Here is a 72,089-nt window from a genome sequence, read left to right on the forward strand (position 1 = left end):
ACTTCTTAAGGAAAAATATGCCCGAATTAGCAGAACGCGGAAGAGCAACGAGAATATAATCTAAAATCTATTCAGTTATTAATATTGAAGGTATTTTTTTTAATCTTGTAATCTCCGTTATGGATGCGCGTGCTATGCCATCAGATACTCATTTCTCCGTTTGTCACGTGACCTCTGCCACTCACACCCGTCACTTCTCATCTCTTGTTCTAGTCAGTGCAATAAAAACCGATGATGTTTCACTATATATTTCTTTTTTAACCTCGTGACTCTTATTATGCATAACAATTTCGAGATGTCCGATAATCACCTTCCGTCTGTTCTTTGTCCACGTGAGTATTTCATTTTATATACTGATGTATTTATTTATTTACAGCAAATATGAAATAAAATATGAAACAAAAAAAAACGAACACTTCACTCCATATCAAAGGTCACAAATAAGATGAGCAGTCAGCCTCGATACCTATCTATCTATCTATCAATATCTACCTTTCTATATCTATCAGTCCAGTTAGATGGTTAGGAGAAAAGGGAGAAAGGCGAAGCGAAATAAAGGAGACGTCTGAGAATCCCTTGTCGTGGCTTACCTCTCAGACCTAAGCCTCTTGGGAGTCCCAATTCTGATGTCCTGCCATGGCGGTGAGTGTGGTGGTGATAGTTATGGTGGTGGTATGTGTGGATGGGGGGGTCCATGGGGTTAAGGGGCTATGGGTTGTGGGGTATGTCTGTCCCTTTATCCCTCTTATCTGGTGTACCTGTCTATGTGTGCGCAGGGGCGTGGGTTAAGGGCCTAAGGGTGCGGTGTGTGTCTATCTCTTAGTTCCCATTATTTGATGTACTACCTGTGTGTGTGCGAGGGGGCGTGGGCTTAGGGGTTAAGGGGAGCGGTGTGGGTCTGTCCCTTAGTCCCCCTTATCTAGTGTACCAGTGTGTGTGTGAGGTTTAATCAATGGGTTATTTCTGGAAACTGCTCTAAATCTTCTAGCACAGATGTGGCCGGCTCTCTTTTAAGTCAATGGATCTATTATTTTGCTTGGATATAGTTTGTTAATGCTTTGTTTTAGTTTTTTATAACACTATAAAGTTCATGCAACACCTTTGTCAATAAACTGACTGTGTGTGTGTGTGTGTGTGTGTGTGTGTGTGTGTGTGTGTGTGTGTGTGTGTAGAGGAAATCTGTTCGGCACGTGTCAACCGTCAAAAGGACAAAGAAAATAAATAACCCGTGCACGCCGAATAAAGCAAATTACACTCTAATTGAAACGGCCATGCGCTAACGGGATTAACGCGATATGATTGAACATTATAATTACCTCCGTGCGCACGTACAATCTGGAGCTAATACATCTATTATTTGTTATTGACGCGTTATGAGCAAGCCTTAACATATTTTATTTGTTTCAATATGGATAAACTTTGCCATCTCCCGATTCACCGAGTAGGTTATTAATGTATCTTTAGTGCAAAATATTTATCTTACATTGCGTACGGTTATTAGTGGAGCGATGAGGATGCGGCAAATATCAGTGAAAGTACATGTGTGGAGATTAATCAGGTACGGCTATGGCATGATGTGCGATCAGTGTATGTGTGTGTGTGTGTGTGTGTGTTGGGGGGTGGGTGGGGGGGGGGAAGGCAGTAAAAAAGGAAGCATCAGGTAGAAGGATGACCCAGCAGACGATGAAGGAACAAACAGTATGCTGGAAAGAAGTTAGGGCATACTGACAATGGAAGTGGTGGGATGAAAAGAGGGATCAAAACCGATTAGATGAGGAGAAAGGAGCGCATAGTATGTGGGAAAGAAGGTACTCAAAATAGAAATGATAAGTAGAAAGAGGGAAGACCGAAAAGATAATGGTGTGGAAATGAACAGTATAAGGAAAGAGGGCAATGAAAATGGAGGTGGTAGGTAGAAATTCGGGAATGGTAGGTAGAAATTCGGGAGCGGTAGGTAGAAATTCGGGAGATGTAGGTAGAAATTCGGGAGTGGTAGGTAAAAATTCGGGAGTGGTAGGTAAAAATTCGGGAGAAGTAGGTAGAAATTCGGGATGGGTAGGGAGAAATTCGGGAGTGGTAGGTAGAAATTCGGGAGTGGTAGGTAGAAATTCGGGAGTGGTAGGTAGAAATTCGGGAGTGGTAGGGAGAAATTCGGGAGTGGTAGGGAGAAATTCGGGAGATCTAGGTAGAAATTCGGGAGTGGTAGGTAGAAATTCGGGAGAGGGAGGTAGAAATTCGGGAGATGTAGGTAGAAATTCGGAAGATGTAGGTAGAAATTCGGGAGTGGTAGGTAGAAATTCGGGAGGTAGGTATAAATTCGGGAGTGGTAGGTAGAAATTCGGGAGAGGGAGGTAGAAATTCGGGAGTGGGAGGTAGAAATTCGGGAGGGGTAGGTAGAAATTCGGGAGAAAGACTGAAAATACTATGTGGAGGTTGCAGTGAAATATATGTCAAGGAGCGGAGCATAACGAATGGAACCACAGAACTGAACCAGGTAGAAATGGTGACCTTTGCTGAGAGTAGAAAAGCTTAAACAAACAAACAAACAAACAAACAAAAACTAAGGCTACTACGGTATGTTGTCTCTTAAGATAGCACCGACAACATTGATGACTGCCCATACTTATACTTAACTGCTATTAATCATGACACAACAACAGGATTGCCAGATTATCGTATTCACCACATTGTATTCGTCGTTTTTAAGCCTCAAACTCTCGTACCTACACAAATGACGATAGAAAATTGAAGTTAGCGTTAAAACTCCTATTTATTGATGTTTCTATGTGGTTTTTTGGTATAGTCATAGGTCAGAAACTACGACAAAACAATGCGATGAGTACGATAATTTGGCAACGCTGCACAACAACGCCATCACATCTTACTGAAGACAGATGAGCCCATTGAAAAACTGTAAAGCTCGAATTCTGATGATAACTGACAAAATACCGCGATGGTAAACTTTCTACACATTCACGAAGTGCCATTTGCCTCGCGTGCCTTACTGCCACTCATGCGTCCGTCATCAACGTGCGCGGTGGGTGAGCATCTCGGTAAATAGGCTGCAACATTTAGGTGTATATTATTCCATTGCACACGCTGTCCGGGACCCAGGGAAAGTGTGACATTTGGGTTACTGCAGTTTGCTTTACCCTGGCGTCCCCCCAGAAACTCGTTCATGTCAGTCTACGAGTAGGGTGAATGAACAGCTGGGTGAACTGCGCGATGCCTGCCAGGAGCGGGCTCGAACCTGGCCAGCAGAAAGTTTTTTTTTTTAATTATATTAGATGAATTCGCTTCATCAGCTGCAAGAGTTGATTATCATACACATACTGTCCTTTTTCTCATAGTACAGCACTGTTCAATTATAGCAAATCAATATACTGATATTCACTCGTATATGTATTTCTTTATTTTTCCTTCTCAGTAATTAAGTTCGCAATGAAGCGCCGGATGGCAGCGAGGTCGCCTGTGCTGCGGGCTTCGAGAATAGGAGTCACTGTTTTAATTTATACTACGTTTGTGTGTGTGTGTGTGTGTGTGTAAATTTTCAGGAAATAATAAAAAAGGCACACCCTTGTCCCTACCAATTCACGTGTGTTTATATGGCACACTAAGATGTTAAAAAAAAAAAAAAATCCCAGGCGGTGGTTGCCATCATGGTTTCGCGTGTGGTCGGGGGAGTGAGGGGCTGCGTGGCGGCGTGTGGCACGTCCCGCGAGGGTGTTGTGGACGGTAACAGAGTGGTTTAAGACCCTAGGAAACAGCCAGCCATACCTAACAACCTTCTCACTGAGTCAGCCGATGTCAATGTTCAGGGTAGGCAGCGGACCTTTAGAGCATCAATACATTTAAATGAAGCAACAAATACATTCGCGGCCTGTGGCAAAAGCGGCGACTGCAGCAACAGCAGCCATTATGTAATTAACAACACGTCTCAATCACTTGCCCTTTATCCTAATGATCAAATTTGTACTTACTTCCCAACTTTGCCGAGCTGCCACGCTGCGAATACCCACGAAACCTGCTGGGGGCGTGTGAACCGTCCTATGCACTAATTAACGCGGAGCCAAATTAATGACACGTATATCCACCCCGAGGCGAGAAGGGTAACTCAAGGGCTGGCGGTACGGCCGAACGGGGCGGAACGCTTACCGCATACCGCGAGACATGCTTCGGGCGCATATCTATTGTCACCTTGCATGTAGGAACGGAATTATTTTAGAGGATAGACATTGTGTTAATAAATTGTAGTGTTCATCTCATGTACGTTTAGGGTCATGAATTTCGTCCCTGTTTGACCATGTGGTTGACGCGCTTCACTTGTCTTGTGCGGTTTGAACTGTTTCGCTTGTCGGGTTCATATCTTTTTCAGAGAGATGAGCGTAATACCGAAGCACTGCAGATCATGTCGGTCTCCCACATTTTCCCGACCATCATTTTCCCTCGGCTATACAGATGTCTCCATAACACTTAGTAAACATTCATAGCCTAATTTGCCTCCATAATAACACTTCATTAGCACTTATAGCCTATTACCTGATCCGTCCCCATAATAACACCTCGCAAACACTCATAGCGTAATACCTGATCTATCCATAAAACACTTCACAAACACTTATAGCCTATTACCTGATATGTCTCCTTAATAACACCTCGTAAAACAATCATAGTCCAATACCTGATATTGTCTCCCTAACAACACTTTACAAACACTCATAGCATAATACCTGATATGTCTCCATAATAACACCACGTAAACACTCATAGCCTAATACCTGATCTTGTCTCCATAACAACACTTTACAAGCACTCATAGCCTAATACCTGATCTGCCTCCATAATAACACTTCACGAGCACTTATAGCCTAATATCTGATCCGTCTCCATAGCAACACCTTGCAAACACTCATAGCCTAATATATTATCCATTTCCATAAAAATAATTCACAAGAACTCAGACTAGTTTCCGTCACCCATTCCGAAAATGTTGGAAAGTTTTGTTTAGTCGGCTCAACATCTGTGGTCATATGCCGGAGAGAGACAAAAGGGGAAGGAATTAGAAGTCACCCATTCCGAAAAAAAAACTTTACATATTTTATCCTCAACCTCGGCTTCCCTTCACATCCTTCCTGTTTTTATTCGGTACATTTATAGTTTTATTTGCAGGCCTTCGCGTCACTTCAGCGCAGAGTTCAGAACAATGCAGAAACCTTCACAATGACGCCGTGACTGTCATTTATATTTAATTTCATCGCACGCGTATATTCTGATCGTCGGGTGATAAAACAAATTCTTTAAATGTTAGTCAAATGAGAAGCCATAGTATCTTATTATTGCATCTTATTATTGCATTGCATCGCCCAAGAACATTTATTTGACAAGGCTTTCGTAGGTGTTGGGAGCATTTCCAGTAGTAGTTCTATGACCCTGGTGGTAGTGTGACCCTTCCTCTGTACCGTGAACCTAAATAAATACTCATTAGAACCCGATTGACCCCCTCCTTGACCTTTAGAAATAGATTATGTGAAAAGCGAATGTGTCTTGTAATACCAACCTATGATAATGTCTACATGAACCGATTTTAAAATTTTCCTAGGTAATAAAGGTGAAATTAGTGAACCAACAGTTTCTGGGTTTTAATCGTTAATCTACACAGGTTCCAGGCTCCCTCCCACCTGCAATCTTTATTGTACTGTAACGGTCCGAATGTGAGTGAACGAGAATGTGAGTAAGTCAGTGAGTAACAGAGTAAGTGTAAGCGAGTGCATGAATGAACGAGAGAATGTGAGTAAGTCGGTGAGTGACAGAGTGAGTAAATGTGAGCAAGTGGGAGCGTGAGTGAGTGAGAGTGAATGAGTGAAAGAGTGAATGGGTAGCTGAGGAATGTAAGTGCGTAAAAGGTTATGAGAAGATAACACGGCGAGCGAATGAGCGAATATATGAACGAGAGTTACTGAAATCCCTCATCTCAAAGCCTCGAACCCCTCTAAGAAACCAATAACTAGTTAGTTAGGTAGGGTTTGATTGTAATGCCGAGAGGGAGTCAGGTGAAGAAGGGGGAGGAGCTTAGCGAGGAGCAGAGGCGAGAAGGCGAGGGCAAGGAGACCCACGAGTCAGTGAGGAGACAAGCACCACTGCAGCAAACCAGAAGCGGGAGAGAAGTGAGGAGACAAGCACCACTGCAGCAAGCCAGAAGCTTGGGAGACGAACACCCCACCCACGGCTTTCTGTGTGAGGCGGGCTAGTCAGGAGACGAGCAGCAGCCCTAGCAAGGAAAGGCAGCGAGTTGGAGTTGAGTGGGAGAAGTGTCCATCTCTCCACTCAGCCCCCCCGAAAAACCACCCACGGCCTGAGGGGTGAGACTGACTACAGGATGGGAACTTGTATGGCGGGGTAACCTGCCCCTAGACTGTCGTGGGGGCCGAAATACCACTGCCCCAAGCTGCTCCCTACATCAAAGGGCGCCCGCCTCTTCACACCACCCGAGCCGCTCCGTCTCCACATCAAGCGGCGCCCGTCTGTCCGTCACCAGGACCGCCCATTTCCATCGTGAACGTCCCCTGCCGAGCCCGACACTCACGCCAGCTCCTCCTCCGCATCCAGCAACTAGAGCTAAGCATTGTGTATTCCCCAAATCTCCCGTGTGCCGGTAGCTAGCTAGATTAGAGGCCTACAGCCTGTCATTTTTTTTCTTATTTTTATTAGTACTCCGCTAACCTTTGCAAAAGGAAACCAAATACATATTTATATATAACCTTACTGAGTTATCATTTGGAGCCTGTTTTGCTGCTCATTTGAGATTACTGACCACTACACACATCCCCCATAGTACATTATCACCAACCAGTTTCTTAATGCTGTCTCAAAATGGTTCCCACGGAAATCCTCCCACCTTCATAATTAACCAAATAAGTAACGCCCTTCACGGAAATCCTCCCACCTTCATAATTAACCACATAAGTAACGCCCTTCTGGTCACAAACTTCGGAACTAGTGTTCACTTGTCCTGAGGCCTTAACATCCGGGACCAGCGCTCGACGGCTACCACATACCATCATAACCCTAGTGGTCGTTAAAAAAGGGATGTAGCTTTTATTTATTTAATTTATTTTCTTTCCCACGCTACAGTACAAGAGGTGTTCGTCAGACAATATTGTGGATGCCTTTCTCGTCTATCTAACCTCACTGAGACCCGGAACGTTCCATCACACCCGTCCATTTCTTTATGCATTTTCCGTACTAAAGTTTTTCTTTGCAATATTTTTTTCCGCACTTTATATTTGCGCACTATATTTTCCGTACTTTTTTTTGTACTATATTTCTCCGTACTGTATTTTTTTTCCGTACGTTATTTTTGCATGCATATTATGTACTATATATTTTATGAATCTCTCGTACTTAGAGCGGATGGCGAAGTGTTGCATATTGTCTAGTTCTTTTGTTTCGCCTTTGGCATATTTACTTCAACAATAATAAAATATCAAAGCGTTGGTGGTTTACCTCGGGGCACAGATTGCTCGCTCCAAGAGAGAATTTTATAGTCACCCCAATGCTTCTTGTTAACTGCCTCCCGGTGTTGCATATTGTCTAGTTCTTTTGTTTCGCCTTTGGCATATTTACTTCAACAATAATAAAATATCAAAGCGTTGGTGGCTTACCTCGGGGCACAGATTGTTCGCTCCAAGAGAATTTTAGTCACCCCAATGCTTGTTTCGCCTTTGGCATATTTACTTCAACAATAATAAAATATCAAAGCGTTGGTGGCTTACCTCGGGGCACAGATTGTTCGCTCCAAGAGAATTTTAGTCACCCCAATGCTTCTTGTTAACTGCCTCCCGGTGATCCACGGAACCTAAGTTGAAAATATTGAAAATGAGCACTAACGGATATTGAAGCTATATTTGCACAGTGGTGTGATGACAAGTTGTTTTTTACAGTAACGAAAGCAGCTCAAGGGGAAAAGAATCCAACTAAACGATGCTCTTGAAACGAAAATAGCGGCCAAAAGAGTCAGCTTCGGATGGAGAGGTGTCGTGATAGTCATTAACGTTTTTCGATTTAGCGTTTCCACCGGCTAAAAAGATGATCAACGTTGCCAGATTGTCGTACTCAGCCGCTTATATTTCCCGACTTCCTACCCCTCAAACTGTCTTCTGGGCCCCACTAACGAAACTCATTTATAGTTATCGTTAAAAGAGTTAGATCCTGATGTCTCTTGGCAATAGTTAGGCGTCAGAAACCGGTAAATACTATGCTCTGAGTACGATAACCTGGCAACGGTGAAGATGATTAGTCTCTAAGGACAACACGCCTTATACATATATTTCTAGAAGAATGAAAATACACATAATAAAAATAACTTAAATAACTATTGTCCATTACAACTTATTTATGAAAACTCGCACATTATCTTCCACTACACATCACCAACAAAACTGTATATATTATGTTAAAAAGATTTACCTCATGAAAAATAGTAATAGCAACATGTCTGTGTGCGTGGGTTTACAAACAGATATAGATAAATATGAAAGATACAAATAAATAAATCAACAGATATAGATAGATAAATAGATAGATAACGCATATTCCCGAAACTCCATTCCACTTACGATCTCATCATGTCCCCTCCTCGACTCTGAAGCTATCCTTGAGCGACCCACGATACGAGATCTTTCAATATGAGAATGTAGATATTGCGGCGGCGGGCACAATGGGGAGAGGTGAACAACCGCTCGCTAGGCAGACAGCTTAGTGGCGGGTGGAGAGGAGAGACGAGGCTACGAGTAGTTTTAAAATGAGTAGGAGAGGGCTGAAAAAATGTAAAATAAATAGAGATTAACATACAGTGAAGCAGACAGATAGATGAAAAGGCAGACAGACAAAGATAGATATATTGATGCATAAATACACACACAAATACATATAGATAAGTCAAGATAATTAATAAATAGTTAGAGAAACAGGCAAGCATACATATACATACCTAAATACATACAGATAAATCAATATACACACACACACACACACACACACACACACACACACACACACACACACACACACTAAGACGGACACAGGCAGTGTAAAATATATGAAACGGAAGGGAGTTGGAAATGGGATTGGATGGGACAAGTGTAATGGGGTCCGAGAGGAAGGAAGGGAAATGAATGGAGGAGGAGGAGGGGAAGCAAGAGGAGGATGAGAAAGAAGAGAAGGAAGAGGAGGAGGAGGAGGATGCGAAAGGAGGCACAGGAGAGACGAAAATGGGGATAAGAGAAGAGGAATGAAAGTTACACAAGGAATGCAGAAGAGGAGAGAAATGGGTAAAGGAAAAGAGGAGACAACGAAGATACGAGCGAAAGAAAGGAAACAGAAGGGAAAGAAAAGGAAGGAGGGCGACTGAGCAGGAGGAAGGGGAAAGAAAAGTTAGGTATGGAAAGCAGGAGAGGAGAGAGAAGCAGTGGAAGGAAAAGACGAGAGAGAGAGGAAACAAAACAGGAGACAAGAGAAAGGAAACACAACACGAGAAAGAAGGAAGGAGGAGGAGGAGAAGGCAAAGAATGAAGAGAGGACAAAAAGCAGCAGGAGAAGAAGGAAGAGAACAACACTGAGAAGGAGAAGCCGTATGAAGAGGAGGAGGAGGAAGAAGAGGACAGAAGATGAGGAGGTAAGGAGGGCAGAAGAGACATATTACTTCCCCTCGATGTCCTCTCCACCACGCAGCACGACAGTCTCATTAGATTCAGTTATATTTCCACTTGGACGGCCACGACAGAGCCCGAAAACCCCGCCGCAGCCAGGCCAGACGCGGCGTGGAACTGGGGCTTGGTTATTTATATGTATTTGAGCCCACGTTCGAGTCCCGCCACGTCATAGTACGCCACGACACTTAGGAATAGTAGTAGTATTGGTGATAGTTGTAGTAGTAGTAGTAGTAGTAGTTAATATAGAAGTAGTTGCTGTTTTCATGCGATGCTGGCGGTGGTGGAAATACTAATCTTTTAATTTTCTTCCTAATACTCGTTTGCATAATTTTCATTTTGCCACGCTGTCATTTTTATTTTTCGTTGTCACACCGCGCACGTGAGAGGAAAAAGGCTTATACAAATAAATTTTCATTTCAACATCAACAACAACAGCAGCAGCAGCAACAACAAAATCAACATATGTTTCTACATCACCAACCACTACTACTACTACAACTACTACTACTACAACTACTACTACTACTACCATTACTACCGTCACTGCTACCCTAATATTTTAAGCGAGCGTGGTCTTGCTAGAGGCTACAAACAATTTTGAGGCAACACTTCAGGGCAGACTCGGCGATAATTGAAAACCCGTGAAAAATGAGCCAAGGGGAACACGTGGAGCACACCCAAAGGCCGCCTGGCGCGTAACAGAGGTGACAGAGATGGAAGACAAAGATGCGTTTATGTTTAATTGAAAACAGTCCCCGGAAACCGACTGTCAGTATTGGAAGACGGGGCTTCAGAGGAGGATATGTTCACTGTGTAGCTCGGCCAAGGGTGGAGTGCAAAATAAAGTTAAAATGCACACGCTCTTGAAAATAAAGTGAGTAATAGTTTCTCAAGGTCCCAGAAGCTGTTTTGGAAGGAAGTGAAAAGATATATATACGAGAGGGGAAGGTGAGGAAGATAAAGATGTTAGACACGCTTGGAGAAATTGCTAAAAAAGGGTTAAATAAGAGGAGTTGAGGGTGTTTGTGAAAATCTGCTGCATGGAAACGCGAGGCAGAGGATCAATGTTACTTAGAAAGACTCGAGAAAAGATGATACTGGGGAAATGACTGCAAAGACGATCGAATAATAGGAAATAATAGCATCGTGAGCATTTTGAAAACTTGAGGCGGCCGATCCATGGTGCTATTTGACAGGACTCGTAGAAATACCAAAGCAGTAAATGAAGCAGTGAAGAATTACTACTGTCCATTCCAGCGACTGAAGCACACACACACACACACACACACACACACACACAACTACTGCCATCATAAAAGAACCATCATAAAAGAAAGCTAAGTCATGACAATTAGAAATATCCTCATCACCCTTTTCCTCACTGATAAGTATTAATAGCTTTCTTCAGAAGGCAACAAGTACCATGAAAATAATTATAATGGAGATAATAACTGTAAATAACCACATACACACGCCAATCTCTCTCTCTCTCTCTCTCTCTCTCTCTCTCTCTCTCTCTCTCTCTCTCTCTCTCTCTCTCTCTCTCTCTCTCTCTCGCTCTCTCATAATAGCTCCTGCGGCATAACTACAAGATCATCCCAGCCCTGTCTATCACAACTAACTGGAACATCTAAATAGTGGATAGATAATTTCTCTGTCATTCGCCTGCTAGTAGACTCACTCACCCACATGATAGCTACTAGTTTATCAATTGCCTATTATTTTATGGACTTACGTTTATACAGCCGGAAAAAAAAGTTCTTACCTTGGTCAGGTGTTGATTGATGAACTCCACGGCCATGTTAAAGATTTTATCCCAGCGACTGCCAATACACCTCACGCTTCACTTGCCCTCCTGCCACGTTTTTCTTTTACCATGACGGAAGCAACTCAAGCGCACAAAGAAAAAGGAAAACTGCCCTTTCGCGCGCGTTTCTCAGGGGCAGGCAACTAAGGTCAGGTGATCAGAAGGTAAAAATACTTAATGCCGCTCGTGGCGCCATCTAGCGGCACTCAAGCAAATTAACCAAGAAAACGTTCACTCTATTATAGTTCACTAATTCATCTACGTCGTTATGAAGTAATAATCACAGGTATATAATTATATAAATACCAACACTAGTAATAGACACTAACAATAAAACCCTTGTTCTCAACACTTAACAGCCAAGCGAGTGAACAGTCATGCAGCAGGGAGGACGCAGCCACCAGGATCACAAACTGAGTAATCTGCTTAAGCCGACCACGGCCAAGTCTTTTCTCGCTAAGCCTATTTCAGCAGCTCACACTACACACTCAGTCTGCACGCCCTACCGTCTGGCACCGCTATGAAATAAATTCACTGTCTGTATAAGTTATCTCAGGCACAGGCAACACACCTCACGCTTCACCTGCCTTCCCGACACTGCATTTTTCACACGTTTCTCTCCTCAGGGAGGGGAGTAACCTATTTCATATATATATATATATATATATATATATATATATATATCTCTCTCTCTCTCTCTATCTCTATCTCTCTCTCTCTCTCTCTCTCTCTCTCTCTCTCTCTACTACTACTACTACTACTACAACTGTTTCTAATATTAAGGCAACCATAATAATAGAATAATTCTACTGATAACAATACAAATGTGGATCCTAATAATAAAACAATGCTAACAAGAAAGACAATGAAAAAATGACGTGAAATACTATTATCGCCAGAACAATAAACACCACATGTTTTTTGTCGCCGTGGAAGTGCAGGAACAATAACAACGCAACAGGCTTTACACATATAATAATTTTATTTTGTTATATCACAGGTAATTTTTTTGGTCATATCCCTCACACACAGGCTTATTCAACCCCTTTCCAGGAACACACACACACACACACACACACACACACACACACACACACACACACACACACACACACACACATCGTTATTTTCCCCGATATTTCCAAGTCTATTCCCTCCTGCTCAATCCACAGCGATAACTTCTCGTCTTCGTCTTGTCATCATCATCATAATGTTGTCTCTGCGTTATCATATTGTTGTTATTGTTGTCGTTCTCTATTCTTCTTTCTCTTCATGTTTTCTTCTATCCTGCAGCTTCTCCCTTCACCCCATTCTTGATTCCAGCTTGAGACAGATACCTGGACTTCTATATCCCGTGTGTTCTCGCCCGGGCTTGCATGTGTACGTATGCCGCTCGGCCGCCTGTAAATACTTGTACAAGAGTCTATGGAGGGTAACTACGTATAGTCCGCTTGCAAAGTTTGTACTGAAGTTGTGTCTCGGCGGTGCTGCTGCTTCTATACCACGAACTGCTTCTCCACTTTCGAAATTTCTGCTTCTCTGTCTCCCGTGTGCAGTCTTGGAGCCGAGTGATACGTTAACACACACACACACACACACACACACACACACACATACACACACTTTCCCCACGGCCCCAATATACACCCCCCTCCCCCATAAACCCCCCCTTACCCCCCCCACCCACACCCACACCGGCATTTTATCATACTGAGCTCTCCCGTTTGGGCTTGTCAGGCGATGCGGGCGCTTCTTGGCTCTGTCCCTCTATCAACGGCTCCGGCTTCTGTCTCTCCGTCTGGTACTCCAAGGGCGGCGGCGGTAGGCTGGTTGGAGGGGGTAGGGGTAAGGGGGGCTCTACAGGGGCTGGGGGGCGGGGTGGGTGTCGGGGGAGGGTGGAGTGTCGCTGGGACGGTTGTGGACAGGGCGGGTGCGGCACAACGTGTAGGGCGCAGGCGGGGGCGTCCATCAGGGCAGTAGTGGCCCCCCTGCCGCTTCTCGGGCTGGCCTGTAGGGGGGAGGAGTCTTGGGGGAAGGTTAAAACTTCCTTTGCGTAAAACTAATAGTATTTCACCAGTGAGAATTGGGAGCATAATGAAGGGAAAATGGAAATACAGGCACAGAAACGCACGCAATCACACACACACACACACACACACACACACACACACACACACACACACACACACACACACACACACACACACACACCTATAACCCGACTCACACACCACTGAGAATAGCGAGTTTAACGAAAGAAAATGGAAAGGGAGACACACACAAAAAAAAAACATACACACACACACACACACTCAAAGACTCACACACATACACTCACGTCCCCGTCAAACACACACACACACACACACACACACACACACACACACACACACACACACACACCCACACACACCCAGCCCCCCCCCCCCCCCCTCACACGCACCTACATGAGCTTCCAACACAAACACTCCCTCCACGCACACAAAACCTCACTAGAAGCCCGATTATCGAGCACCAGCGCTTTCCCTGCAGCACTTACCGTGGGCGGGGTGTGGGCGGGGACGGGGCCGTACTGGTAGCGGCTGGGGGGGAGCAGGGTGGAGGGGGGCGGTTCCAGGTCCGGGGGGCGCACACCTTCTTGCAGGGGAATCACGTCTGGCTCGGCGTCACTCTCTGATTCTACCTGGAGGGCGAGAGGGAGTGTTGGAGGGGACGATGAGGCTGAAGGTGAGGTGCGTGCTGATGGTGTCATGGCAACTGAAGGTACTGTAGGTGAGGTGCGTGCTGGTGATGTCATGGCAACGGAAGGGACTGATGGTGAGTGGAGGTGGTGGTGGTAGTGGCAGTGATGGTGACAGGGGCCTTAGTGGTGATGATGATGCACTTAAAACTAAACAAAATATTAAAACTCAAGAATTTCGACGTAGCAAATCAGTGAGGTGGAGTGGTGATGATGGTTACTATAGTCTGCTCACTTAAGTCAACAACATAAACCTAAGCGTGTTCGTAAGCACAGTGCAGATTAGCGGAAAGTGCTGCGTGAGATAAACACAAACAGAGGTTAAAGAAAACTCGGAAGCCATAGCAGCAGCCAATCAGCACTCAGCTTGCAAACACGCTTAGGTTTATGTTGTCAGCTTGGGTCGGACTTAAGTGAACAGACTATAACATGGGCGATCGGCGTTTAGTGTTGCAGTGGTAGTGGTGTCAGTTGAAAATTTGGTTGGGTTTTTAATGGATTCGTCTCTTGTGAGTCGTCGAGATAAGAAATGAAGCCTGGAGAAAAAAAAGAATATGAAACGCTCTAAGAGAAATGGAATAATGCTGGGTATAACATGGAGAGAGGAAGCGAACACCTTGAATTTAGTAACATAAGAAGGTTGGCGATATTCTACTGACTGTAAAGAATAAGAAGCGAACTTGGAGAGATCATATCATCTAAAACTTATAGCAGAAGGACAAAGTAATAAAGTAGAAACTCAGGAATCACAGAAGTCAGGGTGAAGAGAGAAAAAAGGTGGAGATTTTGTTTTTGTTTTTTACAGCTTAAGAAACAGCTCAAGGGCAAAAAAAAAAAGGTGCAGAAAAAATTCCGAAATGAAGACCTTTGTTGGAGCAAGATGGAGTACACTAACATCAGGCAGAGGAGCGGAGAATGTTGAGAAAGACATTTATCCTGTAGTGAACTGTTAATGGCTGCTGCCGCTGATAATGATGATGAAAATGATGGTGCACAGAGTATAGTGTCAATGAATTAGTGTTTGTGAGTTTGTGTGTAAGAGTTAGTGTGCTATTGTACAGTATTATAGAGGGTAAAAAATCATCCTACCTGTGTCTCCCTCTCTAGGCAGGTGGTGGTGTGGTGTGTGGTGATGGGTGACTGATGCTCGGCGGCCGCCAGGAGGATGTGCTGGTGGTGGTGCGGGTGGTGGTGGTGGTGCGCGGGGACGGTGGTGGGCGTGGTGGTGGCAGTGTCACCCGCGTCGGACTCCTTGCTAGGGGAGTCCTCGTGGCGGGAGTGGCGGCGGCGGGCGGGACGACGCGTGCGGAAGGTGATGAGGAGGATGAGGACGATGATGATGAGGATGAGCCCCGCACCGATGCCAAGGGCCGCGGGGATGAGCGAGTTCATGGACAGCACTCCCAGGTACTTCTTGCGGCCGCCGCCCTCGCCCGCCTCGCCGCCGCTGCTCCCGTTACCGCTGCCACCTCCGCCGCTGCCGCCGCCGCCGTTCTTGCCATCCCGAACCTCTGCCTCTGATGGCCCGTCTGTAGGGACGACACACGAAACAAGAAATGAGAAAACTTACCCCCCAAAAGGAATGTTCTGAACTAGGCCTAGAAGCATTCACCCCAAGATATTATGAAATGTTTTTTTTTTTTCCGTAATGCTGAATGTTGTGTATGCATAGCCACTCGCTTGCCTATGGACGCACTTCCCTGAACACAACAGAGAATGGCACTGGAACATAACCATCCTGAACAAGCACGCGCGGCACTTACGCACACACATATACACACACACATAGTTTAATGACTACTGAAATGGAACACACAAACACAGCACATTCAAAATTCTGTTGTTGTAGTCCATCAAACCCACAAAATCAGTGAACAAAAGTTATCAAAACAAAAAATCCCCTCGAACAACATTCAACAGTATCAACATAACTCGTCCTCCCTCGCCACACACAAACAAATGTACGCTTAAAAAATAAAGGCATGCGTGAATGATGGGAATTATATGATAAAATATGATAAAATACGTGGCAAACGGATATTATTTAACCTCGTAAAAATACAAATAATTAAGAGTACACACACACACACACACACACACACACACACACACACACACCAGCTCTTCTCCCCCCCCTTTAAAAACACACACTCACACAACACACAACAGACCTCCCCTACATCACACCCACCCACACCCACCCACCTACATACACACACACACACACACACACACACACACCGCGGGCCTGGAAGGAGGAGCCGGAGGAGCGAGGCGGCCCCGTTAGGATGAGCGGGACGGGGCGGCTGGAGCCCTTCTGGTTGTAGGCCGAGACGGTGAGGCGGTAGCGGCCTCCAGCACGCAGCCCCTCCACCTGCGGGCGAAACGAGTAGCTGGTAAACGTGGCACCTTTGAGTGACCGGTGTTTTTTTTTATACAGCGAAGGAAGCAGCACAAGAGAAAAAAAAATCATCTAAACACTACTCCTATAAAAGATAGTAAAGATTTGTGGTCAAGAGAAGGATCAGTTTCGGATGGGGAGGTGTCTTGATACTCTCCTGTGTAAAGGGAATAAAGAGTAATGAGTGATGGGGAGAAGGAACGTGAGGTGAGGGACATGAAACTACACGAGCGTCCTTTTGTCCGTGATTTCTGATTCATGTCGCTGTTTATAGCAATGCCAGGGAAAAATTACTGCCAAATAACCTTAGTAAGTTGAGCTTCAGAATGTACGAGACACGGATGGGGACGCAGACACAGCTATGGATCACACACGCATCATGGACACATGGACGCCCAGCCCAGTCATAGCGGCTGTGAATTATTGGTGCATTGTGAAGGGAATGGAGAGTTATGAGCGGTGGGACACGGTGGCGTTGGATGAAGAAGGAGGGTCAGGGGTAAGGGACATAACAGGACAGCGCACATAAATCCTGTAGTGCTCAAGATCTATAAGTGAACAGGTCCGCTGGTCAACTCAGATCCGCTCCTCACATGTTGTCCACAATCAACTCTTCTCAAGGAAACTTCCGTACGACACTAATATCAGATGAAGGACATTTAATACTTATAACTGCTCTGTCGGCCACCTCTTCGGATTCTTTACAGGAGCAGCGGGTAGCGGGATTTTTTTTTATTGCTGTTTCGTTTTTTTGTGTGCCCTTGTGCTGTCTCCTTTGCAGTAAAAAAAAAAAAAAAAAAATCTGGGCAATCTTTGTTATGTATAATTGTGGAGTTCTTTCACTTCCCTGCTGTGCCCATGTTCCTGTTTCATTATTCTTTTATTTTTCATAATTCCAGAATGGACGCTTCATCTCCCCTCCCCCCCTACTGGCAACAAGTTAATGAGTGGATAGGTGGGTGGGGAGGGGTTAATTAAGGGCATGGAAGTGACTCACGAAAAAAGTTGGGCTGGAGGCAGTGAGGTTGAAGGCGTGGTGGGCGCCGTCTTCCATGGTGGCCTGAAGCAGGAAGTGTTGCGGCAACCCCCCACTGTTCCCCGCCGTGCACTTCACCCTGACGGAGGTGCGCGTTCGCTGGCCCGCCGTGCAGTTCCTGGGCGGCTCCGGCTTACCTGAAGAAGGGTCACGAAGGCGTCAGATTGTGAGGGGAAGAGACAGGGAAAGAACAGACAGGAAGGCATCAGATGGGGTAAGAGGAGACAGGGGAAGGGACAGAAAGGTGGGAGGAAAGGGAGAAGAAGGGGGAAGGGACAAGATATATACATGGGTTGGTGGGAGGAGACAGGGGGAAAGGGACAGGAAGGAAACAAATAAGGGATGGGGAGAAGAGGGAGAAGGGACAAGATAGGATCAGATGAGTTGGTGGAAGGACGCAGAAGGGAAAGGGCAATGGAGCCAGATGGGGAGGTAGGAGTAGGGGGGGGAGGGATAGGAGGGGCTCAGATAAGGGACTGGGAGGAGCGGGGAGGAAGGGGTCAGGTGGGAGCGTGAGAGGAAAGAAACGAAGGGAGAGAAAGGGGTAAGATGGGGGTTATGGAAGAAGACGAGGAAAGGGAGGGGAAGGGGTCAGATAATGGAGTGTGGGAAAAATGGTTTGTCAGCGTAAAATTAGGAGGAGGGCGAAAGGGGTGTAGGGAAGGGGAAAGAACAGAGAGAGGGGGCGAGTAAGAGTAAAGAGGAAGGGGGAGTTTAAGGGAAAGCAGCGTGGATGAATTATGGATGCTACGTCTTTGTTGGCGGGAATAAACAGTGACATAAATTACCGGAAAAACAGCTTCATTCCGGCGGCTGCTGGAATGACGGGAGGCAGCGGCGGCGGCGTCTGCATTAGTCTTCCAATGACTAATGTGGGCCCGCCGCGACAGGAAATTACGTTGTCATAAAGTAAGTTTATGCCTTGGGTCACTGCACACGCCTGGCCCCACGCGATGGTTTCAGTCTGGCCAGCGAACGGCGAAACGACCGCCAGCACAGGGTCGTTTGTGGCCTAGGCATGGGGGTTGTGGTGGTAGGTGCGGATGTACAACTCGCTTACGAACACGAGTAACACACAGGAATAAATAAACAGTTGTGCCCCAGAAGCGACACCACACCAAGCCCGCACCAGATAACCTCGGACACAAATTGTATGTATGACCATTTTTGTCAAAGGAGCAGTAATGAGCGGGCTTTTTTTTTCATTATTGTTTTGTCTCCTCTGCTGTAAAATAAAAAAAAAGAAAAGAAAAAAAAGAAACGACTGACCACCGGGTGACCAGAGGAAACCCGATGCATTACTGATGTTGGTAACGTCACGGACATGTTTTTGAAGGACCCCTCTGTGACTTTTTACTGATATTGTCACGGGGAAACTACTGCACCAGGATGAATTTTATAACGGTACCTCTGTGATGCTCACGCTACCCTCTGTGTTCCTCTTTTCCAAGATCGTATTAGCTGAGCAGCGATGGGCATAAATATTGTAAAAAAATATTTGAACACTAATTACTAAATACTGAATAGAAAATATTTCAATATCAAATACATTACAGAAAATGTTAACGCGGTAAAGTAATATACACAGTTCTTGAATAATGATGTTAAATACAATGTCTCAAGTCCTTCTTATTGATTTGAAGTTCTTGTTACCTTTTGACGCAAGGGGCTTAGGAAGAAGGCCATCAGAAAGCCACAAGAGTTATTTTTAACTGCACCGGTGAGAATAAATATAGTCTTCAGTGTGTCACGCCCACCCACAAGTACGAGGAATATCTGCAAATATCAAGAGTGAATCCATTTCTTTTTATTCTTTCTCTGAACCTCGTGGCTGCAGGCGTCTTTCATGCGCTCGGGGTTTTTTTTACGCATTTGTTTTCATCAATCTAAACGCATCCGACAGCTTTCCTCTCCGGGGAAAATATTATTTTTATACATAAAACTGAAAAACTGAGTTGGAGATGATAATGAAGTGTGATATTTTACTGGATATTCTCTTGTTGGCAAAAGCCATGGTTGTAGCAGGCAGACCAATGTGAACCACGAGTGATTTAGATAATGGATGATTGCCACGTCAGGGCGGCCTTACCAGGTTGTGTGGAAAGCATCTTTTCAGACTAAAAATATTCAGCCTCATCAACACAGTGATGAGTGAAGGGAACGTTCCACTCTTTGAGCTTACCGGATATCTGTTCAACCTCATTGATTAGCTTATCACGAGCAGCCGCTAGCGTGATCGAATAATCTGAACTTTTGTTGAGGCTTATCCGAGTTTGATGAAACATGATAAACTGCAACAGGAAGAGGATTACGGCACTTCTTTTAATATATATATATATATATATATATATATATATATATATATATATATATATATATATATATATATATATATATATATATATATATATATATATATATATATATATATATATATATATATATATATATATATATATATATATATATATATATATATGTGTGTGTGTGTGTGTGTGTGTGTGTGTGTGTGTGTATAAATACGTATTCGAAAATATCAAGTCATAGGTTGATGTATCTTAATACTGTATAAATTAATAAGGAAATTGTATTTTTATATATAGTATTTATATACAATTTGTGTATAAATGTGTGTTTAGGTTCTTTAATCTCCATCTCTGTCGCTGAGACAATGTGTTGGACCGACCGGTGGTGGTGTTGGGTCCCTGCGCGGGATATTTGCCGCGAGGACTAACGACCAACACCACTATCATCCTATCAACCACTTTTTGCTGCTTGCCTGGGAGTAGTTTTCTCGGTGTGGTTGTGCGTGTTTGTGTATTGCAGCTGTACATATATATATATATATATATATATATATATATATATATATATATATATATATATATATATATATATATATATATATATATATATATATATATATATACATATATGTGCAATGTGTGTGTATGTTGTCATGCACCGCACAGTCCGAGAGTTTACTTGCAGGCGCTATGTGAATACGCACGGCTGGGGCTGGTGTGTGTTGGGTGTGTCTCAGAGTGTGTGTGTGTGTGTAGCTGTGTTAGCGTGTTACTGTGATGGGGTGTGCTGGTTGTTGAAGGTCGGGGAGACAGCTTTTGCGTCTGCCTGCGCGTATTTGTCACACTGAGTCATCATACACTACGCTCGCCACGAGATATGTGGCAGACACCAAGTGGAATATGTAAGACTGCTGATGTGTGTGTGTGTGTGGGGGGGGGGGGGGGGGGGTCATCATGCAACTCACCGGCAGGCACGATGTGGAAGACGCACGGCTCCTGCTGCGTGCCGATGGCGTTGGAGGCCCAGCAGAGCAGCGTCCCGTAATCGAGGGTGGCGATGGGCGTGTAGGTGATGACGCTGTGGCTGCTGGAGGAGGTGTAGCGGCCCTGCGGTACGTCGATGGTGTCCGCCGTGTTGTTGAAGGTCCAGTGGAAGGTGGCCTGCAGCGGGTTGGCCTGCACCGAGCACGTCACCTCCGCGTCCTCGTTGTGGCTCACGGCGTAGCGTGTCACCTGCCCCGGCGCGCACACGGGGGCGTCTGGAAGGGTTTAAGCAGTACATGAGTTTAATCCCTTGACTGCGGATTTCCTACAAGAAGACATCACCAAGCTACAGGAATGGATCAAAAAGTGGTTGCTATAATTCAGTGAAGAAAATATGTCATGTACCTTGGAAGGGGAATCCAGAATACCAATACCACATGGGATACACTCCACTATCCACCACAGAGGCAGAGAAAGACCTGGGAGTTTATGTTACCAGGCTACCAGTGAAAGCCAAATCCGTGCCAATCGCAGCGGACGGGTTAAAGATACACACCGACCGGGCACGTCCTGCAGTAATATAATGAGGTCTTCATTTCAAACTGGTTCATCAAAAAGGAGGCAGAGGAAGAAACTGATTCAATATATTAACGGGAATATATGACAGGGAGCGCGTTGTTTCACTCATCCTACGACGTCATTCCTGGGCTTCACTCCGAGCAAGTCTTAATGCAGGTCACCTTCATATCCCAAGAAACTCACGACAGTATCCATCAACCTTGCATTTGTTGGCGTCCCCCTTTGTCATCTACATACAGGATTTTCCCTTACAGATACAACCCGGTGCTATGTAACGAGAGATTTCGTTCACGTACTATGCAGGTAATAGGCCTTGATTTGGTTTCATTGAGCTCGCCTATTTGACACAACGTCATTCCAGTGATACCCCATGATTCCGCGAAGGCATTTGTTACCAAAGGCTTCAATTTGTCGCTTCAAGTTACTATTTAGTGTCCATTTCTCACACTCATAATGTAAGTGGGAAGGATTTGCGACTTCAAGAACCAAATCTTCGTTTCTCCCACAGGTATGGAGAACGCCGTATAGTACTCGTGCTCAGCGGATGCAAAAAGCCTGGGTGAAGCTAGTCATTCACTGGAAGACCTCTTGACGTGACCTGCCGTTGTTTTGCACTACGCCACTTAATTAAGTATATGAAATTTTCCAAGATCTCGATGTCCTCGCATAGTGCATATAGTTACAGACATATACCGAGAAAGTTCCGCCGCATATGAATCAGCTGCGGTCTAATCAAGTGCAAGATCGTTTGCGTCACGCGAGGCATCTTCGAGGAGACGAATAACACCCAAGTAAATTTACATACGGACCGGGTACGTTCCGCAGTAAATAACAAGTGTAGTCAAATCAAGTGCGTGATGAAGATGTATCGAGTGTCTGCACATTAGTTAACATCGCCGCACTGCCCGACGCACACGCATGGGGAGAAAAATGGCAGAGGGTGTCCATTAAATCTCAAGCACTTCTCCAGTTACTCACGCAAGGAAAAAAAAAAAAATCCGAAAATTGAGCTGAGGTCTAAAAAAATCCCTCCATTGTCAAAATTAAGTACTATCATCAACCTTGATTTTGACGAGATTGCATTTCTAACCTTTCTCCAGTTTTCCAGAGTAATCTATTATTTTTACTGTTATTAGAACTAACCGGAACGGAGCGGACGAGTTGGCGAACATATCCAACATAACTACAAAACATAAACACACACTGAGTTTCTTTCATCAGTAAATGTCAGGTGGGATATAATCAAATCACGAACCATCGGAGAAGAGACAAGCAGTGCACCGGAGAACAAAAAAATATCGATCTATGACTCAAATCAATCTCAACCTTTGTCTTTGCACGCTTCCATTCACCTATCTCCTAACCCTCTTTTACCTTCATATTCCCTGCTCCTTACCACGCGGGGATAAGCTACCTATTTGCAGTAAGTTAAGAGAGAAAGGTGGGTCCACATACCTGTCCATACACCATAAAATTACAAATAGTACAATACCCGGACTAAGTTCCACAACAAATACCACATGTACTCTTTCCCTTAGTGTTACATGAATGCGTATCGGCTGCTAAAACTTTATAAAAAATCGTCGCATTGCCAAAAATAATAATGTACCATGTGTATGTATGCTTATTATGGTGCTTAGAACTATTAATTATTTTGTCGACTTATTTTAAACTATTTCACTGTTCTTCGTAAAGGAATAAGGTATTTTAAGAGGCAAGGGACTGCGCCAGAGACATTTACCTGCCTTGGCCAATACGTTCTTAAAGAATTGTAAATTACTCGATACATTTAACCTTTGGGACCGTGATTGTGTTGAGAAAGGGTGCAATTTTCGAGAGGAGAGAGAGAGAGAGAGAGAGAGAGAGAGAGAGAGAGAGAGAGAGAGAGAGAGAGAGAGATAGAGAGATAGAGAGAGTGAGAGAGAGAGAGAGAGAGAGAGAGAGAGAGAGAGAGAGAGAGAGAGAGAGAGAGAGAGAGAGAGAGAGAGAGAGAGAGAGAGAGAGAGAGAGAGAGAGAGAGAGAGAGAGAGAGAGAGAGAGAGAGAGAGAGAGAGAGAGAGAGAGAGAATGCGGACCCCACAACCTTCCCCTCTATCTCCCTTCCTTCTTCCTCCTCCTCTCTTCCTCCTCCTCCTCCTCCTCCTCCTCTTCCTTATAGGCAACTCACGTGCAGGCGACACTCTTGCCTCCCTCTACTGACGCAACTCTCGGCGTTATAAGAAAGAAAGATTTTTTCCCCACCAAACAAAAAAGGGGAAGGAATGGAAAGGCGGGTGGGTACGAAAATACTAAACGGAATCTTTATAGGGTGGGGATATTTGTCTGGCTGTTTACGTTTCTGTCTGTCTGTGTGTCTGTCTTTCTGTGGTTCTATCTGTCTGTCTCTGTATGTCTTTCTCGGTCTGTGTCTGTGTTTGTTTATGTATGGTTCTGTCCGGGCTCGTTTTTCAGTCTGTTTGTCTGTTTCTGTTTGTGTCTCTCTTTCTGTTGTGTCTCTCTTTCTGTGTGCCTGTGTGTCTGTCTGTCTATCTGTCTGTCTGTCTGTCTGTTTCTGTCTGTCCGTCTGTTTTTCAGTGTGTCTGTGTATGCCTGTGTGTCTGTCTGTCTGTCTGTCTGTCTGTGTCTGTCTGTCTGTCTGTTTCTGTCTGTCCGTCTGTCTTTCAGTGTGTCTGTGTATGCCTGTGTGTCTGTCTGTCTGTCTGTCTGTCTGTGTCTGTGTGTCTGTTTGTCTGATATTTTTCTGCAGCGCGCCTTTAACAGGAATTACCTAATTGATTCATTTAGCGCTGCGCTCCAGCCGCATTGAGAAACAATAGCAATGCTCATGAGTGCACAAAATGGTACTCGTTCACGTTAAAAGGAAGGTTTATGAAAATGTTCCCCCAGTACTTCACTTTATATTTCTTCCATTAAAAACCTCCATCACAGCCTGTTTGCGGGTACATGTTTTATTTTATTTTATTTCTTATTGCTAAAACAATTAAACTAAAAACTGTAAAATGGTAAAGTCTGGAATCATTTTCATGGTACATTTTTACCTACACTGATTTCTTTCTGAAAACATTTTACACAAGTACTGCTGGAAAATTATATCAATTGCTTCGTGTTGGACGTGAGGTACTGTAAACATATTCAGTGTCGCAACTGTGCTCATTTTACCTCGAAAAACACCTATTCAGTTACCATTTCTAAAACGACAGAGATGTAAAAGCCAAGTTTACTTCGACATGCTGGTCACTCCCGCCAGGAACACTTTGGTAATAGCCACAAGTTTGGTACTTTTACCTTCTGTTTGCACGATAACCCATCATTGTACAAGGCCTCGTCCATTTCGTCACCATACATATATTTACCCTTTTTTGCGATGGGGACAGCCAAGGACTAAAACGAGCCCGCAAGACGCCTGTTTCGCAGATAATTTCCTTTCATTTTAAAAGTGTTTTGATACTCCTCTTGAAGAATTTTTTTAAGACGTAGGAAGAAGGAAACACAGCGGAAGAAAAGCTCATTCATAATTTACAAGTGAAAGGGATGAGGGAACGAAGATACTGGTTACTCTCAGATCAATAAGCTGGACAGCATACCTAGCTTGAGTAGAAAGTTTTGCACAATGGGGAGGAGTGTAGCGGCCTGCAGTTAACAAGCATGAAAGAACAATGAGCATAACAATGTATTAATGTTTAAATGATTGTTTTTCACAGGTTATCAGAAGTTACCAACGCGCTCAAAGCCTGCTATGCCTGGTATACCACGTGACACACACAGCTGATGGTCCTGCCACAGAAGGGCACACATTCTCTCCGGCGAAGTGTCCTTGCCCGAGACGGTGTGTCACGGATCATCTGGGTCTCGGCACGACTCAGCCCTCCCGGGTCACATGCACCACCACCCTTTTCGGCGCGGATGGGAGGATCAGGACAGCTCAGCCACACTGGACTCGCTATCGGAACACCTGGCGACCTGTTGACGCGATATCGATGTTGCCTTAAGGGACATCTGTCAAGGGGAGCACCGGAAGGCAACATATTTCTTTTACAGTTTCGGATACAGACGAAGAGTTAAATTTGACATAAGAAAAACAACTACCTAGGCTTTTGTCCTTATGAATAGTATGCCTTTTATTTGGCAACATAATACTCTGTCTATAATGCCCAGCAGTGTTTGTGTAGCAGGCACTGTTTACAATCAATGAAGCTTTACATCCCATTGCCAACGTGGTGAGTATCGAAGACATTACTTAAGGAAATCGTACATCTTGGTAGTTCATTCAATATAGCCTCTTTCCCTGGTTCATCTCAATGCTTGAATCATTTCCTGCTGCTAAACACCGGTACGAAGCAAGGTTTTAAAACTTTCCAGCAGTACCAAAGACGACAAAGTAAAACATCAAGCTGATTATGTTAATGAGGCTGCAGGTCAGGAAAAAGGGGGCGATTTATTTTCATCAAGCTGTTAATTGCTTATCACTTCCGACGTGACTGAATAAAACGGACAGGCTGGATTTTACTTTCACATTCCGCCGATATTGAGTCATGAAATTTCAGTTTGATAATTCAGGTTTGAGTTAACAAGAAAATTTAGTTTGTAAATACCTTTTTTTCTGATCATTATAAGCAAAACACTAGAAAAATAGGTTAGAGTATTGTAATTATGTTAATGAGGCCACAGTTCACCCAAAAATGCGGGTCTTTCTTTTCCTCTTAATTATCAGTAGTCTACCAATTTCGACATGGCAGAATGTCACGACTCCTCTTCATCATCAGCCTTATTAGCCTGTCTTTATACGGGGTCTCTGTCCTCCACGAATATAACAGACTTTCCCATCCATTATTACTCCTTCATATAGTTGGTTCTGCTAAATTCATGTCTCGGCCAAAGCGAAGTCTAGTGTGCCGTCTGAAAGGTTCCTCTCCTCGGCAAGACGCGGCCCAGCATTGCCAGGCCGCCACTCCATCAGACCTACTCGCCTTCCTCTCCATTATGAATTTTTTCCTCCCTTCCATAGTCATTTTTTTCATATTCTCATTTCTTTTGGACTCGTTGTGTCTGTCCCTGTCTCTGTCCTGGTTGGCTGTCTGTTTGTCTGTCTCTGTCTCACGGTTTCTTTGTCTCTCTCTCTCTCTCTCTCTCTGTCTGTCTCTTTCTTTCTCTCTCTCTCTCTCTCTCTCTCTCTCTCTCTCTTCTCTCTTTCTTCTACTTTTTCTTTCTTTTCTTTCTCTTTCTCTCTCTCTGTCTGTCTGTCTGTCTCTCTCTCTCGCTCTCTCGCTCTCGGTCGGTCTCTCTCTCTCTCTCTCTCTCACTAGTTGTTTCTCCTTTTTATATTGTGGATTCCCCTCATTTTTTCATTCCCTTTTTCCCTGACAGATTGCCTATGCATTTTTTTACCTGCGAATTCTTTGATGAACGCTACACTTTTATCTCCCTTTTCGGTAATAACGTTTTGGATGCACCGCCGAGATGCGCCAGAGAACATGCAACTGCTGAAGCTAACTTAGGGTCATATTCTTAAACGTTCAGGCGTCCTAGCTCAAATATCTGATAAGGCTTTCGTAGGAGTTTTGGGCATTTTTAGGGATGGTTTTATGACCCTGGTGGTAGTTTAACCCTTCTTCTGTACCATGAACCTAATACAACACTCATTAGAACCTGATTAATATATGACAGGGCTTTCGTAGGAGTTCTGGGTATTTCCAGGGATGTTTTTATGACCATAGTGGTAGTTTGACTGTTCTTTTGTACCATGAACCTATTGTTGTTGTTGTTGTTGTTGTTGTTGTTGTTGTTGTTGTTGTTCGTGGTGGTGGCGGTGGTGGTGGTGATGGTGATGGTGATGGTGTTGTTGATGTTGATGTTGGTAGTGTTGTTTGTGTGAGTGTGTGAAAGGTAGATAGATAGATAGGTGAATAGATAGATAAACAGATAGACAAGCAGATAGATAGATAGACAGGCAGATATGAGAGAGAGAGAGAGAGAGAGAGAGAGAGAGAGAGAGAGAGAGAGAGAGAGAGAGAGAGAGAGAGAGAGAGAGAGAGATTTTCCCAACCATGGCTAACTCGCTTCACAACACCAAGCAACAAACATCACCTCTTCATCAACGCTCGACGGGCAACGGGCGCTGATGTAGGCACGGATATACCCCCACCCCTCTCTCTCTCTCTCCTTGTCTGTCTCTCTGTAAGTCTGTCTACCTCTTTTTCTACCCCTCTGTCTCTTTCTCTCTCTCTGTCTCTACTTCTGTCTTTGTAGGTCTCTATTTCTATCTCTCTTTTCCTTTTTTTCCCAACTATTGCTACTTTTTCTCCATCTCCTTCCTTTATTCCTCTCCTTTGCACGACATTTCATATTTTTTCTCCCTTTTTTTTCCCTTTTTTTATTGTCATATACTCTCCTCTCTTTCTCTCTTTTCCTTCACTACATTCTCCTTTCTTTTCCCTCTTCTCTTTCTCATCTTTTCTACTAACTTGCATTACTTCTTTTTCTCTACCTCCTTCCTATTTTTTTTTTTGTTCCTGTCACAACACTCTCCTTTACTCTCCTTCTCTCGTTGTCACTCTCTTTGCTATCTCTAAGCTGTCCTTCTTTTTCCTACTTCCTATCTTCCTCTCCTTTCTTCTACTTCGCTGTCCTATACTCTTCCGATCCTTCCCCTCAACAATGTCCTCAATTTCTCTATGCCTTTTTCTCTCCCTTCTTGTTCTCACTCTTCTCTCCTTTTCTCTCCCTCTCCTTTTTTCTACCCTCTCTTTCTCTCTCTCTTCATATTTTCCTTTCTAGTCCCCCTTCTTCTATCTCATTCTTCTAACTACAGTTTCCTTTCTTTTCAAAATTTTCCTTTCCCATTCTTTCCCTCACAAACTCATTTTTTTCTTCTTGTTTTATCTTTTTTACATCCTTTTCTAATCTTTTTATCGTTTATATTTTCTCATCTTAGCTTTTATATATCTCATTCTTATCTTTCTCTTTCACTCTTGCTATTTTTCCCCCTTTTTTCCTCTCCCTTTCGTCTGTTCCCAAATGTTTTCTTATCTTAATCGTGTTCGTCTTTCCCATCTTGTTCTCTCCCTTAGATAACAAACGCCTTTGATTCTGTTTCCACCATCCTTCCTTGCAGCATCCATTTTGAACCTCTCTTCCTCCTCTTCCCCTTTTTTTTCTCCCTTTAACCTTTGACTCATCCACTCTTATCTTATACCTACCTTTTCCTGATCTCTCCCTCTCACTGCCCTGTTTCAATTTCACCTTTCAATCGTTTCCTCACCTCGTCCTCCTCCACTTCTCTTCTATTTTTACCTTCCATCCCAGTTATGCAATTTCCTTTCCTTGCCACTCTCCCCTTCCTTTCTTCCTTGTCCCTTTGCCCTTGTGTTTCTTTTCACTTCTCTTTTCATTTCCTCTTTTTTGCATCTCCTTCCTTCCTTCCTTCCTCCCTCCTCTCCGTTTATTTTGTTTTCATTTAGTCATTCATTCTCTTTGTCGCTCTTAATTCTCTCTCCCCTTCCCCTCTCCCTCTCATTTTCAACCTTTTCCTATCTTTATCTTCTCTTTATGTGCTTTCCTTCGTCTCCCTTCTTCTCCTTCCTCCTCCTCTTCTATACCTCTTTAATTGCTTGTCATCCTTCCCTGTTCTTTCTATCTCTCTCCTCGTCTTGTCTCTGTACCTTTTTCTCTCCTCTCCTCCTCCTTCCCAACTTCTCCTTTTTTTTTTTTTTCCCCTTCTCCTTCCTTCACTTCCCTCCTATTTTTCTTTGTTTCTCCTTCCACTGTCATTTCCTGTCCAGGCTTTTTTCTTATTTCTCCTTTTTCCCTTTCGTCTGTCTATCTCCTTTCTTCTTTGTTTGGTTATTAGTTTTATTTCCTTCTGCTTCCTTCCTTCCTTCCTTCCTTCGCCTTGTCTCTGTAATGTGATTTTTTCTCCTATCTTTTTCTCTTTTTTTTTCTTCCTTGTTCATTCGTTACTCCAATCTTCTCTTCTTCTATTCTATCCTTTTCTTCCCTCCTTCCTTGTTTTCCTTTAATTGCTTCTTCTCATTTGTTTCCTCATTTCTTCTTTCTTCACTCTATATTTTCCTTCAATTTCTTCTTCCTCTACACTTCCTTCCCTCCTCCCTTACGTTCCCTTTCCTCTCCTCTCCTTTCCCTTCTGCTTCCTCCCTTGCTTGTTTTGTTTCCTCTCGTTTCTCTCCCTCTCTCTCTCTGTTTTCCTTTATCCATTCTCTGTTTCTCATTCCCTTGCATCCCTTCCTGTTATCTTCAATTCTCCTTCCTATCTATTTTCTTCTATTGTTTTCCTTTCTGTTTTCCTTTGATTGTTTTCTACCGTGTCTCTTACTTTCCGTTTTCTTCTTTTTCTTCGTTTATTTTTATTCCTAGTCAATATTCTTCGATTTGTATTATCATCCCTATTTTCATCAGGCTCCCCTTCCCTCATTTCTTTCCTTAATTCCATCTGTTCTCTTCTATTCCTGTATTCGTTCTCTTCCTCTTTTCCTTCTTATCTCTTTTATTTTTCAATAGTTGCATTCTCTCCTTTCTATCCTCTCCTTATTTCTTCCTTAATTCCATCTGTTCTCTTCTATTCCTGTATTCGTCCTCTTCCTCTTTTTCTTCTTATCTCTTTTATTCTTACTCTCAATCAATATTCTTCCTGTTGCATTCTCTTCTCTCTTCCTTTCAATCCTATCTATTATATCCCCTCTCCTTATTTCTTCCTTAATTCCATCTGTTCTCTTCTATTCCTGTATTCGTCCTCTTCCTCTTTTTCTTCTTATCTCTTTTATTTTTACTTTCAGTCAATATTCTTCCTGTTGCATTCTCTTCTCTCTTCCTTTCAATCCTATCATCCATCTCCCCTCTCCTCATTTCTTCCTTAATTCCATCTGTTCTCTTCTATTCCTGTATTCGTTCTCTTCCTCTTTTCCTTCTTATCTCTCTTATTCTTACTCTCAATCAATATTCTTCCTGTTGCATTCTCTTCTCTCTTCCTTTCAATCCTATCTTCCATCTCCCCTCTCCTCATTTCTTCCTTAATTCCATCCGTTATCTTCCATTCCCATCTTTTTATCGTTTTTCTTTTTACTTATTATATATTCTTAGTTTTTCCTTCCATTCCTTTCCCTTGGTATTCCGTTTGGTATCGTCCCCTCCTCTCCTCCTCCTCCTCCTCCTCCTCTTCTTATTTTCCTTTCCATCTTTTTTTTTTTCCTGTTTGTGTTTTCGGTTCCTCTTCCCCTTTTCCTTCTTTCCTTGTTTTTTTCTTTTTTTGGTTCCGTTTCATCCCTTCCCCTCCCCTCCTCCTCCTCCTCTATTTTTCATTTTCCTTTCCATGTTTTCTTTTGTTTTCCTTCTTTCATATCGTCGACAGCTTTCTTCTTTTTCCTTCTCCTCTCTTTCGTTTTTGCTTCCCGCTTATTCTTCGTTTTTTCCTTCTTATTTCTTTTTTCTATTTTCTTTTCCATGCCTTCGCTTGTTTTCCTTCTTTTATGTTCTCGGATTCCCTCTTCTTTCTCCTTCTTTTCCTTTTTCTTTCTTTTTTGCTTCCCGCTTATTCTTCGTTTCTCATCCTTTCCTTTCCTTCTTTCTATTCTCTTTTCAATGTGTTTTTCTGTCTTCCTACTTTTATGTTCTCGGATTCTCTTCTTTTTCCTTCTTTTCTTTTTCCTATTTTTTGGGTTCCGTCTATTCTTCGTTTCTGATCCCTCCCATTCCTTCTTTATGTCCTCGGCAGCTCGCTTCTTTCTACCTCCTTTCCCTTATCTTTCTTTTATACTTCCCGTCTAGCCTCCCTTTTCTTACCCTTCCCATTCTCCCTACCTTCCATCTCCCTCATCATCACCAGTTTCTTTCTCGTCTTCTCCATTCCCTTCCTGATATACCCCTTGTATCCCTCTATCTCTCTCAGCCTCTCCCACGCCTGTATTTCCATTGTATCGCGTCTACTTTTCCATCCCCGTGAATTTACATTTTCTTCATCCGTATTCCTGTGATTGGGAAAGTGAAGAGAACGGGTCCTTGTGTGTGTGTATGTGTGTGTGTGTGTGCGTGATTGTGGGGGGGAGGGGGAAGAGGGAGGGGGAGAGTGTGTGTATAAGTGTGGGGAGGAGGGTGAGTGTGTGTGTGTGTGTGTGTGTGTGTGTGTGTGTGTGTGTGTGTAAAACTGTAAAACGTGTTGTACATATGAATAGATAAATAGATACAGTTAGATAGAGATAGATAGATAGATAGATACAGAGAGAATGGAAGGAGGAGAAGGGGACAGCCAAGCCACGCAGTCGGCCAAGTAGCCATCCACCACCCAGACAGCCAGACAGCAATGCAGACCGACAGAGACAGAAAAACAGAAAAAAAACTCGGTCATCCAGGAAGGCAACTCAGATTCCCCCAGCTAGCAAGACAGACAGACAGGCAGACAGACAGACACACAGACAGGCAAACAGACAGACACACAGACAGGCAGACAGGCAGAACGACACTCAGTTACAGCTAGACAAAAATGACCTCCAGAAATTCACGTTTGTTGGCTGTGTCCTCGCTTATTCCCCAATCCTTCCTTCCTTCCTCTTAATTTTTTTTTTGGTCTCGCCCACTGTTATTTCCTGTCTTGTTTTTGTTTTTTATTTCTCCTTTTCTTCCCTTTCGTCTGTTTATCTACTTTCTTATTTGTTTGGTCATTAGTTTTATTCCCTTTTCCCTCCTTCCTTCCTTCCTTCCTTCCTTCCTTCCTTCGCCATGTCTCTTCTATGCACTTTTTCTATTCCTCCTCTTCCCTCCTTCCCATCCCATGCCATTCCCTGCCCTTCCCTTCACCCTCCTCTTTACAACACAGTCCCTTCGTTTCCCTTCCCTTCCCCTTCCTCATTCTTGGCTGCCTTCCCCTTCAGATCCCATCCCTTTCACTTTATTTCATTTCTCTCTATTTATCCTTCCTTCCCCTTCCTCTCCCTCGTCAATCCTTTTCTCTCTATCATTTTTCAATCCTTAACCTCTCCTGCTTTCTTTTCTTTCTCCTCCTTGATTTCCATTCACTTTTCATCTACTCCCTTCCTCTCTTCTCTCCATCTTCCTCTCCCCTTCATGTCCCATCCCCTGCTGCCTCTTCTACCCTTCCCTTGTTCTCCTACCCCCGTCTTCCCTTTTCTTCCCATTTCCTAGCTCATCTTCTATCCTTCTTCCTACTTCCTTCCCTTTCATTCTCCTCAAGTTCCTCTCCTCTCTCTCCACCCTATCTTCCCCTTCATCTACCATCTCCTTAATTATTCTACCCTACTCCCTCCTACCCTTCCTTCTTCCCTCTGTTTTGGCTTCCATTCACCTCCCCTCCCCCTCTACTTTCACCTCTTTCTCCACTCTTCCTTTCCTTTCACTTCCCATCTCTTTCCTTATCATCCTCTCCTCTCAGCCCTACCCATCCTTTCTTCCCTATTCCTTGCCCTTCGTTTACTCTTTTCCCCTTCTCCCCTTCTTCCACCTTTCCTTCTTCACTTCCAATCTTCATCCCTATCCCAGTAATCTCTCCTTCCCTTTCTTTTTTACCCTCTTCTACGCATTAACTTCACCTATCCCTCCCCCTCCCTTCCTCTCCTTCCACTCCTCTTTTTCCTTCACTTCCCATCTTCCTTCCTACCCTTCCCTCCTCTCTCTCCACCTTACCTTTACTTTCCATCCCTTTAGCCTCTCTTCTCTCCACCCTTCCTTCCTATTCACATGCTCATCTCCCTCCCTAACCATTCTCCTCTCCTCTCCCTCTACCCCGTCTCACTACCATCTCCGCTATCGCCACTAAACGCTCCTGGCGACCATTACCACCAGTACGAGTTGGATTTTTTGCGCTAAATATGCACCCATGGCTCTATGTATGTAAATTTGTGGGGGTGACACCGAGCTGATAGGGAGAGGAAGGGAGGAAGGGGATAAGGGAGGGAAGGAGGGAAGGAAGCGAGCTATCAAAGAGGAGGTGGAGGGGAGAGGAAACAAGGGAGGGGAGAATGAAGGAATGTAGGAAGTGTAAGGAATGGGAGGAAGAGGTGCATAAGAAGGGAAGGAAGTGGAAGATAGAGGAAGCCCTGAAGATGTGGAGAGAGAAAAAATGGAAGGAGCTATGGAAGAAATGTGGGGTGGATGAAAGGGAGAGAGATAAGAAGGGTAGGGAGGAAATGGAAGATGGAAAAGGGAGAGAAATGGAAGAGAGAGGACGTATGAGAGATATGGAGGTAAAGATGTGAGGGAAGGGTGAAAAGGAGGAGGTATGGAGAGGAGGAAAAAGGAAGAGGAGTGGAGGAGAAGAAAGAGAGAGAGAGAGAGAGAGAGAGAGAGAGAGAGAGAGAGCACATACCTCTTACTCTCGTTTTTTCTCTTATTTCCACTCCCCTACATCCTCCTCTTCCTCCTCTTCTTTCTCCTCCCTCATGCACGCTTCTGTCTCCCCTCTTTACAACCCCTCTGAGCGCCATACTCTCTCCCCTCACTCCCCTCCCACCCCTACATTCCTCCTCCTCTCCCTCCTCTCTCTCCTTCCCATCTCCTAACCGACACCCTTTTTCCCTTCCCTTTACTCCTTTCCCCACCTCTAACCCTCTCTTCCCTCTCCATCTCCCCAACCTTCCTCTTCACCTCTCTCTCCTCCACACACCTCCTAGCTTCCTCCTCCTCCTTCTATTCCCCCTCTCTCTCTCTCTCCCTCCCCTTCCGCTGCCCGATTTTCCTCTTCCTCTTCTTCCTTACTCCCCTGCCTCCTCATCTTCCTCCCTCCTTCTGTACCCCTCTCTTCCCTTCCCATCCTGTACTGACTCTCCTTCTTCCTCTTCTTCCTCCTCCTCACTCACATTCCCTCCCCATCCCCCTCCACCTCCTCCTCCTCCTCTCTCTTCCTTCCCTCAGTTTCCCCAACTGACTTCCTTCCTCTCTTTAATATACTCGTCTGTTCGTTATGCTCGGATCCCCTTCCATCCCCTTCCTTTCCCCTCTTTCCCTTCATCTTATCGCTGTCTCTCTTCTCTGCCCATTCATCATCCTTCAACTTTCTCTCTCTATCACCACTGCGGTTTCTTCCCCTTTCCTCCCTCATGTTCCCCTTCCTTCCTCTATTATCAAATGGCTTTCACTTCTTCCTTTCCAACCCTTCCTCTCTCTTCCCTCTCTTCTCTTCTCCCTCTCCTCTTCCATTGTTTTCCTTTCTTCCAGCTTATCCTTCCCATCCCCTCAATCCAACAATATTAGGTTTTCTTTCGACTATACTTCCCTTCGATCGCTACTGCATTCTTCTAGCAAATCCCTCCTTCCCTCTCCTTTCCCTGTCTCTTCCCTTTTTCTCCTCTCTTTCTCTTCCCTTCCTCTTTCCCTCTCCCTCCTCTTCCCTTACAACCCCCAACATACCATCCCCTCTTCCCTCCACTCCCTTTCTCTCTCACTTTCTCCTCTTTTGACTCCTTACAGACGACACAGCTCCCCTCTACTCCCTCTCTTCTCTCCTTACTCCCCTCTCCCCCTCCTCTCTTTCCCTTCATCCTCCTTTCCTCCTCTTCCCCTTCTATACTACTCTCCTCCTATCCTTCTCCTCTCTTTCATCCCCTCCTTCCTCCTCCTTTCCTCCCTGGAGTCTTAGGAGGGACCTGATCGCCAAGACTCCTGGATTTAGAAAAGACAGAATTTCCTCGAGTGTCGTGCATGTTGAGAGAGAGAGAGAGAGAGAGAGAGAGAGGGGATAGATTCTTCACTAGTTGTTGTTGTTGTTGTTGTTGTTGTTGTTGTTGTTGTTGCTGTTGTTGTTGTTGTTGTTACTCTTCATATTAGTATCATTATTGTTATTTTTTTATGCCTTCAACTGCCTCCCCTTCAACACTCCCCTCTCCCCCTTTAATCTAATACACATATATCTATTTATTTTTATTTTTCTGTTTATTTATATTATTACATTTTTTCATTCCAGTACGTACGATTTTTTTGGCCCTTTCCCACACCCATGTTACTAATCCGTTGGCTTTGCACACCGATCCCTTCCTCCCCTTCCTTCCCTCCTTCCATGTCCTCCCTTCCCCTCTCTTCCCGTTCAACCCCGTCCCGTCCCGTCCCCTTCCCTCTCTTGCCTTTCCTTCCCTTGTATCTTTTTTCGTCCCCCTTCTGTTCTGTTCCCTTCCTTTCATTCTATTTTTCCTTCCTTTTCTATCCCTTCATTTTATTTTATTTTTTCCTTCCTTTTCTTTCCGTTCCGTCTCATTTTTTTCTTTTCCTTCCTTTTCTCTTCCTTCCGTGTCATTCCTTTACTTTCCTTCTCTTCCATTTCCTCCCCTTTTCTACCCAACTCTTTTCTTCTGTTCGTTTCCTCTGCCTCCTCTCTCCTCCCCTCTATTTCCTTCTTCAGCCCTCGATCCTTTTACTTCACACTTCTTCCTTGTACTTTTTCTCCGTATTCTATCCCCGACTCTTCTTTTCCTTATCTTCATTAACATTTCTTTCTCCGTGCAATCTCTTCTCTAAACCGTTTCATTTCCTTCCCTCCCTCCCTTCCATTAGGCCTCTTTTTCGTGTTTTTACTTTATAAACCTAATGGTCTTTCCTTATCTTCCTCCTCCTCTCACTGCAGTCTCTTCCCACCCTTCCAAACCCTTCCCCTTCCTCTTTTCCTTTCGTTTATCCTTTCTTCTCTTTGCATTCCCTTCCCTACCCTACAAAACCCTTCCCCTTCTCTTCTTCTCTTTCTCTTTTCCTGCATTCTATTCCCTACCTCTTAAACCCCTTCCATTCTCTTTCCCTCTTGCCCATTCCGCCAACCATTACTTTATTTTCCCTATAATATTGTCCTTTTCCTTTCCCTTTCCTTTCTCTTTCCTCCTCGCAAACTCATCTCTTCTCTTCCCTTCTCTTTCCCTCTCTTTCACCATCCCCTTCTTTCCTCTCTATTCCCTAGTGTTCTCTTCCTTTCCCTTCCCTTTCTTCTCCCTGCAATCTCCTTCTCACTAAACCAGCCCTTCCCCCTTCTCTTTCCCTCCCTCACTATCCCCTACTTTTCTCTCCTTTCCATCATGCTCATTCTACCCCATCCTCTCCCTTTCCTTCTCCCTGCAATCTCCTTCTCACTAAACCAGCCCTTCCCCCTTCTCTTTCCCTCCCTCGCTATCCCCTACTTTTCTCTCCTTTCCCTTTAACCCTTCCCCTTCTCTCACCCTTTCACTCACCCTTCCGCCATCCCCGTCACCCTTCAGTACTCACACTTGACGTCCAGCCTGAGGGGAGGCGAGCCGGCGTCCCCGACCTCGTTGTGGGCGTGGCAGGAGTAGCGGCCGGCCTGTTCCCGCTTCACGCCCTGCAGCACTAAACTCACGTTGCTCACGATCACGCCGGCCTCGAGCTCGTGCTGTAGCGCCACGTTCTGAGGAGGCAGAGACGAAAGGATGATTAAGGAACGTACGATTTAAGAAGGTGCGCTTTAAGGAGACATAGACGAGGGACCAGTTAGAGAAATGTTTTAGAATTAGGAAATGAATAGGGGTTAGGAAGGAAGGTTTGAAAAGATGTTTATTTTGCGAAGGAGGTCTTAAAGGACGAGAAGGTGTGTTTTAAGGTTGCAGAAGAAGAAGAAGAAAAGAAGAAAATAGAACAACAAGAACAAGAACAACAAAAAGAACAGGAGCAGGAACAGGAAAAAGAAGAACATGAAGAACAAGAAGAGCAAGAACAAGAAGAAGAACAAGAAGAAGAAAAATAAGCAAAAAAAATATGACCTTCCTTATCACAAAATACTGCAAAGGTCTGAGGATGAGAGGAGGATTGAGGGAAATGAAGAGCGAGAGGAGGATGAAGCAAGTTTGATAACGAGTAGGGAGAGGAAATACTGGCGGAGGAAGGAAGGGAGGGAGAGGAGGAGAGTGGGAATTTAACGAGAGACTCTGAGTAAGGAGGAAGGTAGGGAAGGAACTTTTGTGGGCTATAAAAGCAGGCAATAGATAAAACAAGAGAGGAGGGAAGGAGGGAGGGAGGTAATGTAGGAGAGGAGAGCAACCTATAGAAGGAGGAATGAAGGTATTATAGAGGTATTATAGAGCTGTTATAAAGATAGAGAGAGAGAGAAGGCTAGTATTAACGACAAGAATAGCAACTTATAGATAAAATGAAAATGGGAAGGGTGGTTAAAGGGAGAAAGGGAAGCAAAGAAATTGGACCGATGCTTTCTCTAACGGGATAAGAGGAGAAGAGATGTAAAAACTGCCACGCTGTCGCCTCATCAAAAAGAAAGGAATAAAGATGAGCGTCGAGAGAAGCAGGAGTAATCAACACTTCACAGATGGGAAGTGAGCGAGTACAGAAAAAAGCAAAAAATCCCTCAGAAACGAGATAAAGTGTTTCTACGAAGACTCACATGACCACGCACACGAAGAGAAGGAAAGAGTAATCAACAATAGACGGTTGGAAGATAGACGGGTACAGAGACGGATTTTAAGTAAGCGAGTATAAAGAATGTTGAAAATCCCTCAGCAACGAAATATAAAGTGGTTCCAAAAGGACATATGTACATCACAACGCAGACGAGGGAAAGGAAAGAGTAATCGAGAGTAGACGGATGGAAGGTAAATGGGTACTGACGAAGTTAAAAATCCCTCAGCGATGAAATAAAAATAATGGCTTGAAGAGGATATAAATAGTGGCTTCAAGAGGATATAAACATCACCATGGAGACGAAAGGAAGGAAAGAGCAATCAAAGCGAGACGGATGGAAGGTAAATGGGTACAGACGAAGTAAAAAAAAAATCCCTCAGCAGTGAAAAAAAAAAAAAAAGTTGTTTCAAGAGGACATAAACATCATGGACACGAAAGGAAGGATAGAGCAATCAAAGCCAGACGGATGGAAGGTAAATGGTTATAGACGAAGTTTAAAATCCTTCAGCAATGACATAAAAAAGTGTTTTGAGGAGGACATAAGCATACCCACGAATACGAAGGGAGAGGAAAAGAAAGGAAAATAAGCCACCGCGTCCTTTTTTTATATACAACAAAGGAGACAGCTCAAGGGCACAAAAAATAAACAATAATAAAAAAAAAAGCCCGCTACTCGCTGCCTTGATATCCGTGTCTAGTAAAAAAAAGATAGCCCTCAGCAGTGGATTAAAAAAGGCGATGATTCTACGAGGAAACAAGCATAGAACACATACAACAGGAAGGAAAGGAAGGGAAAGAAACCTTGAAATCCATATCCAGAAAAAAAATCCCTCCCTCCCAGAAACACTCCAGCTAAGACGAAGCCATGATAAAATAAAACTTAATCTAATCTGAACCATTCCAGAGCCGACTAGAGAGAAAAAGAAAGAAATAAAGATAAAGAGAGAGACGAAGAAGAGCCCCAAGGAAAAATGCAGTTTCATCCGCTCCGTAAAGCAAGCAAAGGAAGAGTAAGATGAGGAATATATTCATTTTATGTACATATCTTTGAGGGTGAGTCACGCGGCCCTGCAGTGTTGGTGGGTTGACAGAGAGAGAGAGAGAGAGAGAGAGAGAGAGAGAGAGAGAGAGAGAGAGAGAGAGAGAGAGAGAGAGAGAGAGAGAGAGAGAGAGAGAGAGAGAGAGAGAGAGTGTGTGTGTGAGCGTGTGAGCGTGTGTGTGTGTGTGTGTGTGTGTGTGTGTGTGTGTGTGTGTGTGTGTGTGTGTCTCTTGCTTGTGTGTGTGTGTGTGTGTGTGTGTGTGTGTGTGTGTGTGTGTGTGTGTGTGTGTGTGTGTGTGTGTGTGTGTGTGTGTGTGTGTGTGTGTGTGTGTGTGTGTGTGTGTGTCCTTCTGACCTCTCTCTCTCTCTCTCTCTCTCCACCCCACCCTTCCCCTTTCCCCTCTCACGTATACCTTCTTATCCATTCCTTTCCCTCTCCACTTTCTCTCCTTCTCAACCCAGCTCTTTTCCTACTGACTAACCTGTCCCTTCTCCCTCCTTCTCTCTATCCCATTACCGTACCTTTCCAGCCTTCGCCTCCCCTCCCTTCCCCTCCCTACCATCACGTCAACTTCTCCCCATCCTCACACTTCCTCACGCAGTCCCTCACTCTCTTCTCCCCGTTACATCTCACTCACAGACCTTCCTCCGTCTCACTCCCTTAAGGTCTCCTGATACCACTTCACTCCACGTTATTGCTTCCCAACCTTCGTCTGCTTGCTGCACATTTATCATCTTTAAAGTTACCACACCACATCGTCAAGTGTAGGTACTGTGTGTTATGTTTTTGAGAATTATTTGATTTAAGGATGAAAAAAAAAACTACGCCTGGTGTAATTGTAAGTAATCAATCATATGACTTTTTTGCCCGAGTAAGAAAAAAATATAGATGTTAAAAGGATGCACTCATGATAGTTAAAAATAATAATAGGACTTTTTTTAGGCGTGGCCGCATCAGAATACAACGTGAAAACTCAATATTTTAGAAATAGTTAATTTTCGAAGTTGTTTTATTATGTATTATACTTGAAAAAGCTTTAAGTCTATGGCATTTTTTTCTAATATTCAAAATCTAGAGTAAGCATTCTGAGTGTTATAATCTTTCGTCGGGATAATTCTCAAGCATGAACATCGTTACTCCGCGCCGTCTGTTACTCACCTTGAAATATGCAAATGACCCACTTCTGTGTAATAACCCATAGATTTGGAACCCTTGTCTACATGCTAACCACATTGCAGGCTCAGCTTCCCTCTCCGTCCCTTTCTTTCCCTTCTCTTCCTCCTCACTTGCGCTTCCTTTCCTGTCCTCTTCTTCCTGCATCTCCCTTTCTGTTATTTCCTTCCTGTTCCTCTTCCTTCTCTTTTCCTTTACTTCCTCTCCTACCTTTCCCTTCTCTCCTTCCTCTTTCTTCTCACTTTCCTTCCTTCCTCTTTTTGTTTCCTTTCCTATTCCCTTCCCAGTCACTGACCGTCTCTTTCCCTTCCTTCTTATCCTACCTTTCCCCTCTCTCCTTTTTTCGTCCTCACGTTCCCATCTTTCCTCTTCCTTCATCTCTCTTCCTATTTTCCTCCCATTCCCTTCCCTTCGTTTCTCTTTCCTTCTTCTCATATCTTTCCCTTCTGTCCCTTATTTTCCTGTTCCTTCCTTTCTTTCCTTTTCCATCAACTTCATTTTCCTCCCCTTCCCATTGTCCTAGTGTAATGGGTTCTCCCACCACAGGTTCAAAGGCCAGTGAGACGGAGATGAGCACTGAGGCTATGCACACCTATAGCAAATCCCCACAACCGTACCCTTACCGTATATATCCTTCCCTTCCTTTCCCTGTCCTCCTTATCCTTCTCTTCCCTTCTCGTCCATCTGCCCCTCATCCTTTGTCGCTTTTATTCTCTTCCTTTCCTTTCCCAGTCCCCTTGTCCTCCCTTCTCCCTTCCATTCTCACCTCCAAACAAACCTAACCCAACTCCAACCTAACCTAACCTAACCTGCCCTCAAAGACTCATGTGCCGCCAGCTGACGTGTGAGACTGGCGGGTTGGCGTGGACGGAGCACTCGAAGTAAACGTCGTCGCCTTCCTTGATGTTGGAGGCGTCCAGCGAAGAGCCGAACCTGGCCGAGGCGGTGGGCAGGTCTGGAAGGAGGGAGAGACGAGGGTGGTGAGTGACGGGGGAAGAGAAAGTGGGAGGAAGGGATGCATGGATGAAAGGAAGGAAGAAGGGTAAATGGAGAGGAAAGGATGAGGAAAGAGAGGAAGGTAAGTGATGATCATTTATTTGGAATGTTGAAGGAAGGAGAGAGAGGGCGAAGGGATGGGGTGGAAAGAAGGAAGGTTGTGTGATGATGGTTATATGCAAGTTTAGGAGAGATGGGCAAAGGAAGGATGAGATTGTAGAGATGAAGGAAAGGACAGGAGAAAATGGATAGAATGTAAATAGTAGGGAGAGAGGGGAAAAAGGATTTGGAGGGAAGAGAAGAAGGAGCTGAGAGGAGGGTCATGGGAGAGGAAGGAAGGGATGGATGGGAGAGAAGAGAGGGAGGAAGGGATGGACTGAAGGAAGAAGAGGTGAAATCAGAGAGAAAGAAAGGCGTGGGGGAATGAGGAGAGGAAGAATGGCTCTGAAGAAGAGAAAGTTATGGGAGAGAAGGAAGCGTGAGAAAGAGGGAGGGAGGAAGAGTTGGGATTAATGAGGGGGAAAAAGGGATGGTACTGAAGAGGGGGAGAAAGGGATGGGGATTGGAGGGAAGGGAGTGTGGAGAGTAAGGCTGATGAAAAAGAGTTGATAGGATTGGGGGAAAGACAAGATGAAAGAAATAGCAGGTGGAGATGACAGGGCGAGAATGACAGCGAGGGAAGAGGGAGGGATACCATGAAAAAAAAGAGGAAGCAAAGAGAAAACAGAGACAAAAATGATAGAAAAGCAAGGATGATGGAGAAAGGAGGAGTGGATTAATATGGCAGAGAGAGAGACATAGAAGAAGAGGGAAAAAATGATGATGACAGGATAAGGATTTGGGGATGAGGAAAGTTCATAAGAAAACAAGGTACCCGATAGACCATTCCTATATTATAACAATCAATTAAAGAACATATACCATACAACCATACCTCTGCTACCCCTCCACTTCCCCCTATCGTACCTCCTCTATTACCTCCATTCTCTGTTTGCTACACACCCGGTAAAAAAGAATATAGAAGCAGAATATGTCTAGTGACGAGGTTCATGCAGACAAGAGACTGTGTGTGATGGTGGCGGTGAGAGGGTTGAAACTGGGAGTGGGTAGAGAGAGTGAAAGTTAAAGGGATGCAGTAACAGGTAGTGAAAATGTTATGGGGCTATAGCGAAGAAGGGAGAAGAGAGGAGAGGCGGGTAGGCGGTGTTTCAGGGAGAGGGTGGATATGGGAGGCATGTAGGGGAACGGAAGGGTTTGAAGGGGCGGGAGATAGTATATAGAGCATTTTTTTTTTTTTTATCTTTTCTGACCTCAGTAGCATAGCACCCCTTATACTGAAGTCGAAAGAAAACGAAATAGCAAAAAAAAAAAAAGAGATACCTACCTATCTATTCATATATCTCTGTTTCTTATTCATTTCCTTGTTGAGCTATCTATCTATCTACTTACATATCAATATCTTTACGTTTAACTATTTAACAACACACACAAAAAAAACCCTCCCCCCAAACACACATACACACACACACACACAAGAAAAAAATATAATTACAGAAAACCAACCAACAAATCGATTCCCGTTACACTGATAATCAATTCCTCTCTCTCTCTTAATTAATCTAACCCACCTCTATCTTTTCTTATATTTATTTTTTCCTAAGAGAGTCGAATCCCCGAGAAGGCCCACTGAGGGTATTTACTGTAGGAGCCGTTCGACAAGATGCCACATAAAGTACTGCTCCTTAAACTGGCCCAATAGCGCTATCGACAACGTGGATTAGAAATTGGTTTGGGGGAACGAGGAAGTTGACCCCCTTCTCCCCCCCCTGCCTCTACCTCAATTTCCCCCCCCTCTCCCCCCGACGCCCCCACTAGACCCAAGCCTCCCCCTCAGCCCCTTCCCCTCTAGCTCACGTATATTCAGGCCTTTCTTAAGTTAGAGGCGAAGTAAGGAATTGAGGACAGAAGAGGGACAACAATGCAAATATGAAAATAAGAAAGATGTCTAAAGGATAAGTAATAAAGGACAAAAAAAGTAAAATTATGAAAATACAAAAATAGGAAAGATGGAAGCAGAGGAAAAACTGTGTCTAGAAAAGGAAAGAGACTGGAGAGAAAAGGAAAAAGAGAGATATACAGAGAAGAGAAGAAAGTATTACAGCCTTGAATAAGCCAACAGAAAGAATGTGAGTTACGAGGAAAAGTAATGAAAACGCCTTAGTCTTGCAGTGGAAAAATATTGCTGGCTGATAATTCTGATGATGACGATGATGATTATGGCAGTTTCAGAAGAAGTGGAGACCGGCATCAGTGGTTGTCAAGAGTGTTCGGTATGGCGGCTGGACTGACCTAGATTTGACTGGACTGAACTGGATTTGACTGGACTGAACTGGATTTGACTGGACTGAACTGGATTTGACTGGACTGAACTAGATTTGACTGGACTGAACTGGATTTGACTGGACTGAACTGGATTTGACTGGACTGAACTGGATTTGACTGGACTGAACTAGATTTGACTGGACTGAACTGGATTTGACTGGACTGAACTGGATTTGACTGGACTGAACTTGATTTGACTGGACTGAACTAGATTTGACTGACTGAACTAGATTTGACTGGACTGAACTAGATTTGACTGGACTGAACTAGATTTGACTGGACTGAACTAGATTTGACTGGACTGAACTAGATTTGACTGGACTGAACTAGATTTGACTAGACTGAACTGGATTTGACTAGACTGAACTAGATTTGACTGGACTGAACTAGATTTGACTGGACTGAACTAGATTTGACTGGACTGAACTAGATTTGACTGGACTGAACTAGATTTGACTGGACTGAACTGGATTTGACTGGACTGATCTGGATTTGACTGGACTGAACTGGATTTGACTAGACTGAACTAGATTTGACTGGACTGAACTAGATTTGACTGGACTGAACTAGATTTGACTGGACTGAACTGGATTTGACTGGACTGAACTGGATTTGACTGGACTGAACTGGATTTGACTGGACTGAACTGGATTTGACTGGACTGAACTGGATTTGACTGGACTGAACTGGATTTGACTGGACTGAACTGGATTTGACTGGACTGAATTAGATTTGACTGGACTGAACTGGATTTGACTGGACTGAACTGGATTTGACTGGACTGCACTGGATTTGACTGGACTGCACTGGATTTGACTGGACTGAACTAGATTTGACTGGACTGAACTAGATTTGACTGGACTGAACTGGATTTGACTGGACTGAACTAGATTTGACTGGACTGAACTGGATTTGACTGGACTGAACTAGATTTGACTAGACAGAACTGGATTTGACTAGACTGAACTAGATTTGACTGGACTGAACTAGATTTGACTGGACTGAACTAGATTTGACTGGACTGAACTAGATTTGACTGGACTGACTCCCGATTTGACTGGATTTGACTTGACTGAACTTGATTTGACTGGACTGAACTAGATTTGACTGGACTGAACTAGATTTGACTGGACTGCACTGGATTTGACTGGACTGAACTAGATTTGACTGGACTGAACTGGATTTGACTGGACTGATCTGGATTTGACTGGACTGAACTGGAATGACTGTCAACGTCTGAAACAGGTGGCACGTCCGATACGGTTCACCGGACTAGTTTGAGGAAAGACAAACACGTGAGGCCGAGCAACAAGGCGAGGCAATAACTCTTCCTTTTATGGTAAGAGAAAACGGACTGAGAGCAACAAAAAGAATACAAACACTATATATCGAAAACCAGGTAACAAAAGAAATAAAAGAATGAGTAAGGGAGTTTGTGGGCATACGCTATAGCTGGTCGTGGCCTCGCTGCTCATCTCCGTTGCATATGTGTCCTTGAGTCCGTGGTGAATAAGAATCCATCCGAAAAGAAAAGCAGGTACCGAAAAAAAAAAAAAATGAGTAAGGAAAATTGTGAGCATATGCTATAGCTGACAGTGGCCTTGGTACCCATCTCCGTCGCATTAATACTTGAGTCTGTGGTGGATAAGTACCCATGATAATATTCCAGAAGCGTTTACATACACCCCATTTTCCTCGTTATTTATTCCCCTATAAGGTGCCACCATTACAATATATAACGGAGCGATACAAGGGACGAAAGAGGACGAGCCGGCGGACACGGGCGAAGAGCGGCTAAAATATATGCCGCCGGGTCGCCAGCTGTGTGGGCGGAACACGGCCGGCTGAAGCGTCCCAGCATCCATTTATTCTTCCAGTGGCGGCCGCGGCGGCCATCTGTCCTTCCTTCCTGGGCTCCTGAGGCTCAATAGGACCGGCGTATTTCAGCACCCACGCAGCACTTCATAGATAGCCTGTTTCTATTTTTTTCTTTGTTTTTTTAAGCATAGGAAGGCGAAGCAATGGTTTAGAAAAATACTTTGCAGAACGCCCCCCAAAATATTTTTCTACATGTATGACAGAAAATATTGCCCCCAAAAATCATTTGAGGTATATTTAAAGGTGTCGATATTTCCCTCGTAATTGAAGATACTGAAAATGACGCACAGGAGTTACGTATTTTATAACATAATAATAATAATAATAATAATAATAATAATAATAATAATAATAATAATAATAATAATAATAATAATAATAATAATAATAATAATAATAATAATAATAATAATAATAATAATGTTGATATTAGTAGTGAGAAAATAATAAATAAAAATAACAACAATAATATTAATAACCAAGCCTATAGCAACACATTTTGCCACTCGAACGAAATTTGAATCTAGTCTTTTATCGTCTACGTTAATCTACCTTTTTTTTTTTTTATTGGTGCTGCGCGTTGAGAGTAATTTTTTTTCCCACCACATATACTGAAAAAAAAAAAATATCCAATCATAAACGTGCTATACAGTGATGCATTTGATCGCACACACAATAAATGTTTCGTGCACTCCAGTTCGCCCTGAGAGAGCAAGATCCTCGTAAGATTAATTTCCTTCCCCGGCTGCCTCGCGGTAACGACTCTGCCAGATTCACTCAGCCTCGCCGTTAGTCCGCTCCCATCCCTCGCGGCCTTAGCACGTTCACTTTCACATTATCGGGGCGTTTCTCCTTGACTAACTCACCTGTCCCTTAGTTCCGATCACCGTGAGAACTTACTTTAGGAACCATTGAAAGCTGGAAACTGTAATTCAGCCTCAAAAGGAAATAAGTAACTTTCATTTATCTGTATCTTTATCGGATCATTATTGTGTCCATCTCGCTCCTACACTTAACGTTGCAGCAGCGCCCATGTTCTTGAAATTTGTTAACAGGATCCGAGAACTTCATTACTATCGGTTCATTTAGTGTTTATTTATTTGTATATAGTATTGGTTGCTACTAGTTTTTGCGTTGCAGTGCACATGTTCTAGGAGTTAATAAGCAGAATCAGTTATCCAGTTTGTTTGTGTGTTTCTGCTGTAGTTTATATCGTATCACAAAATATCAAATGTGTTTTATGTATACCAGTGACATTAATCGATCACTCTCCTATAATAGCTCTCCCTTCCTTTTGTACTTTTACGAACCATTTTTACTAACTGTTACTTTTTTTTTTTTTTACATCAAAGTATCAATTTCTGTCAGTATAAAATGGTGTAAAACTTATGTCTTGATAAAGTGACAAAGTGAATTATGGGTGAAACTCACTGCATGCGAAAAACACTTTAGAAGCTGCCGTGAGGTTTTTGAGCTGATAATAAGTGACATTTCTTACTTAGTCGTTCTATTTATCTATATATTAATCTTACTAATAAATACAAGAGCAAAATACCACGTGAACAGCCTCTAATACAATCACTGGACTGGCTTTTGATCGATGGAATATGAAATGAGCGAAAACCAAGCCAAACAAACAGCTATCCATATTTGTGAGCAGCCCACGTTTCCATCTGACGCTTCACATTTTTTCGTCCTCGGAGTCAGGAAATAGTTTCATGGTCGGCTGTATCTCCCATAACTCGGCCTCTTCACCAGCCTTTTATTATTTCGTTCATATGGCGATGATAACAATTCGTTTCGTTCAACAGCCCAGAGTTCTGTTGTACTTTCTCGACTCTTATGATTATTCCTTGTATAAATGTGAAAGAGTGAATGAGTGAGCCACAGAATATTTATTTATTTACTTATAGTTTAGTTGATTTATTAGAGTTTTACAATAAGACGAGGCAGACTAAATATGAAAAACGCCGATAAGAAAAAAAATAGACAAGCAAAAAGATGGAAGGAAAAGAAACAGGAACAAAACAAAACAGAAACAAAAGAAGAAAATGAAAAAGAAGGAAATGAAGCCAAAGAAACAACAAAAAAAACAAATAAAGAAAAAAAACAAGAAGAAGAAGAAAAAGAAGCAGAAAAAACAAAACAATGGCTAAAAAAGAAAAATGAGGTAAAAGAAGAAAAAAAGAAGCAAAATTAGAGAAAAAAGTGTCAGAAGCAAAAATGCAAGAGAAGGAAAAGAAGAAAAAGAAGACGAAGCAGAACCAGAAGCAAACGAAAGACGTAGAAGGAAAAGAAAATTAAGAAAAAAACAACATAACGAAGAGAACTAAAACCAAAAAGAGGCAGAAACAAAAGAAAATCGTCTACGCATTTTTCCCGTAACCAAAATGCCGTAAAAGGAAGTTCATCTAATACGCGGATCGTTTGGTCAGCCCCCCTAGACCGCATAAACCCCTTTCTTATAACAGAGAGGACAGATCAAGGAAAATCATGCAATATGTAAAGCCTCGGAATCCCTCTGTCTTTCCCAAATGACGTTTAGTGACTCTCTGCCCTGTCCCCCTCCCATACCCCCAACACACACACACACACACACACACACACACACACACACACACACACACACACACACACACACACACACACACACACACACACGCACGCACTCCCCTTCCCCCTCACAAAACAACACACACAAAAACACATGCATACACAGATCAGTAAGTAAACATAAGTAAAATAAACAAATAGATAAATTAAAAAAGAAAAAGCAAAGAGAGAAATATATAAAACTCAAACTATCTTTCCACTCTCCCCCATAAAAAGTCCTCACCTTTTTTTTTTATATCCTCGAGACGTTCTGAGGCGCGGAATTTCTCCCTCTCTTCTTCCATCCCTCTCTCGCCCTGTCTCCCGCCCCCGTACTCCCGAAATGGCGTAGTGTACAGGGGGCATTTGTTCCCTTAATACATCACACTCTGCATGATTGGTGTGCATCACTCTAAATGCAGCCGCGGTCCATTTATCACGTCAACACACACACACACACACACACACACACACACACACACACACACACACACACACACACACACACACACTTTCCCCTCTCCCTCCCTCCCTACTCCCCCTTTCTCTCTTTCTCTCTTTTTGTCTGTCGATATATCTATGCTTTTTTCTTTTTCTTTTTCTTTCTCTTTCTCTCTTTGTATATCTCTGTCTCTGCCTCTGTTTCTATCTCTGTTCCAATGTATCTGTCTGTCTGTCTGCCTGTTTATCTATCTATCTATCTGTCTGTCTGTCTGTCTGTCTGTCTGTCTCTCTCTCTCTCTCTCTCTCTCTCTCTCTCTCTCTCTCTCTCTCTCTCTCTCTCTCTCTCTCTCTCTCTCTCTCTCTCTCTCTCTCTCTCTCTCTCTCTCTCTCTCTCTCTCTCTCTCTCTCTCTCTCTCTCTCTCTCTCTCTCTCTCTCTCTCTCTCTTCTCTTTTATCTCTCTAATCTCGCCGTGTCCGCCATAACGCTGCATCACCCGGCGTCATCAATCGCTATTATTCCGAACATTACTCTGCCCTGTCCGGGAAATGCGTGTCTGGCCTGCACCCACTTTGGTCTATGCTTCCTGCCGCACTACGAAGCCCCACGGTACGGTATGGTATGGGGACGTGTTATTTGCTTGCTTGTTTGTGTGTGTCTAGGTTGTTGTGGTTGTTAATATTGTTGTTGTTGTTGGTGGTGGTGGATGTGATGGTGTTGGTTGCGGTGGTATTACTGTTGTTGTTGTTGTTGTTCGTCCATTCATTATGCTACTACTACAACTATTACTACCACTATTATTTCCACTACCATTGCCCCTACCACTACTACTACTACCACTACTACTACTACTACGATTACGACTACGACTACTACTACTACTACTACTACTACTACTACTACTACTACTACCACAGTCTTCTCTGCACCCTAGTTTTATAATGACCGAAACCTTCCTGTCCCATTTATCATACCAACACATTAATTAAACCAGCCTCTCCTCCTCTGCCCTTGTTCAAACAGTACTTGTAACCTCGATATTCTCATTCATTATCCTTCCTTACTCATACTGATTACTCCGACATCAACCTTTGCCTGTCTTATAAGAACCTAAAGCTGTAGTTTCTCATTCATCTTACTGACATCTGGTTACTCTGTCACTGAACGCTTTGTCTTGTGCTAAAACTACCCAAAGCCTCATTTCGTCCATTTATCATACTGACATACTGATCACTCCGGCATCACCTTCCCTTCACCCTGTCTTAAAACTACCTAACCCTTCAATTTCTTCATTCATCTTTACTGACATGTTGGTTACTCCGTCTTCATCTGCTTTGTCCGTCTTCTGAGAGTGCCAACAACCTCAGCTCGTCCATTAATCTTACTGATATCCTGATTACCTCGGCAAAATATATATGCTTTCCCTCTTGTCATTAAAGTACACAAAGCCTAAATTCGTCAACTCAGTTTACTAAGAAGCTGATTATTCAAAGACCACCTACTCTTCTTCGTGTTAAAAATACTAACCACCCCCAATTCGTAATCCTAACACATAATACAAGTCTCCACCACTTCGTTATCGCAAAATGTCAATGGTGTTTCATATATAGAGAGGATTTGAAGCTTAATTTTCAACACATGGACTAGTTGATAAATGGGTACCTGGGGAAACCTGGGAAACGTAAACTGTGGTAACCCAGGTGTCACTCTGGCCATGCGCTCCTGGGTTCTTACCTACCACAAGGGCTAATGCGAAGGAGATGAGCACCGAGGCCACGCGCAGCTATAGCGTGTGGCCCCAACTCTACCTTAACTATACTTCAGGATGAGGAAATGTAGCGCAGGTCTCAGGTACCAAACAGAGCAATTGGTATCCAGTTGTATGTTTTCTACCTGGAATAGTTTCCCACTCAAAAAAGAAAAATGGAGAGCCCGCTAATCACTGCTCTTGTAAAGTAAAATAGAAATGAGTGACCACCGGAGAGGTCAATTTCGGATATAAATGGTACCTCAAATGTAGAGGAGTGATAGCTTACTCTTCAACGTGAGAAAGTGGAACACATATCTCAGGTAATGTACAGGACAGTCGATACCCAGTCATGTGTCTTCAGCTTCCAACTCCTCTTCCCCCGCGATGAAAGTCAAGTGGCGGAGTCCGTGGCTATTATCAGGTTTTCAAAAGGGATCGCTACTTTCAAAAGGTTACGAACTAATACATAATGCAGACCTTCTTACTACTCTCTCTCCGCCTTGGCTGCTACGTACTTACTCTATTACACAGTGTCCTCTCACTCACCTCTCACAGTTCGAAAGTCGGTCCGGTAAAACTTAAAATTAACTCTCTATTCCTTAACCAATACAGACATTATACAGATCTACTTTATACTCTCTCCCCGCTTTGGCTGCTACGTACTTGTTCTATAACACAGTGTCCTCTCACTCACCTCTCTCACGGTTCGAAAGTCGGTCCGGTAAAACTTAAAATGAACTCTCTATTCCTTAACCAATACAGACATTATACAGATCTACTGAATACTCCCTCCCCATCTTCGCCGCTCCCTCCTTCACTATATGGACTTAGCCAACTATATACTTCATAGCGCACTGCCTCTCATTCGCCTCCTTCACAGTTCTAAGGTCGGTCTGCTAAAACTTTAATGGACTTTCTATTCCCTAACTTTATCGATATTTTCCTCGCGAGGGGGCGCTAGTTGGAGTGTTCCTCCTTATTTACAATCAAGAGGAACCTGTTTTCCTTCTCCGCGCGCCAGGGTTTATGTGCCATTAGGGCGGAAGGTGAGCCAGTGGGTGCGGGGTGCCACCTATCAGAGAGAGAGAGAGAGAGAGAGAGAGGCGTTCGTTCTTTTAGTTTTAGTCATCAACGTGTTTGTGTGTTGGGGGGGGGGGGGGAGATGGGGTTGTTTTTGTTGGTTTGTTTCTTTGTTTGCTCGTTTCTATATTTGTGTGTGTGTATGTATTTATTTGAATGTTTGTGTGTATTTGTGTGTTAAAGAATGTTTCTCTCTCTCTCCCCAAAGCGAACATTTCAATCCCTAACGCAAACTAAAGTAATACTGGGATATTTTCTGATGTATAAACCTACACCACTAAAACACACAAAAGAATTAAAGATATAGATAATAGATAGATGATTAGCAAGTCAATAAGAGAGAAATCCCCACTTTAGTTTTCTCACTCTAGTTTTTCCATCCTTACCCTGCCTCTCCCTTGACCCTCGTCCCCTCACCCTTGAAACCTCGCAGCCAACTCGACCCTTCTCTCATTCCCCTCCCAGACTACTCACAGTGCACGGTGAGGTTGAGTGTGTCCTCCAGCTTAGACAGGTCGGCGTGAGTCTCTGCCTGGCATCGCAACACCGCGCCGTCGTCCTCGTGCTGCGGCGTGAAGGTGAGGCTGCTGGTGGTGACGTTGCCATCCGCTGAGGTCTGGTGAAGAGGCGAGGGACGAAAAGTGAGTCAAGAAAAGGACTGAAGTGAGGGAGATACAGAAAAGGGACCTGGTAGCTTCACGTGGGTGGGATGCTTTGTGAAAATGCGTCTCTTCTTGTGCATGGTGTTAATTAGAAGACGAGCAGAGCGTTTGGCTGAGAAAATGATGTCAGTGGCTCAAAAATTGCCCATCCATACGTGTCCTAAACTGCTTCCTCTCCTCTTTGCACTTATTTTAATGTTTGGTGATGGATGTTTCCTTTCCCTTCTCTCCCAATCGGATACTTGCTGACGTCACCCATTCTGCATGGGCTTAAGATTCTGCTGCTAACTGGTATGCCTCTGTGTATCTTTCGTAAATAATATCCTACATGCGGCTCAGTAACATAACGCCTCACAAACATCCGGGAGGTAGAGCTAAAAGGTGTTCAAAGACGAGTGCATATGAACGTTGCGTAAAATACGAGGAAATATAAAAATAAACATTGGGTTAGGTAACAGCGAAAGGTTGAAGGTATATTGTTGGGCTTTAAGAAAAACAGTTGAGCTTGGGCGGGTTAAAACACGTGAATAACTGAAAACACGGACGAGCGAAGAAAAAACAATAAACCAAGAACTGCAAAGGTCAGAGAAGAGAAGCTGGCGGAAAGAAAAACATAAAATCACGTTCTTTGCCGGAGCAGGATGGAGTTCACTGATATCAGAGAGAGATAAACTGCAAACGTTGGGAGAGGCATTTTTCCTACACTGAACTAATGATGAGTGATGAGGATGGTGATGATGCCTCGGGAACAAAACAATGGAATCCTGAGCCATTCATTTAACCCCGTAGCAGCGACGGGCTAAATTTGTGGCCTTACCGTGTACAGCGACGGGCCAAATTTGTGGCTTTACCGTGTACAGCGACGGGCCAAATTTAGGGCTTACCGTACAGCGACGTACCAAATTTGGTTTTACCGTGTACAGCGACGGGCTAAATTTCGACGGCCAAATTTAGGTTTTACCGTTCACAGCGACGGCCAAATCAATTTGTGGTTTTACTGTGCATGGCGACGGGCCAAATTTGTGGCCTTACCGTGTACAGCGACGGGCTAAATTTGTGGCCTTACCGTGTACAGCGACGGGCCAAATTTGTGGCTTTACCGTGTACAGCGACGGGCCAATTTGTGTGCCTGCGTGTACAGCGACGGGTAATTTGTGGCTTTACCGTGTACATCGACGGGCCAAATTTGGCCTTACCGTGTACCAACGACAGGCTAAATTTGTGGCTTTACCGTGTACAACGACGGGCCTTGGCCTTACCGTGTACCAGCGACAGGCCAAATTGTTTTACCGTGTCACAGCGACGGGTTAAATTTGTGTTTTACTCGTAGCACAAATTTCGTGTACCAGCGACGGGCCGAGTTTTTTGCCATGATATAAACCCCCAAAATAGATGATGCATAAACTGATCACAAATTGGTTGATACATATTATGAAATGGTTTGTGTGTGATGATTTTTTTTCTCATTTTTCTCGCTTGGAGGGCCCTTTAAGAAACATGATCCCCGCAACTACCGGGTTAAAACTGTAATGGACAATGTTTGTGAAGATTAAGAATGTTATTTAAGTATTAGTGACCGATTTTGAAGGTGGAGAGCAAAGGAAGGGAAAAACTAAGAGATACAGGACCATGCAGAATTAGATATGTAACGAGAATATATGTTGTGTTGCTCTTCAGAATGGGTTGAAACTTTAAAATGTAAAAAATAAAGAAAGAAAAAATAAGAGGGGCAGGATCATACATAAAGAGTTCAGTGACGAGAATGTATGTTGTGCTACTCTTCAGAAAGGGTTGAGAAAAGCAGTGGAAGGAAAAGAAAGGAAAAGTAAGGGATATAGAACAATGCAGAGTCAGTTATGGGATTTGAATGTATATTGTGTTACCATACAGCAAGGGTTGAGAAAAGCAGTGGAAGGAAAAGAAAGGAGAAGTAAGGGAGACAGAACAATGCAGAGTCAGTTATGGGATTTGAATGTATGTCGTGTTACTTTTTTTTTTACAGCTAAGGGAACAGCTCAAAGGCAACAAAAAAAGGTGTAAAAAAAAAAAAAAAGCCCGCTAATCGCTGTTCCCACAAAGACAAAAGAAATAAGTGGCCAAAAGAGAGGTCAATTTCGGGAGGAGAGGTGGGAGGGAGGAGAGGTATGGGATTTGAATGTATATCGTTTTACTATACAGAAAGGGTTGATAAAATAAGTGGAAAGTAAATATAGAAAAAAGAGAGGCACAGGATAACGCAGAATGAGTTATATGACGAGAAAGTATGATGTGTCTACAGAAAAGGTTGAGAAAGAAGTGGATAGAGACGAGAATATGGTCGGCATTATAAGACAGTTTCGCTTCTCACATAAGCTATTTCTAAAGGTCAAAGAGGGGGTCAGTCGGGTTCTAATGAGTGTTCCTTCAGGTTCATGATACAAAAGAAGGGTCAAACTACCACCAATGTCATAGAACTATCCCTGGAAATCCCCACAACTCCTACGAAAGCCTTGTCAAATGTGTGTTCTTGGGCGGCGAAATGTCTTGCAATACGACTCTATAAGTTGTCTTTACTCTTCAGAAAGGAGTTGAAATGAGGTAAAAGTAAACAAAGGAAAAGTAAAACCTCGGTAACCATGTAAAATTACCTTAGTTGAGAGCTGAAGTTTAGGGTATGAGGCTAAAGCTGCTACAGAGCACAACACCTTTCGGATTAGCTTGAACCCCTTCTCTAGAGCCTCCCCAACGGCATTAATGGGCAAGGTGTTGGGAGGGAGCCGGAGAAGGGGAGGCGCTGGAGTGGAATGAGGGAACGTTGAGAGGGAGGGATGGCAGATCGTTCAGAGGAGAGGAGGAGATGCATCTTCCAAGGGTGAGTGGAAGGGAATGCTTGGGAAGGAGGAAAACGGTGAGGCTGGAGGGCGAAAGGAGGAAAGGGGAGGATTAACCAAACTGTTCTCTCACACTGCCCTTCCCTTCCCTTTTTCCTTTCCTTTCCCTTTCACTTTCCTTTCCTTTCCTTTCCCTTCCCTTCCTTTCCCTTCCCTTCCCTTCCCTTCCCTTCCCTTCCCTTCTATTCCCTTCCCTTACTTTCCCTTCCCTTCGCTTCGCTTCGCTTTGCTTTGCTTTGCTTTGCTTTGCTTTCCCTTCCTTTCCCTTCCCTTCCCTTCCCTTCCCTTCCTTTCCTTTCCTTTCCTTTCGTTTTCCATTCCTTTCCTTCTTTACTCTCCTCTTCTCTTCTCTTCTCGTTTCTTCTATTCTCTTCTCTTCTCACTCTCTCTCCCCCTCTCCCTCTCCCTCTCCCCCTCTCTCTCTCTCTCTCTCTCTCTCTCTCTCTCTCTCTCTCTCTCTCTCTCTCTCTCTCTCTCTCTCTCTCTCTCTCTCTCTCTCTCTCTCTCTCTCTCTCTCTCTCTCTCTCTCTCCCATCGAGCGTGGTGGTACGTGATCGCCTTGCTTCCGTGCCCCGCCTGCGACATCACGGCTTTCCGCTCCACGCCTCCGCCAATCTCTTTAGTGTCTCTCCCGGCCGTCAAGCAATCACACACCCACGCACTCAACGCCTTCCCAGCACTCTACGGCCACCTAGGGCACTGTTGTTGAGGCTTACTGATCCTTGAGCTTCTTGTCTTTCTCATTGTCGTTTAAATAGTGCTGTGCTTGGTTGATTCTTGAGAGGGGAATGCGGGTATCTTTCTTTTTCTTCCCATCTTTTCTCTTAGTCCTCTCTTATATGTTGTGTGTGTGTGTGTGTGTGTGGGGGTGTGTGTGTGTGTGTGTGTGGAGGAGAGAGGGAGAGAAAGTGGAGGCTTGCTACGTTCTCTTCTTCCTGGTGCTATACTGGACTGACTATCTCTGCGTCTCCCCCTCTCTTCTCCCTCTCCCCTTCCCCTGAAGTTCGACGCTGTTGGGCTAAGTACTTCTAACCCTTTCTGCCTGCCTCTCTTTATTGTACTGTCCGATGCTCTCATGCTCCCCTTTTTCCCGCATTTTCCTTCCCTCTGTTGCTGTTGGGTTGGGGCTGATTATCCTCCGTCAGATGTTATGGGGTTGGCTATTTGTGCTCCATTTTCTTTCTCTCCCCCTTCGTGTGCTGTGTGTGTGTATGTGTGTGTGTGTGTGTGTGTGTGTGTAGGGCTGTCTCCGTCACTAACTTGCTTCCCTCCCGTTTTCCTATCCGAGTCTCCCTTCAGCGGCTCACACTAATGTTTTTATACTGTTAAACGGTATTGGCCACTCTAAAGCTTAAGTATGCCTTGGCAATCGCACGGAAGGAAGAGTGCTGTTAGGCTGACAAACATTAGGTGACTCATATCGGGTACGCCAGCAACCATATTCTCATGCAGGATATGAAGCCTTGTGGTGGCGGTCAACGTAAGCCACACAATGGAAATATTAAGGGTCACGCAGCCTTACTCCGTGTTTTGTACCACCCGTTCAGAAGTGGAGGCGATGACATCCAAGTGAACGCATCTTAATATCCTCTCTGAAAACGCGTATCACCACCACCGCCAGCCGCCACCACCGCCAGGCACCACCACCGCCAGGCACCACCACCAGCAAAGCACCCGGTTGTCCTTTTGAAAATAAGTACCACCACCGCCATTATCACTACTTCTGCCAGCACGACCATCAACAAACACACCCCATTTGATCCCTTATCACCGCCATCATTACTAACACACCCAGCACAGAGCATCGCCAGTCCTCGTCGACAGGCCGATTCTGAAAGCGTCAGCCAATGAAGCCGGTCTGTCGACGACCCCCTCTTAGAATAATCTCTTGAGCACACACCACATCCTCTTTATGGGCCGTCCCCCGACAAAGGCCCATGGTCCCTCCGCGGAAGGACAAAATCTTTAAACAACAACAACAACAACAATAACACCGACTGCCTCTTTGAAAACTCGTACTACCACGACCACTGACGACAAAACATGTTCTCCCCTTGAAATCACACTATATACCATCACTATCACCACCACCACTATCACCACCACCACCACCACCACCACCACCTCCATAAACAGCATTCCCAACGTACCCTACCCCGTCGCCATCATCCCCATCACCAGCATCACCAAAGCTCCCTCGTTGCCTTTTCTAAGCACACATACCAGCGCCAGTACCAACACAAGATCATCATCACCACCAACATCACGAACGCAACTCACAACCCATTTGATCTTCTTTATGAATAGCAGCACTTACCACCATACCCCCTGCATCTCACCACCAAATCATTTCCGTTGCCTCTGCGAAAACTCATTACCACCGCTATCACCACCACACACCACCAGCGTCACCCCCCAGGCCACCCCGCACCCCGTTGTCTGTGTAATGAATAATATGCCACCAACCACCAACCACCACCATCCTCACCACCACCACCACCATCCCACCTCCAGCAAGTCCCCACACTCCTAAGCCACCAAGATCCGAGGGACACTCCATCTCCCGCCGCACCACCCTCACTTGATATGTACAGCTCAGGAATTTGCGACTTTGGGACTGCTCAACTTTTCCAGCATAAATCATGGTAGAATGGAGTCCCCAGCGCATCAACTTGGGGCCCCCAGCGATGCAAAAGTTGTGTCGTTTTTGAAGAAGAGTTCCTCAGCCGTCCCTCCCCTTCTCCCTAGTCTGCCACCTGCTCTTGCTACTAACCCCTGCATGGCCTCCCTGGTTCCTGTCCGCCATTTGTCCCTGCACTACTTCGCCCCCTACTAATGTATATCCTGCCCTGTCCACCTACATGCTCCCATTTTGTCAAGCCTGCCTCCTTTGTCTGTAATCCTGCATGTGTCCCTGGTCCCTACAGCTCCTGTACCGTCCCCATTACACCTGTCATGCCGCTGATGTATCCTGTCTTTCTTCTTCACCTGTTTTACCGTTTGCTTGAATTATCGACATAGGCATAGTATTTTGCGGTTTTGACGCCTATGTACTTAAGCAGGATCTAACTCTTTTGACGATAATAACTATAAATGAGTTTCATTTTGAACTGAAGACATTTTTTTAGGTAAGACTCAGAAATATAAGCGGTAAGGTACGACAATCTGGCGCGTTTATGCAATCCACTCTTCACCTGTTTTACTCACTTCACTTATCTGTGTAAAATGCTGTTCCTATCACAGCTATCATCTTCCATCTTCCTGTACCCTTCATTATCCTTGTCCTGTCTAACTGATGTATCTTGCCTTGTTCCCTTATATTCTCTGCTACCAAAGTCAGCTCTTCACTACCTCTGTTACTATGTACTGCGCCTCCCAAATCTGCTCTCTCTAAATTAATCTTGTCAAGTATTCGTAGGTGTGAGCCTCTTTCCCCCTATGTTCCAATCCTCTTCCTATCTCTTAAAGCTATCTGAATCATCTACATGCCTGCTTTCGCCTTTGCTGTCCTTCCACCTTTGACTAGAATGGTTAGTGTAGCTTATGCAAACAGCTTCCTCCTTCAGGTTATAGTCTGCTGTTTTGTTCTTCCTTTGTGCTCCCTTTGTGGCTGTTGTTCTGTCATCCCTGCCTTGTCTGTTGTACATCCGTTACCTTGAGTCCTCTGTCTGCTGCCTTGTCCTACTCCCTGTCCTTCATAATCTCTTCAGGTTGTGGCTAGAACTTTGCAGTTGTTTGCCTGCTCCGGCTCTCCTTGCTCCCTTCATTAGCACCCCTGTTAATGTTGTGTAGGCCCTGTTCCCCCTGTACCCATTCCCTACCCTGTCTTGTCCCTACACCCCTGTTGCACAGTTAACTACCCACGCCTAGACTACACCAAATTTCATATATATACTCATGTTCTCTCATTCCAATCTGTAACTCCTTTTGCCAACTCTGCTTGTCTTGTAACCTGCAAGAACGCAGAGAAAATATATATCCAAAAGAGTGGGTCCCAAACATGCCCTAAATAAATGATGGAACATACTAAACGACTTGCTGTCAAAAAAACAAACTGTCATCAAACGAACGAGGTGAACGTAAAATAATAATGATGGTAGCTTTTGGCTGATGGCATGTTGTTGGCAGGTGTGTAGACAAGAAGTTAGCATGTTGGCGGGAGTGTTGGTGTTTGGCAGCTTATGTTGGAGGATGTGTGGACTCCCTCTACCCATACAGCTTTGCCTCCAGGACTTACCACATCAGTGACGTTCAGGAGTCTGGCGGTGTTGAGGTGCCAGGTGATGGTTGGAGGCGGCCTGGATCTCCCACCACACACAACTTGCGGTATTTTCTGGCCGGCCAGCAGTGCTCCGGCCCCGACACTTCCCACGGACAACGCCGGGACTAGGGAGCGAGAGAAGGGAAGGATGTGAGAAGTCAGGACGTCTCAGGAAGCAGAAGTTATGGGTAATGAGGCGATGTGTGTGTGTGTGTGTGTGTGTGTGTGTGTGTGTGTGTGTGTCCCTGTGTGTAAAGCCCGTGCAGGCTTTAATGAGACTTCACGGTTCATGTCCACCATCACGACTCAACGAGGTGGGCAGCGTCAGGTTATTGTTGGACGCCTCGCACGTCAACAACAGCTTCAGGTCGTTGCGCGTGAGGGGTCCCAGCGTGTGAAAAGGGTGTTGGGCCCCTCCGCCGCCATCCTCAGGGTGGGACCCATCGTGGGGGCTATGTTCCCCGCTCCGCGCTGGGCGTGGTCAGCCTGGCAGGAAGGGTTTGTGTTGAGGATGGCGTTGTCGCCCCCGCAGGCCCTGGCTCCAGCCAGGAACTGTGTGAGGGACTCCATCTTGCTGTCCAGGAGATGTGTGCCCTTGAACCAGACGACGGAAGGAGGAGGGATGCCTGCAAACAAAGGAAAAAGAAGGTCCATTTAAAAAGCTTATGTTGATTTTTGGAATTGGCAGCAAACATCTTCAAGCTTTACCCAACTATGCGAAGGAGAATCGATTGGCAGCATTTCATTCACTGTTCGATTTATGTTTGCTTTGCCACTTTTTTATTATCGGTAATGAAAAATAATATATTTGAATTTCAAAGATATCCTCAGTTCATCTTAAGAAAACTGTTATTATCGCACTGAAACATATATGCCCTTTTTCGCTGAAGTGTTTCTAGTAAACCGATGTTGGCCTGGTCCTTGGCTCACACACACACACACACACACACACACACACACACTGACCCATGTCAAGAATGACCTTGGTTTTCTTTATAATAATGTTACCTGTATATATCCACTAAACACGTAAATCCAACTTATGGCGACTATTTTCCTTTACATCATCTCTTTTTTTTTCCTTTTTTTTTTACAGCAAAGGAGACAGCTCAAGGGCACAAAAAAGTAAACATTAATAAAAAAAAAAGCCCGCTACTCGCTGCTCTACTCTATATCCATTCTCCCATTCCCCCCAAAAAAAATCAACCTCATGACCTTTACGGTACAATTTACATCATGGTTGGATGGTCTTCTATGAGATTCAGGTCCGTATTCCCAAACATATCGGGTTTTGCCCAATCACTACAAACAACATAAGAGCTTTTATATGAGTTTCGAGCATTTCAGGGCAGTTTTATAGACCCTATCGTAGACTGACCCTTTCCTCTGTACCATGAACCTAAAAAGAACACTCATTAAGAACCCGATTGCTCCCCTTCTCGGCCTTTGCAAATATTTATTGTGAGAGGAGGAACCTTCTGAGAAATACCGACCTTGAGTTGTTAGTTAATATTGCCGTTTGTGTTGCTTCTTTCTCTCCAATACGTAAGGCGGCATGTGTCCCTTGTGAGTCTCTCAGTTTTGCGTATGTTTACAGATGAGACTCGCTATGCATTTTATTCTATATCACGTATGAAGTTGTCAGCATTTCAACTCCTGCACCGCATGTTGCTTTTGTTGTTTTGTTGATGCTTTGTGTTCTTAACAATATTTTTTGTTTACACGAAAAGATGCATTGCACTCCATATTCAACCTTTTTTTCTGGCCCTAAAACAAAAGGTCACTGAGGGTCAACCATTACATTCCTTCATTCCTTCATCTGATCAATGTTAAGACAGTCTACATATAATATGATATTTTTCACATCCATAAAGTTCAATTCAAATTTAGGTAGAAAGACAGTAAGTAGCGGGCTTTTTTCATATTGTTTTCTTTTTTTTATCTACGTCCTTGCACTGTCTGTTCTTGCTGTCCAAAAAAAGTTGAAATGTTCAGTTGTTATCACCCTTACCATACTTTTCATCCTTCAGCTGGTTAACGATGGACCAATATGCATTTGGGGATTAGCTTTTAACTTTTTATTATTCAAATCTTCATGGAGCAATATATCCACCTCCTCGACCCTTAAGAAAACGATCTACGATTTAAACTTATACTTCGCTTACTTTCTTTTCCTGTTTAAAAGCCAAACCTAATCATTATCACCACTTCGTCCTTTTACCTGGTCAATAATTCTTTCAACAACTGCTCATCACTCTGTTACTCTCCAGTTTCAAATTTTCTTCCCTATTTAAAAGTTATCTCCTTGTAATCATTTTTCATCATTTCTTTATCACTTTTTTGCTGAGTCATCATTGAAACAACCTTTCCTCAATATGTTTCTTTCGTCTTTCTTTGCTTTATAGAAGCTAATATTACTAACTCCTTTTCTTCATCTCTTTGTAAGTTGGTCAATAGTAAGACAGTCTTCATTAATCTGTTACTTTCTTGATATTCTGAAGTTAATCCTAATCAAAACTTCATTTCTTCATCCCTTTAGGTGGCCTCAATATTGGGTCAGCTCAATTAATCTGCTTCTTTTTCAACATTGAAGTTAATCCTCTAATCAAAAAACTTCATATTGGGTCAGCCTTAATTAATCTGCTTCTTTTCAACATCAGGGTTAATCCAAATCTGAACTCCATTTCTTTATCCTTTGGGTGATCAATATTGGTCAGCCTTAATTAATCTCTTCTTTTTCAACATTCAGAAGTTAATCTAATCAAAAAGCTTAATTTCTTCATCCCTTTAGCTTTGGTCAATATTGGTCAACCTTAATTAATCTGCTTCTTTTCAACATCAAGTTAATCCAAATCACAGGCTCCATTTCTTTATCCCTTTAGCTGGGCATATTGGGTGCTATTATTAATCAAATCACGAACTCATTTCTTTATCACTGACTGGTCAATATTTGGTCGTAATTAATCTTCTTTTCAACATCGAAGTTAATCCAAATCACGAACTCATTTCTTCATCCCTTTAACTGGTGGTCAATAATATTTGGGTCAGCTCTTTAATTAATCTGCTTTTTTCAACATCCAGAAGAGTTAATCCAAATCACGAACTCCATTTCTTTATCCCTTATGGCTGGCCAGTATTGTAACCAATTCTCCATCTGTCTGTTACATACTTTCCATCTTCCCACAAAAATCAGTATCAGGAGCAGAGTATTCGAGGTGGTGGGAGAGTAGAATTGACCTCCGTCTTTTGGGACTCCATCATTTTTTGCAGCCGAAGTTCGTCCAGACGTTTTTCACATTTTTGTTTTAGGCCCGTAGGGCGATGTTTTCTTTCACCTGGATAGAAAAGAAGGAACTTCTTACCCCCACCCCACCCCACCCACCCACGCCGCCGCCAGTAGTAATACTGCCGCCCTCCCTCAAGCCGAAAAAACACTTTAAAATATTTTCTTCGTGGCAAAATATATTACTGGGTCATTTTCTATATCGCTTGGGAACAGGAAGCGTAAAAGACGTAACTCTGCAACACTTTAGATCCCGGGAAATTAATGTTACACTCAAAATAATTCTGAAAAGTTCTCGCCAAAAGAAAAAATGAGCCAAGATATAGTGCGTGGAGCTCGGCGCAGAGGCAGATAAACACAAACACACACACACGCACACAAACAAACAAAACACAAAATAAAAATAAAATAAATTGCACAAATATTTTTCCTTCCTTGCGCTGGGGGTGTTTTTTTCTCTTGTAAATTTCTAGTGTAACGAAGGAAAATCTATCTCCACAAGTGCGTTTCCGGGCCTTTTAGCAGTCTTATCCTCCAGGACATAAATCTTGCAGACGTGCCCTCCTTCTTACCCCGAAGCTGTGGGAGCGGAGGCGGCGAGGAGACGCCGCGAATTTCCGTAGCCTTCTGCAGACACTTGCTTACCAGCGAGTCCCTTTAACCTGACACCCACACAGGCACAAACACAAGAGAACCGCTTCCTCTCTCTCCTTTCTCTCTCTCTCCCCTCACCTCTCTCTCTCTCCACACACATAACACACACACACACTCACCTTCGTTTTTTCTCCCATTGCCTCGCGTCCACTCTTTACATGCATATCACCCTCTCCTTCCCCATTCTCCCCCTCCAGACATGGGATACGAACGCGGCGCCCCTCACTCACAGGGATAAAGAGAAGGGGCCACCAAGCCTCTGGAGCAAATGACGACCCCTGCCCCAGAGGAAAGACACATCTCCCAAGTGAAAGGTTGAGGGTTGGGATTGTTGAGGACGTGAGTTAGGGCTGTGTTGCTCCTGCTGTGGATGTGTGTGCTTGTGGGGGTCTTTGTTTTTCGCTTTTCTGGAGTAAAATGGATGGAGTAAATGGGTTGGAATGTCAGGGCGATGAATATGTGCGGGGCTGATGACTCAGTTGGTTTGGCAGTTGGCACTACATAGAGAGTTAAATGTATGTGTGTGTGTGTGTGTGTGTGTGTTTTGGTTTCCGTGTGCAATGCTTTTTTTTGTGTGTGTGTGCGTGTGTTTCTGAATATTTAACTGCCTTTCTGCAACGTTCCAAATGAAATAAACACCACCAGCTGCAATTTCGCCTAACGGATGGTGCCCTTTGGTTAAAAAAATATTCCAGGTTTTTTTTTTCGTCCAAACGAAGTGCTGGCTAGATCGAGTGTATATGTCTAGTTAATACATTAATTTGGATATCCCTTTCACCGGGCGCCTGCTAGGCACCATCTTTTCTCTATCCGCTTGAAAGAGAAAAAAAAAGGTGGCGAGAAGCGACTGGCCTGTTCTTTTTATCTTTTCTTCAATATCTTCGTTTTGCAAGAAATATAAAGATCGGTAGAAGCTTTCTTTGCTAAATTTTCATTCTAGATCATTCGAACTATTTTGAATTAAGAATGTACTGCTCTTCCTCCATCATTTTAGAGAACAAACGAGATATATTGCATCTCCTTCTTCACGTTGAGGGACCGGATGGTTAAGTACCGCCTCTTCTCTTGCACGGAGCTTATAAAATCGCCCATTAGAGACCGTTCGCCTGATCAAACCCAATGGTATCTCATACAACTGACTATCTTCTCCCTTCCCTCATCTTCATCTTCTGTATTGCTTTCTTCCCTTATCATTCCTTTTCTCCATGTGATTCCCTCTCCTTTTTTTTCTCTTCTCCATCCTCTGTTTCCCTTCCCCCAACTCCAAACTCTATCCTTTCCTTCCTCTCCCTATACTTTTCTCCTTCTCCTTCTCCATCTGATCTCCCTCTCCTTGAGTTTCTCTTCTCCATCCTCTGTTTCCCTTTCCCCTATTCCCCGCAAATCTCTACCCCCTTTCCTTCTCCTTTGCTTCAGCTTCTTCTTTTTCTTTTTTGGATCACCTCCTTCCTTATACTTTCCTCCCTACTTCTGATATCAGTAACTCAGTATATGTAAGGCGTCATTTCGTGCTAAACCCTTATCTTGTCATCCTCAAAGTCTAAGCACTCTCATCTCCTCTATATAAACGTATCTTCATGGTCAACGTTCTCTTACGCATCTCGTCGGTGTGCAAAAAATATAGCGTCGGTTTGTGCTCCATTGCCTACATCTCATTGCAAAATCCTCTCCTAAGCCACCTCGTCTTTCCCTTTCTCAAACGCGCCATCCTCCAGCCGAATTTCTCTTCAGCATGTCGTCCTGCGCACATGCTGTAAAAACCCCGCCGCGAGAGGAGTCTGGGACAACACACACACGCAAAAGCAATGAGGCAATCCGAGCAAGAGAAACTAAAATGAATAAATGAATGAGTAAACAGCCAAAATTTGTGCATTCTTGAACTCACTCACTTTCTTTAGTCTTCCGAAACGTGTCCCAGCGTTGAACTCCCCCTCCCTGGGCTGAAGAGTGAAGAGCGAGGAAGCCAGGAAGGAGGAAAGAAGGGAGGAGGAGGGAGGAAGGAGGATGGACCGGCTGACTGGCTGGGCTGGCTCTCGTGCACCCTCCCCATTGCCCCCCTGAGAGAGGCTGCCCATGAGTCTCCTAAGATAAGTTGGGCGAGTTTGGTGGAAGCCGAAAGCCCTGGCATGAAAACAGACGGTTACTTTGAGAAGCGAAAGCTGAGGACGTGTGTCAAGGGGAGTGAGGAGAGGAGAGTGAAGAAGGAAGCTGGGGATGAAGGATTAGGGAAGGATGGATGCGAGGGGAGGGATGCACAGGAGGAGGGGAGGCAGGAGGAGAGGAGGAAGAGGAAAGAAATAGACAGGAGGAAGGGGAGTAAAGAGGGATGGTGTAGAGGGGGGAGGGAGAGGAAAAGGAGGAAGAAAAAGAATGGGAAAGATGGAAGGAGGATGACAGAAAGGAGAGAAGAGAGAAATTTACCAGTGAAAAATGAGGAGGAGGAGGAGAAGGAGGAAAAATATAAAAGGTGATAAAACGAGATTAAAAAAGAAGAAAAATAAGAACAAGCATTGGGAAAGAGAGAGAGAGAGAGAGAGAGAGAGAGGGAGAGAGAGAGAGAGAGAGAGAGAGAGAGAGAGAGAGAGAGAGAGAGAGAGAGAGAGAGAGAGAGAGAGAGAGAGAGAGAGAGAGAGAGAGAGAGAGAGAGAGAGAGAGAGGAGAAAGAGAAAGAGATAGAAAGATAGGACAAACCGAGGTCAGGTCTTGAAAATATTATGAGGGAGGAAAAGGATAATCTCTCTTCTTTCCTGTCGCTTTTGGGAGTCAAGAGTTTAGCGGCCATTGTTTTTTAATCCAAATCTTCTTTCTTTCCATCTCAGTTTTCTGCCTTCATTTTCAGTTCCCTATTCAACTAGTCTCTCTCTTCCTATTGTTCATTATTTCCCCATTCCATCACTCCATCATTCCTTTAACGCTCTTATTCAGGCAAGCGGTTTGGAGTGCTCGGGCTTAAGGTGGAAAAGTTAGGTTGGACTTATATAATTTTATGTTGAAGGTAAGAAGGTATAGAAGATAGATAGTCAAGGTAAATAACGGTGTAGTAAAAGTTAAGGCATGCCACAAATAATATGCAAGGAAAAAACTCATTTAATCTTCGTCAACTTAATGTAAATGATAGAAGGTGGAGGGAAGCGTTAACAAGAGTTTTAGTTATTTGTTAGGTTTTTCTACGCCTTATTCTATTTGCATTCGTGTCCAACCATCAACTTATGCTCGCCATGCTCTTCTTTATTTCCTGAACTTTCCCTGAACCTTATGTTGTTGTTTTTCTTAATATATGTTCAGATCTTGGCTTGTCTCCATATTCAAAAAAAAGAAAATGTGACTGGAGTAACGGTAAAGCCCAATGACAGCCCGTTCCTCGTTCTCCTATTAAATTCTGCATCAAATTTACATCATGGCAGAAATGGAGAAGGCTGCGTAGTAATTTATACCTAATACTAATGGCTTAAATATTACTCATTACTTACAAGGAAACAATATAATACATGTACGATATTAGTAGTAAAAGTGTATGTTAGAAAGGAAAGAAGGAGTTATTAGAGGAAAATTGTATGCAAATGTTATTGTTTTTCCATCTCTTTACAACCTATGAAGACTCTCTCTCTCTCTCTCTCTCTCTTCTCTCTCTCTCTCTCTCTCTCTCTCTTCGTAGGTGTGTGTGTGTGTGTGTGTGTTTGTGTGTGAAGATATCTGAGCTGCACAAACACGCAACCACACACACACACACACACACACACACACACACCTCCATACCCACCACACTCACACACTCTCACATTCGAAAGCTCCCTGCAATCACAGGCACATTTTATGCAGTGGTTGTATACGTAAAAAAAAAAAAAAAAAGAAGCTCGTCACAGCGGATAATGTATTCAGCTTTTCGGCCGGCAGTTTTGTCTTTGTTTCTTTTTACCCGCTGACCAATACCGGGCCTCTTACCTTCCTTTTCATAAACAGTGAAGGAGTCCACAAAAGCTGGTGGGTTGAAAAGAATGGTGTTCGGGGGATTAGAGATGGAGGTAGATGCATAGACAGATTTGTTTATAGCAAAGGAAACAGTTCAAGGGATAGATAGATAGAGGGGCAAGTATGAAGTGTCTGGCTTATAAATAGACGGAAAAGGTAACATAGACGGAAAAGGTAATACATGTAGGTAGATGCACAGACAGATTTTTTTTATGAAAGGAGACAGTTCAGTGATGATAGAGGTATGTATATAGAGTGTCTGGTCTCAAATATTTGAAAAAGGTAACACAAAAACACAACACATACTGGTTTCAACGGACACCAATAATTTCTGTTCAGATGGTGGGTAGGTGGTGGTGGTGGTAGCAGTGAGACTTGATTTTTCGTTAATTTTGCTGCATTATAATAAAAGGTGTTCAGTTGCCTGCCCTGTAATGTATTCCTTTTTAATTGCTTTGTTTTTACTCAGCTGTAATTAAATAGAGAGCTTGCTAATTAGAGTTGAATCTGCCTCTTTGTTTATTCTATTTTAATTATTTGTTTTGTTGCTTTAAAGACATATGAATGCTTCCTCTTAATGTTGCTTAAAAAATAGGAGTTTGTCTGTTCTTCAAATCCATGGATTCACTATTTTTATTTTTTCATTATATCTTATTTATTTATATATTTTTTTATAGGTCAAAGACAAATATAGGAGTTTGTGTGTCTCTTCAAGTCTATGCCTCAATGATCTTACTTTTTTCTGCCTCGTTTCCCGTAGAACTCTTTTTTTTTACAACGTTAGCATTGAAGGAAAATAAGTCAATTTGTTGTGAAAAACTATATTATAGTTTGTTAAATGAAAATTCAGCTGATTTAACAATGCCAACTACATTTGTTTTTTCGTATCCTTGTTGTGATGATAGGAATCTTTAAGGGAAACTATATGGTAACTGTCGACAACAATAAAAATATTATGTCCGTCTTCTTAGGAAAGTATGGACCAACAAAGGCCATTTTATATATCTGAACTCGTTTTTTGCTATGATTTATCAGCGCTGACCTTTCTGCAAATGTTATTAAATCTTTGTTGTAGTGAATTGCCCGTCCTGGAAATCAGGCAAAGTTGATTTAGTATTATTTTCATTTATCTATTAACTTATTTGTCCAATTATTTACCACTCCGTGACGTTGCTGAAATGTTAATAAATTCTAAACGATAACATTGCACTGAATTGTCTCTAAAGTAGAATATTTGTTCTTGAAAAAAATCAATGAATCTTGATCACAAAGCTCTAATTTCATTTTTAATTCTCCAGTGACCTCGTTATCATGGATAGCCAATTAAAAGGAAAAATAACCGGAATTGTACTGAAAAGCAATATTATATCGACTACAAAAAGGTTTTCTTGTTTAAAGCGCAGACCTCGCTGTAATGAAGGCAACTGGGAGCAAGTATTGTTGTTCAAGAGTGATTTTTACACTACACACACACACACACTCTCTCTCTCATACTCTCTTCACCTCTCACTTCTCTCTCTCTCTCTCATTGTTTCATCTGCTGTTTTCGCTCCTGGTCATCAGAAAGGCGTCGTGCATTAATGAATGTGTGTAGTTTTTACGTTAGATTTGCTAGTTGTGAACAACACCTCGCTCAAAAAAAACTTGCAGTCTTTTTTCATCACTTCGAACTAAGTGCTTTTTAAAGGCTCAGGCTGCGGTTTTATGTATACTGTTTATCAATAACATGAAAACATAAGTCAAAGGTTTTTTCGGTCTTTTTTTTCCTGATGTTTGACGGAACAAAAGCATACCTGATCTGATTTATCTATTTCGTTGTATAATGTTGACTCGATCACTGTAATGGTATACCAGGCTTTTTTTATTTATTTTGGTTATTACAGTTGAAAGAGAGGATATCAATGTGCTTTGCCTCACATTATTGCAGCGACATCTACCTTATAGCGAGGTACAATATTGTACATTGAGCTAATCTTCCTTACTTTCTTCTTTTAATATTTCCACTACATGTTTCCGTGATGATCAGTGTCTCACATCTGCTTACGTAACAAGACAACCTGGAATTCTGAAAGTCTAATCTTTATGAAATGGCCTCCAGTTTCAGTAGATTTTTACTACTTCCAAGTTTTATCTTCTTAATATTCAGTTAATGGAAGTCAACTGTTTGAAAATTTGCACCACCGAAGTTTCACTCGATTTTCTATTACTTTTACCTTGGAGTTTTGACATGCATCCACGCACGAGTTAGCTATTTTAAATATTGCCTACGAAGTTTTCAGATTTTCGTTTTATCTTTCTCATGCTTAATATTCACGCAAGAGTGCAATGAGATCGAGGAGTCAAAGAAGTTATTTACCGGGAAGAGTGGTCAGATTATAGGAGCTGGATGGAAAGGGGTTTAGGCCAAGTACAATATTCACGTGAGAGGCAAGGAGATCGAGGAGCCAAGTAGTTGTTTTACCAAGAGGCGCTGATTATAGGTGATGAAAGGGGTTTCTAAGTATAATATTCGTGAGAGGCAAAGAGATCGAGGAGTCAAGAAGTTGTTTTTACCAGGAAGAGGTGCTGATTATAGGAGGTGATGGAAAGGGGTTTAGCTGGCACAATATCTCATGAGAGGCAAAGAGATCGAGGAGCCAAGAAGTTGTTTTACCGGGAAGAGGCGGCTGATAGGTGATGGAAAGGAAGTTTAGCTAAGCATGATATATTCACGCAGGGAGAGGCAAAGAGATCGAGGAGTCAAGTAGTTGCTTTTACCGGGAAGAGGCGGCTGATTATAGGTGATGAAAGGGGTTTAGCCAAGTACGAGGATTCACGAGAGGCAAGGAGAGCGGGAGTATCAAGAAGTTGTTTTTACCGAAGAGGCAATTATAGGTGATGGTGCGGTTTAGCTATGTACGATATTCACGTAAGAGGCAAGGAGATCGAGGAGCCTAGTAGTTGTTTTACCGGGAAGAGGCGGCTGATTATAGGTGATGGAAAGGGTTTAGCTAAGGCAGATATTCACGTGAGAGGCAAGGAGGAGTAGCCCAGCAGTTGTTTTACCGGGAAGAGGCGGCTGATTATAGGAGGTGATGGAAAGGGTTTCAGCTTGGCACAGTGTATATATGTTAGGATGTTGTTAAAGGCTATTTGGCGATGATTCAGGAAGATTGACAGGAAGATTAACAGCCATATTATAATTTTTGCATAATAATGTCACTTTATTCCATTATTAATAGCGAATGAAGAAAATTAATTATCATACAACATCCTTATTCACTTTACGGTGCTGTAGCGATACGTGATCATTGGGTAACCATCACTACAAAGAGTGCTGAGCCTCTTAAGAATGCAGAAAATGTGCCGGTATTGGACTGCCTAATCACAATCTAATCCTTCATAATCTAATTCATGGGTGCTGAGTAATGGAAAAAGGTTAACAAACTCATTCCTGCAATTGTGAGTGTAAATTCACAAGACTCAATACGAGACTTCAAGTTTTATATTATCTTGTGCCATTATCCTGTCATCGGCCGCACCACAAATCATCTTTCCTGAGACGTCCGTGAGGCCATTTGTCTCCGCTGCATCTTTGAGAGCGTCAGCTGTCTTTATATTATTATGATGATGGAAATCTCCCAGACGAATGGCTCGCCGCCCTCATGTTTGGCTCGAAGCTATTGATATTGCTGAGGGGAAAGAAAGAGTTAGGGAATAAATGAAAAAGAGAAGAAAGGAGATAGAAAGATAAGAGTGGAAAAAATGGAGATAAAGAAGGAGGAGAAGAAAAAGAGCAAAAAGAGGAGAAAGAGATAGAAAAGAGAAAAGAAAGAAAGAGCAGAGTAAGAGAGCAAAAGAAAGAGGAAAAGATGAATAGAAAGGAAAGAAGAAATGAAGAGATGGTGAGAAAGAGAAAGAATGAGAGAAAGAGGGAAGAAAGTATGAGTAGAAAGAAAGGTAGAGAGGAAGTGAGACAAGACAGGACAGACAAACAGAGATACAGACAAAACCGATAAACACAATAGACTGAAACACAGACATGAGGGGCGGAGAGCAGATGTTGTGAAATATACAGAAAGATGAATAGAGACAAACAGACAAAGGCAAGCACCCAGAGAGACAGAGGCCATAAATTGCAGCTACTGTTCCTGTTCAGCTGTCTGTTCACTGCCCCGTCACCTGGGGGAGCGCCCAGGGTCGGTATTGTTGTCGGGTTTTTATGAGTGGTATTTTAGGCTCACGGTACAAAGAAGGGTCAAACTACCCAGTTTATAAACTATTCTGAAATGCCACAATTCCTTGTGGGAAAGCCTTTGTCAAATATGTGTGCGTCGGGGAATGAAACGTTTTAAAATATGGCCCTTAGTTTTCCAACGTTGCCAAACTGTCGCACACTGAACATTGCATTTATCATTTTAGGCTCCAAGACTGTCGTAACCACAAATAACGAAAGGAAATTAAAGTTAGCGTTAAACTGTTAAATAGTGATGGGTTTCGTTCTTTGCTATAGTTATCGGTCAGAAACTAAAAATGCACGCGCTGAGTACGATAATTTGACAACGTTGGCCCTCCTCAGTCTGAAGAACGCCCTTGTAGGTCCCAACAACACAAAAGCTTTGGTGGCGTCCCTTTGGTGTTATACGGTCATAACCTAATACAGTCAACTACATTTTCTCTTTCCATCTAACATCAAGACTTAGTATATCATTTTTGATTCTCCGTCATCTGCTAAATCAAGGAAATACAAGCAAATTACAACATAGCGGACAGCAGAAGCTCTAACTTTTTTTGAGTCTCCGTCATTCACAAATCAAGGAAATACACAAATTACATATTAGGGGACAGCAGTAGCTTTAACGCAACACATTTCAAAAGGACTCTTTTTAAGCGATTGTAATGTTATGTATGGCTTCATGTCGTCCCTGCATCCATCATACTCCCCAAATCTGCGAACCAGTGACTAAAGGAAGCGCATCGTATATCCACACAGCTGGAGTCGACGTTAGGAGTCATTCGTACACCAAGCTCTCGATTCAGTCTCAAGAGTCATTGGTGGCGTGACAACGGATTTCTTGTCCTGAACTGCAATTCTATTCTCAAGTCGCGTATTGCGTAAGAAATTGCGACTACACAGCGTGACACGAAAC

The 72,089-nt window shown here is 43.6% G+C and overlaps 1 protein-coding gene across 1 annotated transcript; it reads right to left on the bottom strand.

Moving 5' to 3' along the window:
- Positions 1-12,434: 12,434 nt before the first annotated feature.
- Positions 12,435-52,284, bottom strand: LOC126993008 (kin of IRRE-like protein 2). The gene is made up of 11 exons (XM_050851829.1): positions 52,252-52,284; positions 51,736-51,877; positions 40,965-41,096; positions 38,111-38,130; positions 36,765-36,903; positions 20,966-21,259; positions 17,656-17,831; positions 16,499-16,631; positions 15,347-15,786; positions 14,057-14,200; positions 12,435-13,525 (listed from the first exon to the last, which is right to left on the bottom strand). The coding sequence occupies exons 1-11, from the start codon at positions 52,282-52,284 to the stop codon at positions 13,223-13,225; spliced, it is 1,956 nt and encodes a 651-aa protein (XP_050707786.1). The 3' UTR covers positions 12,435-13,222.
- Positions 52,285-72,089: the final 19,805 nt, after the last annotated feature.

The sequence above is a fragment of the Eriocheir sinensis genome, unplaced genomic scaffold, assembly GCF_024679095.1.
Source record: "Eriocheir sinensis breed Jianghai 21 unplaced genomic scaffold, ASM2467909v1 Scaffold541, whole genome shotgun sequence".
NCBI classification, from domain to species: Eukaryota; Metazoa; Arthropoda; class Malacostraca; order Decapoda; family Varunidae; genus Eriocheir; species Eriocheir sinensis.

Coding starts and splice junctions, on each gene's coding strand:
- LOC126993008 (XM_050851829.1), bottom strand. CDS start 52,284: ATGTTTGTGAGGCGTTATGTTACTGAGCCGCAT. Junction 38,131..40,964: donor CGTCAGCTGGCGGCACATGA/GTCTTTGAGGGC, acceptor TAACTTCGTCAG/TACCCATTTACCTTCCATCC. Junction 15,787..16,498: donor CTCCTCCTTCCAGGCCCGCG/GTGTGTGTGTGT, acceptor TCGTCCCTACAG/ACGGGCCATCAGAGGCAGAG.